The sequence below is a fragment of the Physella acuta genome, unplaced genomic scaffold (assembly GCF_028476545.2).
Source record: "Physella acuta isolate Inbredline_101_S28 unplaced genomic scaffold, ASM2847654v3 ptg002387l, whole genome shotgun sequence".
NCBI classification, from domain to species: Eukaryota; Metazoa; Mollusca; class Gastropoda; family Physidae; genus Physella; species Physella acuta.
In genome coordinates, this window is record NW_026733876.1 from 1 (window position 1) to 51101 (window position 51101).

Consider the following 51101-nt stretch of genomic DNA (forward strand, 5'->3'; position numbering starts at 1 on the left):
GACCCCCACCCCCCCCCCCCCACCCTCAGACTATGATCGTGATCCCCATGAATGACCCCCTCCCCCACCCGTAATCCCACGGCTCACTAACCCCAACTGATCGCCTTTCTCCCGTGAGTCTTTGACCCTGAACCCAATGACCCTCTGACCCCCACCCCTAACCCCATTGTACACCCACTCCAATCGACCCCCCCCCCCCCCCCCGTGAGCTTTTGATCCCCCAAGACCGCTATGATACCCCCTCATGTGTCTAACACTATTGACCTCTGACCAACCGATCCCCACATGACCTCCATGGCCCTAAGTTCTCAACTAGATTAAGACACCCCCACACCTTTCTCACACATTCCTCACACATACAATCCCTACACCCGCACATTCTCACCTCCATTTCCCCACAAACCTCCCACACAAGACCACCCCACCCCACATATCCCACCATCCCCACGGCACCTTCCACCCCACCCCCACCCCCACCACCTCCCGCGCCCCTATAAAGTACAAACGACAGCGAAGGCTGGGATGATCCCCCAGGATCAACATTCTAGAAAAATAAATGAATTGATTGTTTCGTCACGTTGTTACATGCGAATTTTTTTTTACATCGCTGGCGTCTGCGCATCCCTGCGCGCGCATGCGTGTGTTCTCGGGATTTGGTTGTTGATCTTCTGCTCCGTGCAGATGTCAAAACTCGCAGCTAACGAGAGGTTGCCTGCGTTGGCTTGAGACAACACGCACGATTGGCTGGGTCTTGATCACGTGGTTTTAAATAGCTTTCATGATCGGTGAATGTATCTGGATGACCAGAGTATCTTTCACACATCTCTGGTGGGAGGGGGATGGGTGGCACCGTTGGCACCGAACGAAATAGAATTTATATCCAGAGTACACGCTTCAAACAGTGCTCCTCTCCATGCCATGGAAATTTAAGTCCGCCCCTCCCTCGAATGTTTCAAGCAATCCCACCCCCAACCCGCACAAGTGTTTCTTCCAGACTTTTTTCTCCGGTGGGTGGGGGGGGGGGGGGCTCTTGAACTTTTCGGGGGGTGGACTAAAATTTCCGGGGTGGGGGGGGGGGGGGCAAACACTGTTAAAAGTATTTTTTTCTATATAAATTCCATTTTGTTCGGGGGGGGGGGGGGGCGGTAGACTTTCTTCGGGGGGGGGGGGGGGGAGATGAGCTCCGCACGGATAATCAAAAGTCTAAAAGAAACACTCTTTGCGCTAACACTCACGTTTAGCTGTGTATTATACCACACCCAAAATTGGCTACGCCTAGTTCATTTTTGCTCAGGTCGAATAATACTTTTATTATTTATATTTTTTATTGCGTCGGTGGTCAATTTCAGATTAGACTCCCCATTTTCTCTCCAACGGCAGTGATAGATTGGGTTACGACATGCTGCCTCAGACAGAGAAGGCAGATGGTTTACATCTCATCCAAGTTTTTCTTATTCCTGCTCTTGTCTTTATTGTTGTATTACTTCCCCTGTTGTTTTACTACTTACCTTTTTTATTATTATTTCCCTTTGATGTTTTTTTACTGTAATTTAAAGAACGTTAATTTAATGTGAATGTAACACCAACATATCACTTTTGATTAGCTCTCTTTCGAACGTCTTTCTAACTTTATTATGTGCATGTATCAAACTGATGGAGAGAAGCACATATTATATGTGTATATCTGAGCATGTGTGTGTGTGGATGTGTGTGTATGCGTGTGTGTGTGTAAAATATGTATGTGGTTGTAAAATTTCAGAATATGTGTGTAAGTAAAATATGCTAGTGTTTGTAATTTTTTAGAATATATATATATATATATATATATATATATTATATATATATATATATATATATATATATATATATATATATATATATATATATATATATATATATATATATATATATATTATATATATATATACGTCTATGTGTGTGCGTGTTTCGTTTACCATTATTGAGTGCATCAACTTATCAGCCTCCATTTTCCGTAATTTTTTCATCTGTAGTTCAATGGACCAGCCTGATTGCCTTATCCCCATTTGTTTATCTATCTAAATGTATCTCAGTGTTTGTTGTTTTTTTTCTATTCTCTCCCTGTTGGCCTGAGGTAAAAAAAACAACTTGATTACATGTCTGCTTCTACCTCACCAGTAGACGATCACTGCGGTGGGTGGGTCAAGGTCGAATGATGACCCGTGCGTGCACCTGACCCGGATAGAAAAGCATACTCTTCCCCCCCCCCCCCGTGTGCTGTAGCTCACAGTTATGAAAACGTCATTTCAATTTACTGCTCACCTTATCGACGTGTATTATCATGTGCCTTTGATCTCATACAGGGTGTGTAGGTGGTGTAGTAGCTGGTGTAGTAGCTGGTGTAGTAGCTGGTGTAGTAGCTGGTGAGGTGTGGTGGCTGGATGGTGCGGGGGCTAGGTGGTGTGGTGGGGTACTGGGGGGGACGACTGGTGAAGTACGAGAGCTGGGTGGTGTGGGGGCTGTGATGGACTTTGTGGGGCTGGGTGGTGAAGTGTGGGGGAGGCTGGCTCGGGAAGTATGAGAGCTGGGTGGTCAAAATATTCTATCTTGGTTTACGTTAGATAAATTTATTTACTTTATTTTTTGCGCTAAATTGTTGTTGGTTATTATGTAAATAGGTAAACAAAGTAGGAAAAGATGATTAAAGATAATTACATTTGTTAATTGTGTGACTCTGGAGTCTGAGTGTTGCACAGGTAGGATTTATACGGTTAGCCCAGCAGGGCAGAGTTTAGGCATAAGTCTAGGGCATACAGGGCAGAGTTTAAGCATAGCCCCACATAACCAAATAGCCGACACAACCAAATAGCCGACAAACCAAATAGCCGACTCAACCGAATAGCCGACAAACCAAATAGCCGACACAACCAAATAGCCGACAAACCAAATAGCCGACTCAACCAAATAGCCGACACAACCAAATAGCCGACACAACCTAATAGCCGACGCAACCAAATAGCCGACACAACCAAATAGCCGACACAACCAAATAGCCGACACAACTAAATAGCCGACACAACCAAACAGCCGATACAACCAAATAGCCGACACAACCAAATAACCTACACAACACTTAACCAATATCACCGAACTGTCAAGATAACGAAATAGCCTGTACAACCTAAATAATCAAATAGCCGATGGTCAATGGACCCAAAGTGAAACGTCTCGAAAGTTCCATTAAATATTTTTAAATGATCTACGATCTTATTCAAATAAACATAGTGCTAAAACTCTACTGGTTTTTGTCGGACTTAATTAAAGATTTAACTTTCTTAACGATTTCGGTAAATAAACAATTTTTTTTAAAAATGCAAAACCAATTATTTTTTTCACGTGGTAATGGAAACTTATACAAAGACATTCGGCTGTTGAATAAATTAGCATAAATTATAAGGAAATACCGCACATGCGTAGTGAAGTAATATTTTTAGAGTAGTAATAGCAGACTTGAAACTTCAAAAAAGGTGACATCGTAAGTATAAAAAGTCATTAAAATTTGGCCAAATTTACAATGGAAGTGTGTTAATTTACCTTATCGTATTCTCTAAGTAAACTTATTTTTCATGTACCTGCATTTGCAACCTTTATATCATTGATTCTTACTTTATGAAATTTCTGAATTTTTTTCAGGATTATTTTTTTTCTTACGGCTGCTGCGAATGCAAAATTGATAGTAACACGATTTTATCCATATATATAAACAATAATGATGGAAAGCATTTCATCCAACTCGTATTCTTCAATATAAAACGAAGCAAAAGCCATTTCAGACAAATAACCAGTTAACCTATTAGCCACATAGCCGATATAACCGTGCGATGAATCAAGTCCAAAGCAGAGCTAAATGCCGGTGCAATGATCACAGTGGGCCAAACAAATAATTCCTTCTTCTCTAACTCCAGCAGAACCGGGTTATCTTTCCTTACCTGCTTGGTTAATAACGTCCCTTTGTTCTTGACTAGGTTGATAAAATCATCCTGTGGCTAATTCATAACGCCGCATGCTTTAATGGCGAGCTGAGGAAGACAATATACAGTGGCATAGCTACCAGCACGTCCGCCCATTTTATGGGTAGCAATTATCTATATCAGAATATACAAACCAGACATGATACACCTTTATGTTTCATATTGTGGTGTTTACCATTTAACCTACAAAGCGATTAGTATTTCTATTAGCTAACATATGAAGCCAGCAAATTAGCCAGGTAGCCATTATAGCAAGATATGCATAGCCACATAGATATATAACCACATGCCTACATTTAACTAATTATAATTAACTAATTAGATGATAAGTGACAGGTAAGTATGTTAATTTTAACAGGAATGCATCTGGATCAACAGTTTAAATCGTTTAAAACGTTATAGGATTCGTTTAATTAGATTGTCAGATGTAATTAGCATTAATTAATTAATTAAGATCGACGTATTTTAATTGCAAGTATTCAGTAAGTTTTTCTCTCAATGGCAGCAAATTGTTTAGTAGATTGGTGTGGGGGTAGGGATGTGGGGGTAGGGGTGTGGGGGTAGGAGTGTGGGGGGTAGGGATGTGGGGGTAGGGGTGTGGGGGTAGGGATGTGGGGGTAGGGGTGTGGGGGTAGGGGTGTGGGGGGTAGGGGTGTGGGGGTAGGGATGTGGGGGTAGGGATGTGGGGGTAGGGGTGTGGGGGTAGGGATGTGGGGGTAGGGGTTGTGGGGGGGTAGGGATGTGGGGGTAGGGATGTGGGGGTAGGGGTGTGGGGGGTAGGGATGTGGGGGTAGGGGTGTGGGGGTAGGGGTGTGGGGGGTAGGGGTGTGGGGGGTAGGGGTGTGGGGGTAGGGGTGTGGGGGGGTAGGGATGTGGGGGGTAGGGATGTGGGGGTAGGGGTGTGGGGGTAGGGATGTGGGGGGTAGGGGTGTGGGGGTAGGGGTGTGGGGGTAGGGGTGTGGGGGTAGGGGTGTGGGGGGTAGGGGGTGTGGGGGTAGGGATGTGGGGGTAGGGATGTGGGGTAGGGGTGTGGGGGTAGGGGTGTGGGGGGGTAGGGGTGTGCGGGTAGGGGTGTGGGGGGTAGGGGTGTGGGGGTAGGGATGTGGGGGTAGGGATGTGGGGGTAGGGGGGTGTGGGGGTAGGGGGTGTGGGGGTAGGGGTGTGGGGGTAGGGATGTGGGGGTAGGGGTGTGGGGGGTGTGGGGGTAGGGGTGTGGGGGGTAGGGATGTGGGGGTAGGGGTGTGGGGGTAGGGGTGTGGGGGTAGGGATGTGGGGGTAGGGGTGTGGGGGTAGGGTGTGGGGGTAGGGATGTGGGGGTAGGGGTGTGGGGGTAGGGATGTGGGGGTAGGGGTGTGGGGGGTAGGGGGTGTGGGGGTAGGGGTGTGGGGGTAGGGATGTGGGGGTAGGGATGTGGGGGTAGGGGTGTGGGGGTAGGGATGTGGGGGTAGGGGTGTGGGGGTAGGGGTGTGGGGGGTAGGGGTGTGGGGGTAGGGATGTGGGGGTAGGGGTGTGGGGGGTAGGGGTGTGGGGGTAGGGGGTGTGGGGGGTAGGGGTGTGGGGGTAGGGATGTGGGGGTAGGGATGTGGGGGTAGGGGTGTGGGGGTAGGGATGTGGGGGGTAGGGGGTGTGGGGGTAGGGGTGTGGGGGGTAGGGGTGTGGGGGTAGGGGTGTGGGGGTAGGGGTGTGGGGTTAGGGATGTGGGGGGGTAGGGGTGTGGGGGTAGGGGTGTGGGGGTAGGGGTGTGGGGGTAGGGGTAGGGGTGTGGGGGTAGGGGTGTGGGGGTAGGGTGTGTGGGGGTAGGGATGTGGGGGTAGGGGTGTGGGGTAGGGGTGTGGGGGGTAGGGATGTGGGGGTAGGGGTGTGGGGGGGGTAGGGGTGTGGGGGTAGGGGTGTGGGGGTAGGGATGTGGGGGTAGGGTGTGGGGGGTAGGGATGTGGGGGTAGGGGTGTGGGGGGTAGGGGTGTGGGGGTAGGGGTGTGGGGGTAGGGATGTGGGGGTAGGGATGTGGGGGTAGGGATGTGGGGGTAGGGTGGGGGGGGTAGGGGTGTGGGGGTAGGGGTGTGGGGGTAGGGATGTGGGGGGTAGGGGTGTGGGGGGTAGGGGTGTGGGGGGTAGGGGTGTGGGGGTAGGGGTGTGGGGGGTAGGGATGTGGGGGTAGGGGTGTGGGGGTAGGGATGTGGGGGTAGGGATGTGGGGGTAGGGATGTGGGGATAGGGGTGTGGGGGTAGGGGTGTGGGGGGTAGGGGTGTGGGGGTAGGGATGTGGGGGTAGGGATGTGGGGTAGGGATGTGGGGGGTAGGGATGTGGGGGTAGGGGTGTGGGGGTAGGGGGTGGGGAAGGGGGGTTAAGAAAAAGTGTCGTTCCACCCCCCCACCCCCCCCCCCCCCCCTCCCATCCCGCTAGAAAAGAATGTGTTGGATTTTTTTCAGGGGTTGGGATAGGATCCCTCGCCTCATTTTCTACAGGGGTTGTTGCTTCACCGCCCCCACCCTCTAGAAGGGGTGCCTGAGACTTCCTTTACCCCCCCCCCCCCCCCACGCCCGTCCATCCTTTTGAAAATCCACCCCAGCCCCTTATGTATACAACGCGATCAATTGATACATTTAGCCACATAGCCGATCAGATCACTTCAACCACTTAACCAGTCTATACACAACTCGGTTTTGAACTCGTTCCCCTCCCCACCCCCTCCCTTCAACCCTCACCAGCACACACACACACAAAATATTTTAAAACTATTTTTACACTCTCCCATCTAGTGACTGCCTAATACAGAAATTTTATTTTTTATTTTTTGTTCTTAATTTTTTTGGGCAATTTTTTAAACAATTTTTTTTTTATTATTTTCATTGGCAATTTTTTTTAATCGACTTTTTAACAAAAAACAAAAACAAAAAACAAAATATTTCATTGATCAATTTTTTTTTTAAATTGTTGCCTTTATTCCACAACAAACAAATTTGTGAAGAAAATAATATTATTTTTATCACCGATTTAAAATGCTCTTCCTTAACGAACTGAAGTACTTTCTAATTGACCAACTCAAATACCACCAATTTTCTGAGTTTCCTGACGATGAAAAAGACTTTTTATCGGAGGAACAAAACACGTTTCAAACAGCACTTTAAAATACGCACAATACGTCATTGTCATCTGTCGAATTTTTGATTGACTAATTGTGTTGCAGTAATACTTTGCTATATAACATGCTATTTTTCAAAAAATTATATAAATTAAATGGCAAGCGCTAAAATTATGTTTTAGCTGTCAAAAATTAAAACAAAATATTAACTATTGATTTTTACGTGTTGTGAATTTTTTAATTCAAGATAAAATATTGAAAATAATTTTTGAAATAATTAATAATATTAATTCATTAATCCATTCAAAGTTTTGAAAAAACTTCCGCCAGGGAGAGATAAAATTTTCCAAACTAAATGAATTTTTGTGATCATGATTCCCATTGATAAAAAAACATGGCGGCTGCTTGTTTCTTGACTTCGCTTCAAGATTTTAAACTCATCATGAACTCCCAATATGCAACAAACATACAAAATTTCAAGTCTATTGTGTACGTACGGTTGGGAAGTTATGTATTTGCATTCAATTCTGACAGAAAAGTTTTGTGGCGGTAAGTAAATTAATTATTTTTAAAAGTTAAATCTAAGACCTAGCAAGCCTAGCCCCAGGGGACATTACTCCTACTGGACGATTTGGTAAACAGTAAACAAACGATTATCAAGTTCGACTTTACACTTTATTTCAGCATATTGCAACTAGATCTAGATCTAGATATCTAAATCTAATAGTTATTAGTAATAGATCTCAATCTACCTGATCCTAAATCTGTTCTTTATACTTCCTTAACTAGAGTCTAGATCTATACTAATCCCTCTAAATAAAAATTGACAGTGATTAGATTTAGTGTATGTTTGTTTGTAGAGATCTGATTGCAAGTACTTATCTAATATCTAGTAAGTACTTCTGAGTACAAGTAGTGACTACGACTAGTCTAACTAAGTGCAGACTGTAGACTACTGAGGATGTTAGTGTAGTTCAGTTGAGCATAGTTACCGAAGTAGACTTATTTAAGTTAGTAGAGAGTGAATGCAACATTGTGAGTGAGAGTGTAATAAATTAAAAAGTTAATAATAGGACCTAATGATAATTAATAATTAATGACGAAGTGACTAGCCGGAATAAGATTTTTCTATAATTCTAGATCCAGTGAGTAGGTCTCTGAGTCTATATATTTTTTTTTTCTAGATGTAGCTAGTTAACAACAGTGCTAAATCTAGTTAGTAACTTGTCTAGAGAAATCTAGATCTAGAATTATTTAGTAATTTAGTAGGCAATAATTATTATAAATAATAATATTATAATATTAATAAAATTAAAATGTTGACATCTGTTGCTACTGCGAACCTATCTAGATTTGATTTAAGAAGTAGATTTAAAGTTTAGTTGACTGCTAAAGATTAAGAAAGTCTGCTACTAACTAGAGTAGTAGGCATATGCTTACTTAGAAATCTAGATGTAGGAAGTTTATGTGTAAATCTAGCAAGACCCAGTTATTTTAGTAGGCATTGAATTATGGTTATTAGATCTAGAGTTTAGATTTAGTAAGAGATTTGTCAATATTGACCTGAAGTTATAGATTTAATGGCTAGTTTTGATTGCAATTTTATTTATATTTTTGATACGCTTATTATGTATAAAAATGTAAACTATGATTATAAGACAAAATTTTAAGAATAAATATTGTGTGTAAATCTATTTTTCAGAATACCTGAATTAAATCAGTGCATATAGACCTCTAGTAAACACAGAAGAAAGTACCCTACACATGTTCCAGGCAACCTTAACTATATAAGATTATCAACAAAACATAGGAAATCAAAATGTGTTTTAGAATGAAGACTTCATCTGAGTCTGCAATTTATGAATAACAATATTTGATGCAGGAAAAAATTAAATTCCCTGAAATTAAGGGACAAGTATTACATTAAATAAAATGCCTTTATCTTTAAATACTTAATAAATTATTAATTTATTTAATAGAAATTGAACTTGTCTTAATCATTGAATTTGTTTATTGATTGTAATTGTTAATGTTATTGTTAGTGTATGAAAATATTGTAAACAACAGTGAGAGTTGTAAAGTTCCTGTTTCTAGCCTGTTTGTCCATGGATCAGATTGCAAAGAGTTCAACTGTTCTGTGAACTTGGCATTCGAAGCCATGATGTGGTCAGCACTATGACAATGCCTTTACTTTCACTGATGTGAGTTAGGTACCCCTCATTGCTGGGTGCACTCAGGGACTTTTTACTGACTTAAACCTCAATTTAACTTGAGACTTTGGGTTAGTAGTAATGGCAGTCTAGCGCCAGTGTATTTTTTTTCATATAAAATTTGCAAGTTAAATACTGTTTAGTTTCCTCAATCACTACAGCTTTCAAAAATCACTGAACTAACACACACAAACACAAAGAACGTATTAAAACAACACTCAATAAAAATAACATAAATCTTAACACTTGATAAAAGATTTATTTAGGATATATCAATATATATTTTTACAATGACCTACAAATACTAAATTGGGATTCATTGGTCAAGCAGTAGAGCACACAATTGATAAACCAGAGAAGTGGTTTGAGGGCTTGAGTACATTATCATTAAGGGTAACTGGCTTGAGATACTGACTTTAAGTGTAAACCACACAACTGTTTTATTGGTCTAAGTAACAAAAACAAGACATTATTAAATTTATTAATATTATTACAAGTGGAACATGCTTCATCTGTGGAATAATACTTTCATTAACAGTAAAAATAAATATTAACTAGTGTACACAGACACTAAACATACACGCTTAATGTAAAGCAAAAGTAATTCTTATAAAACAATGTAATATACATTAGGCTTATTTAGTCATATCTGTTTATTCTGAGTGATATAGTCAGAATTCTGTAATTATAGCATATTTAATTTCTACTAAGTAAGCCTTGTACAACAGTATGAATATCTAGAATCTAGCTATATAGATTAATTGAAGTTGCTGATTTTTTTTTTTAAATCTTTGAATTAAATTTTCAATGTTAAACTAAAAGCTCAATGACAGTAACACAAAGTCAAACAAAGCTTATTACAATTAAACTAATTAGGCCCTAATGTTAGTAATTATTAGATTAATCCAATTTTTAGGCCCACTTTGGGCTTAAATCAAATTTGGAATTTCTAGAGCTATTACTAGATATAGAATTTTATCTAGTAATACTGGTACACTATAACTTGTCTATATATATAACGATAGCTATCTCTACGAGGACTAACTACTAAGCAGACGACTAATTAGTAATTACGGTTATTAGGTCTAGCCTACTGTCACCGTGTAATATCTAGTTTATCTACATCTAGATTTAGTACTAAAAGAAAAAGTACTAGGAAAAGGATTTTTTTTTTTAAATATGGCATTGATTTAAAATAGGGGCCTATTTATTAAAATGAATAAAGGCAAAGTCTTTATAACTAAATAGGCCTAATTTAAATTAGGGGCCTATAATTAACTATAATATGATTAATACATAGGGCCTAATTACTAATTTAATCAGTTCTTAACTTTCTAAGCAAAAGAAAGTCTAGAAAAAAATTTATGGGCCTAAATTCAAAAGTTAAGTCTAAAGGTTTCTGTTTTACATAAATCTAGCTAATTATTCTATTATTACTAAATCTAGCTTAAATACTAGCTAGCTAACTAAACTAATACTAACACCTATTACTATTATATTAATAAAAGTATTCATATTAATCATATAGACCTAGTTCACTATAAAAGAAAATACGCTATAGTCTATATAATATACAGTAACAGGCCTGTACTTAATACTATTATTATTATAGATCTAGGTCTAACTAAAATAAGGCTGAGATCTAGATCTAAATAAAATACATAGGCCCTAGATCTAGTAAAATACTATTTGACAATTTGTTATAATATATTATTGTATCTAGATCTACTGTTTATAACTTAAACTTTAGACTTAATTAAACTTAAAGTATAGTATGATGTATCATTAATAATTAATATTAATTTTAGGCCTAGTACTTAGTACTAAGTTAGTACACTAAAGTAGAATCTAATTACTATAGTAATTAGTAACTAATTATAATTATATTATAATATATATCTAGGCCTAATTAATTACTAAAGTTCTTTAATCTTTAATTCTTTAGTCTTGGTCACTTGACTTTACAACCTCTTCTTTACTCTTCTAATAAAATCGGTTTAGACTAGACTACGGTCCCTAGATCAGATCAAGATTCTAGATCTAGATTTCTAGATTTAGAGTTAGTAGAATCAAGAATCTACCTCTAAACTCTAAAATCTAAAACTCTAAAACTAAATCATAGTATTACTATTAGTAAATCTAACGAGTCGGTTATATTCTAAATAAAATTCTAGAATCTAGATTCTAGACTATATTAAAATCTGAAAAGTCAATTCTTTATCTAGATTTAGAATCTAGATCTAGATTAGATTTTAATTTTCTATCTCGATTTCTAGATCTAAATTCACGAAATTCTGATTCTAAATTCTTGAGTTTGTTTTGAAGCCAAAAGCGAAAGTAGCTTTCCTAACTTAAAAAAAAAAAGATTTAATAAAAATATTCAGATTTGGTTTAAAAAAACGCCAACCGGCAGGACTCCATTTGGACTCCACTTCAACACCCAAGATGCCGTTTAATTTTAGAGTGATGTCGCTTTAGGGATTTGTGGGGGAGGAGGGGGAGTCGGGAGTAGGACATTATTCCCGGGTTGGGTAAAATAGGGCATTCTTGGTTGGCTTCGGGGGGGGGGGGGGGGCAATTTATTGAGGTTGGCTGGGTAAAACGGGACAATGGGGTTGGCGGGGTAAAACAGGACAATGGGATTGGCTGGGTAAAACAGGACAATGGGGTTGGCTGGGTAAAACGGGACAATGGGGTTGGCTGGGGACGATGGGGTTGGCTGGGTAAAACAGGACAATGGGGTTGGTTGGGTAAAACAGGACAATGGGGTTGGCTGGGTAAAACAGGACAATGGGGTTGGCTGGGTAAAACAGGACAATAGGGTTGGCTGGGCGATTTGAGATTTCTTCTGGAAACTTCCGACCTGTCCGTAACTCAATGTTTCACTAAATTTGTTGTGTTCTTAAGATTTATTAATTAATACGGTTTACAAAAAAAACAGTAAACATTTATTGTGTATAAGATGAAGCACATTGAAATTTAAACAGCAAGAGACATGAAAACACATCCTTCATGGAAAGATGTATCTCGCAGCTAGAAAACTGTGAAATCCCTTCAATGTGCCCCCACCCCCACCCCCAAAAAATGGCGCCCGTTTTTTAAGGTTTCGTGATCTTCTAATTGTCTGTTTTAATGGAGATACGCGTCTTCCTCTTGCAAAAATTATTTTTTATGAATCTCTCATGCGCAGGAAGTAGATTAGCGCGTGACACGATGTGTGTGAGCAGAAACAAGTGACGCAACAAGTGAATGATAAAAATATCTGTCTGCCTATATATATATATATATATATATATATATATATATATATATATATATATATATATATATATATATATATATATATATATATATATATATATATATATATATATATATATATATATAGGGGGAGCAAAAAATTCTTTATGTTTTTAATTCTAGTTCCGTCACTAGATCAAATTCAAGGGGCCATCATAGTGACAAGTAATACTTAATTGTGTTGGAGGAATATTTTCATATTTCTATTGAGAACAAAAAACAAAAGAATAATCTAAAATCTAATCATCTTTTTATATCGAGTATGTGTGTGTTTGTGTCTGGCGTATGTGGTGTGAATGTAAAGTGTATATGTGTGTAACCCCCTTAAAAAAATTCTCGTAGATTTCTAAACGTCGACCACGATTACATTTAAAGCACAAAGTGTTGGGAGTCGCAGGGGACGGCAGCACGAGTGGAACACTGCACCAAATTAGATTGTCTCCCTTAATGGCTGCAGTACGATGGCGACGAGATAACTCGTGCACTCACTGGATGCACTACAATGTCTGCATCGTTGAGGTCTGTACGAGCCGTCACTCTGATACAGTAGAACATCCACGACGTGATAAATAAAAATATTTTAAAAAATGTATGACTTGATATTGAATTGATGGTGGCGTGTCGAGTATAGCTCGATGGTGTACTTGTGTGGGTTGATCTAAAGCTTATCTTAGAGTGGTGCAGGGGAGGCAGAGTCACCCTCACCCCATCCCCCGCCCCCACCCCTCCCCCACCCATTAACAAACGTGTCAATAGAAAGACAAGTTGTTCTGAAAATATTTTGCACAACTGACCCCAGTGGGTTGTTGTTGTCCCACCCCTACAATGATTATCTGTATGTGTATAGTACTGACATGGACGGAGTGGTCTAGCTGAAGAGAACTGGACTGCTAACCCATAAGTCTTGGGTTCAAGTCAGTAGACCGTCCCAGCTCTGATGGATACCTAAAGGCGGCTGGGCATAGTGCTGACCACACTATCTCTTCATATGCTGAGGTCACTGAAACAGTTGAACTCTACTTCACTTGCCCCGTAGACCGTCAGGTTTGAAAGGGAAGTTTACTTACTGTTTTCAGTGTGTTAGAAATATTCATGTTCCGTTTTGACAAAATTGGCGTCTTTTTTACTTTCTCGTATATACGTAGTATAGAGAAAGTATTGTAATCGTGCAAAAAAAAAAAATCGAGATTTTTACAAATCTCGACGTTTTACACCTCACTGATACGGAAAAACATAATTTTGCAATCTTGTCCGTATGTCTGTGTGTGTGTGTGTCTGTGTGTCTGTGTGTCTGTGTGTGTGTCCGTGTGTAAACACGATAACTTGAGTACCGTTACAGCTAGGTTGATGAAATTTCATATATAAGTATTATATCAAAATCGTAGATCCGTATCAACTTTTGAGCGATTTCCGACAACCGGAAGTGGTACTTTTCCTACTTTGAATTTTTTAAAAGCCTATAACTTGAGTACTATTTCAGATAGATAAATGAAATTTCACATGTAAGTAAAAGATCTAATTCTCTACCTTCTGTTAAATTTTGAGTAATTTCCGTTGACTGGAAGTAGTAATTTACGCTACTTCCGATTTCTCAAAAAACTAATGTAAATTTTAAAAGTACTAATAATATTGCGCACTATTATGCGCTTTTTACTTTCTCGTATATACGAAGTATAGAGAAAGTATTGTAATCGTGCACAAAAATCACTTGAAATTTTAACTATTTTCACCGTATTACACCTCAGTCCTTCATCACATCCGAAGTATAGAGGACTTATTTTAATCGGGCAAAAATTATCAATCCAGATTTATCAAAATTAAAAGGTTTTATGCGTATTCCAGTCTGAAAAACTGGGCTTTGCAATTCTGTCCGTATGTCTGTGTGTCTGTGTGTGTGTGTGTCCGTGTGTAAACACGATAACTTGAGTACCGTTACAGCTAGGTTGATGAAATTTCATATATAAGTATTTTATCAAAATCGTAGATCCGTATCAACTTTTGAGCGATTTCGGATAACCGGAAGTGGTACTTTTTCTACTTTGAATTTTTCAAAAGCCTATAACTTGAGTACTATTTCAGATAGATAAATGAAATTTGATATGTAAGTAAAAGATCTAATTCTCTACCTTCTGTCAAATTTTGAGAATTTTTCGTTGACCGGAAGTACTTATTTACGCTACTTCCGATTTCTCAAAAAACTAATGTAAATTTTAAAAGTACTAATAATATTGCGCACTATTATGCGCTTTTTTATTCGCGTTCACTTGGTGTGCAATTAATTTGTCTACGAGATTTTATTCTATTTTTAAAACTTTAAGTATTTAAAATGGATTAAAAATCATGTCTATAGCCCGAGTTTCCATCCCCTGTTATTTTATATAAGAATATTCGAGAAAGTTTAGGGGAGATCACTCCCGGTTTATTTTATTTGCGTTCACTTGGTGTGCAATTAATTTGTCTACGAGATTTTATTCTATTTTTAAAACTTTAAGTATTTAAAATGGATTAAAAATCATGTCTATAGCCCGAGTTTCCATCCCCTGTTATTTTATATAAGAATATTCGAGAAAGTTTAGGGGAGATCACTCCCGGTTTATTTACTTTCTCGTATATACGTAGTATAGAGAAAGTATTGTAATCGTGCAAAAAAAAAATCGAGATTTTTACAAATCTCGACGTTTTACACCTCACTGATACGGAAAAACATAATTTTGCAATCTTGTCCGTATGTCTGTGTGTGTGTGTGTCTGTGTGTCTGTGTGTGTGTCCGTGTGTAAACACGATAACTTGAGTACCGTTACAGCTAGGTTGATGAAATTTCATATATAAGTATTATATCAAAATCGTAGATCCGTATCAACTTTTGAGCGATTTCCGACAACCGGAAGTGGTACTTTTTCTACTTTGAATTTTTCAAAAGCCTATAACTTGAGTACTATTTCAGATAGATAAATGAAATTTCACATGTAAGTAAAAGATCTAATTCTCTACCTTCTGTTAAATTTTGAGTAATTTCCGTTGACCGGAAGTAGTAATTTACGCTACTTCTGATTTCTCAAAAAACTAATGTAAATTTTAAAAGTACTAATAATATTGCGCACTATTATGCGCTTTTTTATTTCACGTTCACTTGGTGTGCAATTAATTTGTCTACGAGATTTTATTCTATTTTTAAAACTTTGAGTATTTAAAATGGATTAAAAATCATGTCTATAGCCCGAGTTCCCATCCCCTGTTATTTTATATAAAAATATTCGAGAAAGTTTAGGGGAGATCACTCCCGGTTTATTTTATTCACTCACATGCTACCCATAAATCCTGACTACGCACCAGTCTACAATACAGACATAGTTCTACTTGTATTCTTTCAATATACCGTAAACACGAGAGGTAACTGATTAGTTACACTAGAACATTGCAACCTTTTCTGTCGAGAGTATTCGCACCTTTAACACATCACGTACACACTTCTAACACGTGTATTGAAAAACTTCACCAATTATAAAGTAGTTTAATCATTTTAATTACAAAAAAAACATATTCTACTTGTATTTCAGCCTAACTACAGTAAGAAGAAGACACTTAAACCCAGACAGTAATTTCACCGAACGCTCCATCCAGCTGGATTGACCATCGGTCAAGCGGTTGGTGTTAATCTACAGCCAATTTCTTGAACGTCCCGACCAGGCCGTCTTTGGCCACGCCCCCAGCGCTCTCTGACTCCGCCCCCTGTCCGGAAGTGACGTTCATGTCCAGGAGTCCGAATTTGGCGTCCTCCTCAAACTGCTTGTCGTACTTCAGGATGACGTCACACCAGTCCTGGAGCAGACGACAGAGAAATGTAGGTCAACTGGATGATTTCACGTGGAATTATTGGACCTCGTTTTGATATTATTAGCTAACGGGATTTGGGAGACTTTTATCGACATGACCTATTTATATTTGATTGACAGCCACAAGGATGTTCTTTTAAATAATGTTCCCGAAATTGGTCAGCACGGCCTAGCGGTAGAGAGCTATACTGCTAACCCAAAAGTCTCGAGTTCAAGTCAGTAGAACGTCCCTGTATTCACCAACCTCTGATGGGTACCTAACTCACTATAGTGAAAACAAAGGTGGCTTGACATAGTGCTGACCACATTATCCCCCTGTATGCCGAGGTCATTGAAACAGAAAAACTTCGTATAAATCATGTCGACGAATAGGACAACCCCAGAGTTTCTTCCAGTTAATTCTACAACGGGGATTCCGCCCCGCAGCCACCCCCCATCCCCCCCCACACACACTCCCCCGAAAAACGGTTAATAGAGAGAACATCTATAACTGAAATATCACTTGACCTATTCAATTACTGTAGCTATGCCATTTAGTTTAATTGCTGACATAATGACATAATTATATGCCGTAACAATTTTTTTTTATTTTTTAGTACTAAAAACATTTTTCCTAATAATATTCATAAAATAATGTCTTTCTCTTGACAACTTGATGAATTATTTAAGTAAACGTAGCTAGGAGGACAATTTTGTCATTTCGATAATGACCTAATGACCTGCCCGACCTGCCTGACCTGCCTGACCTACCGTATCAGTGACGTTTTGTTTGGTCCCGCCAAAAGATTCCGGAAGTAGCTCGGGGTCGATGTGCTCGTGTAGGCTGGAATATCTGGTGCCATGGAAGAATATCTGCAGATACCGGAGGTCAGGGGTTAAAGGGTGAGACGTCACGGGAGGTCAGGGGTTAAAGGGTGTAACCTCATGGTAGGTCAGGGGTTAAAGGGTTAGACGTTATGGGAGGTCAGGGGTTAAAGGATGTGACGTCACGGGAGGTCAGGGGTTAAAGGGTGAGACGTCAATAGAGGTCAGGGGTTAAAGGATGTGACGTCAATAGAGGTCAGGGGTTAAAGGATGTGACGTCAATAGAGGTCAGGGGTTAAAGGATGTGACGTCACGGGAGGTCAGGGGTTAAAGGGTGTGACGTCATGGGAGTTCAGGGGTTAAAGGGTGTGACGTCAATAGAGGTCAGGGGTTAAAGGATGTGACGTCACGGGAGGTCAGGGGTTAAAGGGTGTGACGTCATGGGAGTTCAGGGGTTAAAGGGTGTGACGTCACGGGAAGTCAGGGGTTAAATGGTGTGACGTCACGGGAGGTCAGGGGTTAAAGGATGTGACGTCAGGGAAGGTCAAGGGTTAAAGGATGTGTCGTCACATTCGATGACTATGAGAGAAGAAACAGACATGCGCATAGCCGAGCCTTGACGTAAATATTGATCAAACTATGGATGTATGGCACCCAGGGGAGGGGAGGTTTTTTTTATGCTCTGGTCCAGGGGTCGGCAACCTGCGGCTCGCGAGCCGCATGCGGCTCTTTTGATATCAAGATGCGGCTCTCCAGCTCCTTGAACAAATACTAATAATCTTAATAAAAAAATAAAATATATGACATAAAAAAATGTTAGTGGCTCTTTAAAGCCAGGAAAATTTTGAAAATTGTGACTTTTGGCTCTTCCGCTTCAAAAGGTTGCCGACCCCTGCTCTGGTCAGATCAAGGAATGGTCAGATCAATGACTGGTCAGATCAAGGAATGGTCAGATCAAGGACTGGTCAGATCAAGGAATGGTCAGATCAAGGAATGGTCAGATCAAGGACTGGTCAGATCAAGGAATGGTCAGATCAAGGACTGGTCAGATCAATGACTGGTCAGATCAAGGAATGGTCAGATCAAGGACTGGTCAGATCAAGGACTGGTCAGATCAATGACTGGTCAGATCAAGGAATGGTCAGATCAAGGACTGGTCAGATCAAGGAATGGTGAGATCAAGGAATGGTCAGATCAAGGACTGGTTAGATCAAGGACTGGTCAGATCAAGGAATGGTCAGATCAAGGACTGGTCAGATCAAGGACTGGTCAGATCAAGGACTGGTCAGATCAAGGACTGGTCAGATCAAGGACTGGTCAGATAAAGAAATGGTCAGATCAAGGACTGGTCAGATAAAGAAATGGTCAGATCAATGACTGGTCAGCAAGAAATGGTCAGATCAAGGACTGGTCAGATCAAGGACTGGTCAGATCAAGGACTGGTCAGATCAAGGAATGGTCAGATCAAGGACTGGTCAGATCAATGAATGGTCGGATCAAGGAATGGTCAGATCAAGAAATGGTCAGATCAAGGAATGGTCAGATCAAGGACTGGTCAGATCAAGGACTGGTCAGATCAATGAATGGTCAGATCAAGGAATGGTCAGATCAAGGACTGGTCAGCAAGAAATGGTCAGATCAAGGACTGGTCAGATCAATAATGTGTCTGATCAAGACGTCTAAAGAATTAATTATTAATATAACTACGTTCTTATCTAATATATAAAGCTCAGTTCTGTATGTAATGCATGTTTGTCGTTGGAATTGTATGAATTTAAGTGTTAGAAAATTATCGTGCGCATTTGTCTAAATTTATGAGCTAAAAAATTACTATTGAAAGTGTTGGGAAATCATTTTCATTTTTCAAATTATAGTAATAATTGTCGGCATGTTCATTTAACACAAGTTTTAAAAAATATATCATCTTTTACAAAAATTCTAATTATGTCTTTATTTAGTCCTATAGCACCTACTTCCCTTTGATAAATTAGGAAAACACAATTACTTCCCTTTATAAAACCATTGCATTTTGTGGAAAAGTATTTACTTTTTAATTACTTTGTTTTGGTGTTGGGAAAAAAAAATAATTACATAATTAGCGGGGATTGATCAAGTGCAAATGTTGTAGGTATTTTACGGATAAGCTTGGAGTATTATAATTGTTCATCAAATTGAAACAGGCGCGTTCGTTTAAGTGAGTGCAAAAGACTATGAATAAGTTGGGGTACTATAGTCGTTCATTAAGCTAAAACAGGTGATTCCGCCCCGGGCGTTTATGTTCGCGTTGGTGTTTTCTTTGTGTTTAGGTGGGTTTGCGTTAGTGGTTGCGTTTTGATTTGGTTCGTTTTTGTTCTTTCTTTTTTCGTTTTTGTTTGTGTTTTTTTCTTTGGGTTTGTATTTGTGTTTTTGGTTGGTTTTGCGTTTGGATTTGGTTTGTTTTTGTTTGCTTTTTCGTTGTTGTTTTTTGTTGGTATTGGTGTTTGTGGTTAGGTTTGTTAGGTTTTTGTTTTCGTTTGCTTTTTTGTTTGTTTTTTCTTTGTGTTTGTATTGGTGTTTGTGGTTGTGGATGAGTTTGTTTTCTTTTGTATTTGTAATTGTGTTAGCGTTATGTTTGCGTTTTGTTGTTTTGGTTGGTTGTGGTTTGGGTGGGCAATGCCGGGTTTGTGATGATTACTAAACACACAGGTAATGGTCTTTAACAGAAAGGTTTTTCACAGAAGCCAGAGCAGGGCCTGGCCGGGACGGCTAGTGAAAACATAAAAATTGTGATTACCTAATCACATATATAGCCTACTGAGGAAATATACATCGACTTCTGTAAGGTTTTGAAAGTGTAAGCACTGGCTATCAGGATATGAATAGGATCACTAGCAGTCAAGTAGTGCAACAGTATCAACATTTTAAAATACGGGACCCTAAAATAAGGGACCCTACAATACAGACCCGTGGGTAAAGTTGTCGCTAGGGTACAGCCACACCATCACCTACCCTGTCTAGCAACTTCTGCTTGAGGAACGGTTTAAAGAGGCCAAAAATATTCCCGTAGCTGGCTGGTTCGTTCACGATATGGACAGCCTTAAGCCGGGCAGGGAACACGTCCTAAAGGTTCAAAAATGTCATTTACTTTATATATATATATATATATATATATATATATATATATATATATATATATATATATATATATATATATATATATATATGGCATATATATAATTACATATATGTACACAGATATATATATATATATATATATATATATATATATATATATATATATATATTATATATATATATATATTATATATGTGTGTGTGTGTATATATATATATATACATGAAATTTCAAATGTATCCGATTTTTTACCCCTCTTGTGTGGAGATGCGATAATTTGAACAGAAACAAACATCAAAGGGAATTAACCCACTAGAAACATTCATCAAATGGGAGATAACTAATTCAGGAGTTGCCCTACCTGCCAGAGGCGGCACATCCTGCGGGCGAACGAGGGCGATGTGTGGGCGAGGTGGGACAGCGTGAAGCCCGTGTAATCGATGATCAGAGTTATCCCGTAAACTTGAGTGGTCTCCTCCTGAAATGGCGTGATTTAAACTGTATCCGGTTTCGGTTTTGAGTTGTTTGCAACTTCCCCTCAGTAACACTAGATTTAACTGTCTATCTTTGTTGCTAGAATATCAAACGGCTTAGCTTCGTTTGGTCTTTGAAGTTTTAGATTTATAATCGTATTTACTGTTCATGTTTTTTTAAATGGATTTCTCGCTGATTCACTCTTAAAACATCGACATCAACATAAATACCCCTCCCTCTCTCTTTTCTCTCTCTCTCTCTTTCACACACACGCACACACACACACACACACATCCTCTATATTGCGTCAAAGAAACTAAATTTAGACTAAAATTAGACTAAGCACATGAACTGATCGTGTTTCACCAACTCCTACTTGAAAGTTGTTTTTATTTTGTGCCTACCCAATCCCAATACATTGTTTCTTTTATTCTACTCCATTTTAAAAAAAACAACATCAAGAACGGTAACTCTATTTATCGAGTAGTTTCCCTTTTGGTTTAATGCTATGAAAGCCAGGAATTCAAGAACTGGTGTACTTAGGTACATTAGTCATTCGTCTAGTGCGAGTAAACACTGAGTTATTTTTCCTTGATAGAGTTGTTTCTCTTGATAAATTAGATTTGGTACAAATAATAACGAATTTCAATCGATTGGTTTGTTTGTCTGATGACTTTTGTGAACTTGTTAATAGTGGTGTCTAGGTCATCTAGGGGTAAGATATGTGATGGTGAGGCAGAGGTGATCTGGTGGTGATACTAAGATGATCTAGTGGTGATACTAAGGTGATCTAGTTGTGTTACTACGGTGGTCTAATGATAATACCACGGTGCTCTAGTGGTAATCGATTACTGTACAAAGGTGATTGGGTGGTGATACCAAGGTGATCTGATGGTGATACCGAGGTGATTAAGTGACTATACAAAGGTGATCTGGTGGTGATACCAAGGTGATCTGGTAGTGATACCAAGGTGATTGAGTGGTAATGCCCGGGTGACCCGGTGTATAGTGATACCAACCTCGGTGATCTTGCGAATGGTGATACAGTCGGCCTTGATCAGGTCGAGCTCTGAAAACCTCGAGTAGTCCCATTTACCTGTAGATGGAAGCAGACGATAGATTGTGTACTGACATTAGTGTACACCTGTACTGTGTACACCTGTACTGTGTACACCTGTTCAATTTACACCTGTCACGTTTACAGCTGTTAATTGTACACCTGTGCTGTTACACATCACAAGTATAAACCTGTCAAGTATACACCTGTCAAGTATACACCTGTTATGTTTTCATTCTAGAATTTGAACGCGAAACAACTACAATAATAATTTGATTAGTTCAAGTTGGTAAAAAAAAATATTAAGGACTGGTTTCTTCATAACCATAGTACCTCATGAAGGTCTTACTGTCATCTCTAGAACCTTAGTTACCTGTCTTTAAAAGAAACTTTTAAAAGCCCTTACCTGTCTTCTCTGGGACCTAACCTGTCTCCTCTAGAACTCACTTGGTTTCTCTATGACCTTCCCTATCTTCTCTAGGACCTTACCTGTCTTCTCTATGACCTTACCTGGTTTCTCTAGCACCACCGACGCCCCCTTCCTGTCACGGATCCCCAGGGGTGTTGTGTAGCCACTTTCAAAGACATGTCGGACACAGATCGGCTTCAGATCTGCAAGTGTTGGTTTAAACGTTTTCAGTAGAAAATTACTGCACATTTGGCTGCAGGCATGGCTTGTTTGGCTGCAGCCATATGTGAAATGAAGGTGCTATACTCTCCCCGTGCACACCTCCCTATGTGTGAATTAGAGGTGGTTTACCAACCCCTAAAAACATCCCTGTTTATGTGAGAGAGTGGAGTTGTACTTCCCCTAAGTGTGAGAGAGGTGGTGCACCCACCTTGAACACCTCCCTCGTGAGAGAAGAGTTATACCCACCCCTAAACACCACCCCGTGATATGTGTTATACCCATACCTAAAAACCTCCATGTGAAAGAGGTGTTATACCCACCCTTAAACACCTCCCTATAAGAGGTGTTATATCCACCCCTAAACAACTCCCTGTGAGAGGTGTTATACCCACCCTTAAACACCTCCCTATAAGAGGTGTTATATCCACCCCTAAACAACTCCCTGTGAGAGGTGTTATACCCACCCTTAAACACCTCCCTATAATAGGTGTTATACCCACCCCTAAACACCTCCCTGTGAGAGGTATTATACTCACCCCTAAACACCACCATGTCAGAGAGGTGTTCCACCCCTAACCTCCCTGAGAGAGGTGTGTTACCCACCTTTGAACACCTCCCTGAGAGAGATGTTGTACCCACCACTAAACACCTCCCTGTGAGAGGTGTTATAACCAACCCCTAACCTCCCTGAGAGAGGTCTAGTACCCACCTTTGAACACCTCCATGTGAGAGAGGTGTTATATCCACCCCTAACTGTGAGAGGTGTGGTACCCACCCCTAACACCTCCCTGAGAGAGGTGTTGTACCCACCTTTGAACACCTCCCTATCGTCCCTCCTGGTGGTGTAGTAGTTTAGAATGAGCTGGAAGGTCAACTCCTGGTCAAACTTCCTAGCCCGCAGGAATCTCAGCAGAAACACCGTGTCCGTCCTTGCCCTCAGTCCTGCAAGTGGGCAACTTTTAGTGGGGTCTTCCGTATATAAATTTATTTATGCTTTTTTTTGCAGACCCCCTACCCCCTTGGCGACACCCCACCCCTACTCACAAATCGTGAGTAAAAGCCCCGTCATCTTAAAGTTGTCATGCTTTTGCCTTTTTCTCAAATACCAGTCATTTCTTTCTTTTGATTTAATATTTATTTAGCAGTTGCATTTCTTTAAGGGGACATAACCAGATTGTGTTTATTATGCGAAAATATTAATAGAGTTGATTCCCTTAACAATTTTTAATCTGCAGATTTTGAAAGTTTGAACTTATCGGTCTATGGGAGGTAATCAAGTTTTACTGCATCATTTTAAGAAAAACATAATCACCTCCCTTTTCACATAAATCTGTCGTGGTTTTTCTATATGGGTCTTTAATAAAACCTTATTTTATGACTACTCGGTGTGTTATAGACGCGTTTGGTTGAGTTTCATTCAAAGGCTGGAGTCTACCCAGCTCTAATGGGTACCGGTCAGGAGCTGATAGAGTAAAGGGAGATTAATATAGTGTTGACCGCACGCTGAAGAAACTGAAATTTGACCGTAGGTGAAATCTGTAAGCTATAGTATTTTATTTTACTCACACATTCATTTGATTCATCCAAACAGCAATTCTCAGTTTTTGGTTAAATTGAAGCTTTTAACTTATTTTGTTATAAAAGACAAACTTTAAAATGGTAACTATTTTTATAATTAGCCTTACAAATATATCTTAATTTATATTTGAATAAGTGCTTGTCATTTTATGAAAATGAATATAATTACACTAAATAGTACTGATACGTTCTTGAAGGAAATAGTTATAAACATAATTATAATTATACATTAATAAAGGACAGAGCTATAAATATGGACATTGTTATACATCAATAAAGTACTTAATTATAAAAATGTAGTTATATATAGTTAGATTTTTATGAAGGACATAATTATAAAATAATTATACATTTTTGAAGGACATAATTATAAATATAATTATACATTATTGAAGGACATAATTATAAATAAAGTAATACATTAATGAAGGACATAATTATAAATAAAATAATACATTAATGAAAGACATAATTATTAATGTGAAAATAACAACAAGGCCGGGTGTAGTTGGGAACCTACGATCTAGGAAACTCTAGTCTCGCTACACGTGCAGTCAATTTAGCCATGCAGTAAAAACTTGACTTGAAGTATGAGTGCTTATGACCTAAAGTATACGGCAAAAAATCAGCCCAACCGTTCGAATCCAGAAAACGGGAATTTTGTTTTCCTAAACCATTCTAGACGGTCATAAATTAACAAAAATTAAATGGATTCACTAATTAACTGAATTCCCTAATTACCTGGGTACTTTTCCAGCCTCTGACGTAAGGTTTTGACCTCGATGTGTCGCGTGCTGGGGTCTTCGTTCAGCTCCTCCATCGCCACGCGCAACGCCTGCTCGTCCAGGGGACATTTGTATTTCTCCTCCGTTGTCATGGTAACCAATCAACAACAAATGTCGCCACTGTTTTTAAAACGCGGGTCAAATCCTTTGGGGGAATCCAAAAGCTGTTAAAGAAACAAACACATTTGTAAGTTTTCTCTTCAGTCTGATCATCCAGCTAAAGTATGAAAAGTTTAGTTTTTAAAAAAAAACTGGCAAGCTGTTTTTATGCTTGCCAGTTAAGAAAAGAAAGCCATACGGTTGAGGAGATGCAGTGTCAATGTGACTTGTCAATTAGGACTTGATATGTTGAGGTGGGGTGGGGGGGGGGGGGGGGTGGCGGCATGTGAAGCAGTTATTTGAGGAACGGGAGGTGATGGCTTCGTTCTGGTGTTCATAAATATCACGTGACCAACAGGTCAAGGCAGGTCATCGAGATTTAATGACCTGTCATCAAAATAGTTTGGACATTGAAATCGATTGTTTATAATATACTGACGTATCAGGTGTTTGGTGTGTTATTAATTTCCTGGTGAAAGTTGACCCATTGAGTTGTTTGAATCACGATGGAGACATTTCTTAATCAGAATGTTATATTTTTTAAGGGACGTAATCTTTGAGGTATAAAAACAAAGGGACACAATTAATCATTTGATATGCAGTAGGGAAAACAAATCGGGTTGTTTTTTTTAAAGTAACTTGCATTTTAAAATTAAGCAACCAAATAACTAAGTTAATTTTTACTGCATACAAACAATTAATATTTATTTATTTATTTTATGAAGTAATTTATTGTTTTGTTTTGAACAAACTTTTAAAAACAATAAATTGTTAATGCACTATATACAAAAAACAACGTACCTGTGATTGTGTGAAAACGATGCTGTCTGCCTTGAATATCAGTGTTGGCGTGTTGGGGGTGAGTTGGAGGGCTGAGCCGTACTGTCATTGCGGCAGACACGCCCAGCTCGAGATGCTGGCACGAAGGTGGTTGTCCGTCAGCTCCCACCGTCAGCCGGGGTTTGATGACGGTGTGCGGGGCTTAAACCTAACCTAACCCTAATAGATGACTGACACGTTGAATCCTTGTGTGTGCGTGAGTGTCTGTGTATGTGTGTAAATCAATTTGCGTGCTTAAGCAAATCTGTATCTGTGTGTGTGTGTGAGTCTTTGTTTCCCCGATTCTGTATCTGTGTGTAAGTGAGTCGGTGTATCAGTATTTCTGTGTGTGTGAATCTGCGTTTTTGTATCTGTGCCTGAAAGAGTCTGTGTGTATGTGCAGTAGCGTAGCGAGGGGGGGGGGGCGGGGGGGGACATATGTCCCCGGGTGCCGAGGTTAGGGGGCGCCAAAATGGGTTGGAAAAATAAATTGAAAGGTTGAGGTGGTGCAAATTGAAAGTTTGAGGGGGGTGCAAATCAAAATCTCGAGGGGGGTGGTGCAAATCAAAATCTCGAGGGGGTGGTGCAAATCAAAATCTCGAGGGGGGGTGCAAATCGAAAGTTTGAGGGGGGGGGTGCAAATCGAAAAGTTTGTCCCCGGGCGCCGGGAAGGGTCGCTACGCCTCTGTGTATGTGAGTCGGTATCTGTGTTTCTGTGTTTTTGTGTCTGTGTTGTTTACACGTGTCGCGTCATACCTGAATACTGAAGCTAACCGATGTATCCGTACACGTCATTACAGTGTGGACACCTGTGGACTACCGTGGACACCTGTAGACACCTGTGGACACATGGACACCTGTAGACACCTGTGGACACACGGACACCTGTAGACACCTGTGGACACATGGACACCTGTAGATACCTGTGGACAACCGTGGACACCTGTAGACACCTGTGGACATCAGTGGACACCTGCGGACACCTGTGGACACATGGACACCTGTGCACCGCTGATGGTGTCTTCCTGCATGCCATTGCTTGTGTTTCAATATCTCGTCACACACATACACACACACGCCCCACACACTTACACACTCCCTCTACCCAGTCCCACATCACACACATGCACTCCCACAAGCACACCACACACTCGCCCAACACACAACACACACCTCACTCCACCCACACACCCCACATACTCTCGTCTCACACACATCCCACCCACATTCCCACACGCCGCGGTAGAAAGGGGGTCGAAAACATTCAACACAAACACAATGTTTTATTTCACGAAAAAACAAAACTTCATTAACTTAAATAATTAGGTTATGTAATCACAACTGTTAACATAGCACCAGACCTACATAACAACACTGATTCCTGATAGTCTCTATGACGGCAAGCTTGCTACAGTAAAGCCGATACGGAATTTAATGCGATTTGTCGGCACGCACAAACACAGTCATCTTCGTCATTGTGGGTCGATGGTTCTCAAGTTATGGACGGTGTTTTTATCCTGGGGTCTTTTTATGGGGGTTTGGGGTCAATGTGTGGTACAGGGGTCTCTCTGTGGTATGTGGGTATCTGTTGTGTAATATGAGTCTATGTGTGGTGTAGGGAACTCTATAATGCAGATGTCTCTGTTGAGTGGTATCTTTGTAGTGAAGGGGTACATTAAAGCTTTTAAGGATCCCTATGAGGAAATAGGGTCACTAGCGCAAGGATCACTAATGCAGGCGTCTTTAAGTAACTCGCGAAATAAAAGTAAAACAAACTTTCTATAGTAAAGGCTTTGGTCGATAATACATGTATTTTCTTATTGTTGGTGTATTTGAAAGCTAGTCAGTAAAACTAAAACGTTTTTTTTTTCTTTATATTACTTTATTGGCCAAAACACTTTTTTTTTTACCCTAGCCACCAACTTGACCCTTGACCCAGTTTGACCTGAGGATCCCAAGATGGCTGCCCGTGAAAACGAGGCTTTGCTAGAGTACATGGACCTGACAACCTCGTGTGGCAGCCCGCGGTTGGTCATGTGACCTAATCTATTTTTACCCGCACGCGTTTGGTCGTCTGCCATCACACGAAATGTTCCGGAAGTGACGTCACAGTGCTACATGGGGGAGGGGGAGGCAATTTTCATTAGTATTTCCTTTTGGAGGATGAATTACTAAAGGAAAGAGAAAAAAAAACTCCTTGGAATGCTGGCTGAAAATGTCCTTGATACACTCTAGATGTCAGCACATTTTGTATACTATCTTGTGTATCCCATATTATCCCAGATTTATAATGAAATATGGTGAGAAAGACGTGTGTCTATTTAATTCACATTGTATTTTAAAAATAAGGGAAGCTACAAAGACATGCAAGTTCAAAACTTAATTTATCGAGTTACTTCCCTTAGACCGTATCCAGCCGGTTTGCAAACAAGGGAAGTTATAAATTATAATAGTTCATGAATGTATTTTATGTGTTACTTCCCTTGATCGGGTACTCTTGATAAAAAGTTGATGTCGAATGAATATATTTTTTTAAAAAGCTATAAACTGTTAAATAAATTGTACACATACACTAAAATGAACAAAACATTACTTCCTATAAATATAATGATGCACAACTTAAACATTGAACGCTAATTGAATGTAAAGTATATGTGGGACACTTATACTAATAGTACTAGTTTTTCAAATAAACTTTTAAATGTATTAAAAAAATTCCATACATCTTATTATCTTAAAGTAGTTAAAGTTCATACAAAATTGCATTAAGATGCATTTAAAGCTAGAAAAAGATTGATGCAGTAGAGCTGGGGGAATCAAGTGCCATGAAAGCTTGTATAAAAAAACAGATTAAGAGATTAGTATCCATGCTTTTATTTTATAAATTATATTCATTATATCACAGGTAAACAGTATGAATAGCAGACATTAATTTTTGTAATGCTTCAATCTTAATCAATATAAATAAATTAATGTAATTAACAGTTTTACTTCCAAATTTTTATTTTTTTGATGCAACGATCTCTGGACTAAATTGAGAAAATATAATCATTAAATAAGTACATTTGAAAAAGTAATTATCACATTTGTATATGTGAAATGTAATCATTACATTTATACATAACAAAACACAGATACTTTATCTACCACATGCCCAAAAAATTTATTTGAACTTAAAAACGTCCACACATCTGCCACTCTTGTATAAAACATTCACAATATCAAAATGTGTATGTGTATAAAAGGATAATAAACATTTTGTTTCATATTTTCATTTTTGTGTTGTTCAAAAAGTAATTATGAAATATAATTACTAACAGCAAAATCACGAAATCCTCACAAAATAAGAAATTTTTTAATATTAAATTTCTGTCAAGAATATGTTTGATAATTCACAATACATACATCGTATTGCCAATGACTAACAGCCATCTTGTCTGCTTGTGACAACAAACTTGGCTGTATTTATTTCTTTAGCTTTTAGAACAATAGTAAAACAAACAGGAGGCCAATCAGATTTCAAGGATCCATTCACTGCAGTACAGTGTGTGTATAAATAAACAGGACTACATGTAGGAGACTTTCCTGTAGTTCAAAATATCATTAGACATGTCCAGTTGAAAACTGTTTTTAAGTTTCTGACCCAAGTCTAATATAATTGTAAAAAACTAACATTTCAGACTGAACTTGATGCTTAAGATATTAAAAAATTCCAACATTTCAGATTGAAGTTGACTTTATAAAATCCACATTTCAGATTGAAGTTGACTTTATAAAATCCACATTTCCTTACTGGTTCAACTCCATTTGTAAAACCTGGGTTGGGGGAATGTGCAGCTCAGCGTTCACCTGGTGACAAATTCAAGTTGCCATGACAACATATGTACACAAAAACTCTTTTGTTATCATAACATCACACCAAATTGTAATGTCTTAAATTGTAGGTAGCTGTTAATTATTTTACCACAGTGCATAATAAATAAATTTTGAAGAGCTAAATTTATAGCACAACCATTTTAACAAAGTTAAAATCAAACTTAGTTCTGTTAATTACATATACTTAAGCTGACAAGTTCAAAGAGTTAACTACTTTTGTGCTGACACGTTCAATGAGTTACCTACCCTAGATTTGACAAGTTCAATGAGTCACCTACCCTAGATTTGACAAGTTTAATGAGTCACCTACCCTAGATTTGACAAGTTTAATGAGTCACCTACCCTAGATTTGACAAGTTTAATGAGTTACCTACCCTAGATTTGACAAGTTTAATGAGTCATCAACCCTAGATTTGACAAGTTTAATGAGTGACCTACCTTTGAGTTGACATACTGGTGCATGAGTAGCCTAAGTTCAGAGTTTTGTTGCCTTAAACTCTCTGTGTCAGTCAGAAGAGCACTGCGCCCATTTAAAACTTCACTGCATCGACAAATAAAACAAGTTAAGTTATACTGTAGATATCGCAACAAAATTTAAGCATAAAAAGACATCATAAATAGAATCTATATAACTATTTTGTTTTTCATTTAAATGTTTAGTTGTTTAGACTTACTGTTGATAGTATGTTATAATAATAATAATTATTATAATTATAATAATATTCAAACATTTGTTAATTTTTGCTTCTTTAAACTTATCAAATGTTCAGAAATTTAAATCCTTATTTGTTTAATAATTTGCATTTATTATATAATAAGCTTAAAATAAATTGTACACACATGTAAAAATTCAAAACAAACTTAGACTATCATTGAATTTTAAACAAAGTAAAAAAAAAGTTTTCTTGACTGACTGATATTTTTCCAGCGCCTCAATCAAAGCATCCCATAATCTTTCCTTTTTCTGGGTGAGCAGAGAGGAGTACCTCGTCCAGTAGTCCGTGTCCTCCGAGTCATCCCTGTTCTTCAAGGCAGTGATGCGGAACTGCATCTTGCCTTTAGTGAATTTACTGAAAAAATATTTTTTTGGATAGCAAGTATTACAGTTTTAAAAACTTGAATTCAACTACATTTAAAATATACTATTATAACACACCAGGAGATCATAATTAGAAGTACAGTTATATACTGAGGTGGCAGGACAAAGTGCCTAACATGGACCTGTTGTGATGGACAAGCCCATGACAGTACTAATTAAAAGGAGGAAGTGGCACTGGGTGGGGAACACTCTGCAAAATACACACAAATGTGACAAGCCAGGAGATTGAGTAGGACCCCAGGGGGAGGCAAAGGAGATGGCATCAAAGACAGACCCGGAGGCGGAGTCTTCTTCAAGTCGTTCAAGAACTGAAGACAGCAGGGATGTCTTGGGAGATTGCAAAATTAATAGCCAGGGGCCGGACAAAATGGAAGGTTATTGTTGATGCCCCTATGCTCAACAATGTATAAAGACGACTAAGTCAAGTAAATCATTTTTATATTAGGAGTAAAAAATATTTCTAAATTGTGGAACCAACCAAGTATGAACATTCAGCTAGCGACTTTATTTGTAGACAAGAGAGATTAGGTTTAGAGTTCTTTACAGACTACATTAGATTACTTTACAGACTGCTTTAGATTACTTTACAGACTATTTTAGATTACTTTACAGACTACTTTAGATTACTTTACAGACTGCTTTAGATTACTTTACAGACTGCTTTAGATTACTTTACAGACTACTTTAGATTACTTTACAGACTACTTTAGATTACTTTACAGACTACTTTAGATTACTTTACAGACTACTTTAGATTACTTTACAGACTACTTTAGATTACTTTACAGACTACTTTAGATTACTTTACAGACTACTTTAGATTACTTTACAGACTACTTTAGATTACTTTACAGACTACTTTAGATTACTTTACAGACTACTTTAGATTACTTTACAGACTATTTTAGATTACTTTACAGACTACATTAGATTACTTTACAGACTACATTAGATTACTTTACAGACTATTTTAGATTACGCCACGTTTACACTTGCCACATGTATACCAAACACATCTAGAAAAAAATAACTTCCTGACGATAAAGTCAGTTCCATTAAAATAATTTTCAAAAACAGAAGAGTGAAAATTTACTTGGAGAGCTTCCTGACATCCTCTACAAAAGCCCGTAAAGCTTTCAAAACTTCGTTAGGGTGGATCAGCTCCACAAGTTCATTTGGGATGGTGGAGTGGGCAGAAATTTTGCTGGTCAGAAGTTTCACCTCCTCTTCCACGCTGTCACTCTAGACCAGATATTGTACAGTTACTTCTTCAGCAAATCAGGTTGTAAATATATGAAGAGTTTATTTTCTCAACGCGATAAGCGCCATTTTTGAAAAAAATGAGATAACGTGCCCGTATTGTAAAGCTACTCAGTTACTATTAGGAAAACTTAATTTTAATTTTAATCTTCACGGCGCAAAATTTTTATTTTTATTCTATTTTTGAAAAACAGTTTTAGCAATGGCTTTGTGCAGGAGAAAAGTGAGATTTTCTCAAAACCAAAATTTTGGATTTATTGCATTTTGAAAATAAACTCTTCATATTTTTTATCTTGAGTAAAATTTTATTATAAAACATATTTCTTTTATAAATCTTTTAGATTTTATTTTATAAATTTATTTCTTCAGGAAACATCAGATTTTATTTCAAACAACAAATTTTTAAAGTGGTAATATTTTTATTTTTTAATTTTTTAAATATTTGTAGCTGAAACTTAGTAAGAGGGACAAACACTGCATGAATAGTAAGAGAACAGTTTTTTCTTACCTCATGTACATCACCATCTGATTCACTTTTACTGATTTCAATGGATTCTTCACCCTAAAACAATACACATAAAAAAAAAAAATTAATACAGTAAATTTATTTTTGTGTTTGTTTTATGTTCAAACATGTTTTGTTTTTCTCGTTATAATTAATGAGATATTAAGTTGATGAGGAAACTACAGAACAATAAACTTACTTTCTCTTTGATGTTTATAAAGTAGGTTGTCAGCTTTTGAATATCCTCTTCTGTCTCAATTCCCAGAGCCTTCGACATGCAAATTAAATTTTAATAGCAATTTAAGCATGTTTTAACATGACTAATTAGTTTAATCTGACAGTTATCTTTCCTGTGTTATCATTGTTGAGTTGTTCCCTATCTTTTGGTATGAAAGATTGATTTAAAGATGTAACGTTTTACATTTATCCAATACACAAAATATACATGACTCTACAAACTTTAGAGTTGCCTTTACTTATAATAGAAAACAAAATAAACATATTGTAATGGCGGGGGAGGGGGGGGGGTTTCATCAATATTTTTTTTTAAATTAAAATAAAATACCAACTCTAATTATTAAAAAAAGTATTTCTTAGATTATCTGTGTTGAGGTTTAAGGAATGTTAATATTTTGTTCAAATTTGTGGTATAGTAACCAGCTCACACTAGAAACGCTAGAAAGTGTGATGTGGCGATATTTTATAAAAACTTACAGCAAAAATGTTATCCAGCTTTATAAGGGACTGCTCATCTTTCTCCAGTGGAAGTAGAAGTTTGTTTAATTTCTGCTCTACTAAGAAACCCTGCACAGAATATTTACTGCTGAATTGAATGCCTTCATTTATAGAAACTAAATATTTGCTTCATTTTAATGTCTAAAACTTTTTTTAAGCTTAAAATTAAAAAGTACTAATAAACACAAGGAATAAACATTGCCTCTTTTATTAAGGAAATAGTAAGTGCAATATTTTTACCCCTTCATCACACAAGAGTTCTAAAATCTGCTTGATTGTGTGGGCTGAGATTTTCTCATAGATAGCAGATGGTGGAATGTTGAACTCAACTGTTGATGGGTCTGACTGTCCAGAGTTGACTGCAAAGTCATAAGTCAAGTGGATAAAAGCTTCATCATCAACAGAGTTCAAAAATGAGTTTATGAGTTTAACATGAATTTTAATGAGTTTAACTTGAGTTTAAATACAACTTTGATTAAAATTTAATGTGAGTTTAACAAGAGTTTAAATGACCTGACACTTCCGACTCACTGACCTGACATGACGTCATGCATTATTTTAGTAGCTGTCAACTGCTCCGATGCTCTGGGGGCGAGTGGACCAACATTCTCTAGAAACTTCCTGGAATTTAAAAAGTTTCATTTGTCTATGCTACAGGAGAATGTGTTCTAAATGTAAATTAAACTCTAGCTGCATGACTGTTCCAATGAAACACCAGAGCACCACTTGTTGTACTCACAGATCTGGAATCTGCCACTCCAGACCCAACTGTTGCTCGTGTATGAGCCTGTCGGCATCCAGAACACTTTTGACCAGGTCCTTGCATTCCTCCTCGTTCATGCACCAAACATCGCTAAACTTTTTGGCATCAATTGCCAGAAAATGTCTGCGGAACAAAACCATTTGATAATCCATGTTAATTATTAATTCATTCAAAGATCAACTGATATCTTATCTTGCTGTGTGGGGCAGCATGGCCTAAGTGGTAGAGCACTAGGCTGCTAATCCAAAAGTCTCAAGTTCAAATCCAGGTTCAGGTCGGTGTAACAACCCTGAGTCCACCCAGCTCTGATAGGTGTCTAAATCATGTTAGGGAAAGTAAAGGCAGCTGGGCAAAGTGCTGACAACACCTTCCCTTCATATGCCGAGGTCAAGAAACGTGAACTCTATTTTATCTGCCCAATGGATAGCTAGAGATGATTCTTTACTTTACTTTATGTGTTGCTGGATAAAGTAGGCTGAGCATGGAGACCTAGGTTTTGCTTGTGTTGGTCATCTAGCCTGCCTGGTCAGCTGAGGGTAGCTGCCTTTACTGCCGACTATTAATGGCCCTTCATATTTTAAATAGACGATTTGGTCCAATAGTAGAGCACTTGACTGCTAACCCAAAAAACCTTGAGTTCGGATACCAAGCTTAATTCAAAGATTAACTGATTATCATATCTTGCTGTGTTGGGTGGCACGCCCTAAACGACATCCTGAGTTCACTCAGCTTTTATGGGTACCTGACTAAGTTAGAGAAATTAACGGTGGTTGGGCATAGTGCCGAGGTCACTGAAACTGGTGAACTCTACTTCACCTGATCGATTCGCTTCCCGATCTTTAAATAAATCTTATGAGTAAACATTGATACCCACACCTAAAGGCTGCAACAATCAATCCCAACAAACCAGAAGTTTTTAAACAATTTAAAAGAAATTTTGCCAGCTGGCACCCACTTAGATTTTTTCTGTAGTTCAGTGAACTGTGTAGTGATCCTCTTATAATCATCAGTCAGCTGAACGTTGTCGTCCTTGTACAGCTTCTCCTGCTTCTCTAGCTTCTGTTTTAAGGCATTCAAGATGTCTTGGAGCCTAGAGTACAAAAATCTAGTTTTAAGGCATTCAGGATGTCTTGGAGCCTAAAGTAAAAACATGAATCTAGACTTAAGGCATTCAGGATGTCTTGAAGCCTAAAGTAAAAACATGAATCTAGACTTAAGGCATTCAGGATGTCTTGGAGCCTAGAGTACAAAAATTTTCTAAATTTAAGGCATTCAGGATGTCTTGGAGCCTAAAGTAGAAAAATGACCTACACTATTTAAAAATACTGCAGTACAAATTAAAATCAGAAATTAAATTACAAAAAACAACTTTTATCGCTGAATGTTAGCCCAACAAAGTTGTGTACCTGGTAATCTTCCTCTTTTGTTGTGACTTCGTGATTGTGTTCTCATCGTCTCGTTTCTTCAACACCTGGAAGTTGTACTCCAACTTCTCCTGGTTCAACTGGCAGGTGGCGCGCATTTGTTGCAGCTGTTGTTCCAGGATCTGGGGGTCAATGCTTTAGTGGTCAAACATTGGGACATTTTATAGCAATTTTACAGCAATTTTTTCATGTCAATATTTTACATTGAGCCATATTTTGACTATTTGTACCTACCTGAACATTTGTCTCCAGTCGTATTTTGACCAAGTTAGTCTTATTTTGACCAAGTTGTACCCACCTGTACATCTGTCTCCAGTCTTATTTTGACCATATTGTACTCCTCTGCGTCCTGTACCCTCATCTGCTGCAGCTGATTCTCCAGATCCTCCACACGTTTGGCCCTCAGCTCCAGGTACTCTTCCTCCTTCTGTTGGCGCAGTGCCATCTTTTCTTCCCATCTCTTTTTCTGCTGTTCCAAAAGCTCATTTCTCTCCATAACAAAAGCTCTCTAAAATAAACAGGGAGTGATCTCCCCTAAACTTTCTCGAATATTCTTATATAAAAAAACAGGGGATGGGAACTCGGGCTATAGACATGATTTTTATTCCATTTTAAATACTTAGTTTTAAAAATAGAATAAAATCTCGTAGACAAAAGAATTGCACACCAAGTGAACGCCAAATAAAAAAAAGTGCATAATAGTGCGCAATATTATTAGTACTTTAAAAATTTACATTAGTTTTTTGAGAAATCGGAAGTAGCGTAAATTACTACTTCCGGTCAACGGAAATTACTCAAAATTTAACAGAAGGTAGAGAATTAGATCGTATACTTACATGTGAAATTTCATTTATCTATCTGAAATAGTACTCAAGTTATAGGCTTTTGAAAAATTCAAAGTAGAAAAAGTACCACTTCCGGTTATCGGAAATCGCTCAAAAGTTGATACGGATCTACGATTTTGATAAAATACTTATATATGAAATTTCATCAACCTAGCTGTAACGGTACTCAAGTAATCGTGTTTACACACACACACACAGACACACATACAGACACACAGACATACGGACAGAATTGCAAAGCCAAGTTTTTCAGACTGGATTACGCATAAAACCTCTTAATTTTGATAAATCTGGATTGATAATTTTTGCCCGATTAAAATAAGTCCTCTATACTTCGGATGTGATGAAGGACTGAGGTGTAATACGGTGAAAATTGTTAAAATTTCAAGTGATTTTTGTGTACGATTACAATACTTTCTCTATACTTCATATATACGAGAAAGTAAAAATTGGGATTTTATGCGGGAATAAAAGTATAGAGCTTAAAAACAAAGCTGGTGTAAAAAAAAAATATTTTGAAATCATGCCGGCAGGTGGCGCTGCACAATTTTTAAAAAAACAAGCCAGCAGGTGGCACTTCATAATTTAAAAAAAACATGCCAGCAGGGGGCGCTGCACAATTTTTAAAAAAAACATGCCAGCAGGGGGCGCTGCACATAAAAAACATGCCAGCAGGGGGCGCTGCACATAAAAAACATGCCAGCAGGGGGCGCTGCACATAAAAAACATGCCAGCAGGGGGCGCTGCACATAAAAAAACATGCCAGCAGGTGGCGCTGCACATAAAAAAACATGCCAGCAGGGGGCGCTGCACATAAAAAAACATGCCAGCAGGGAGCGCTGCACATAAAAAAACATGCCAGCAGGGGGCGCTGCACATAAAAAAACATGCCAGCAGGGGGCGCTGCACATAAAAAAACATGCCAGCAGGGGGCGCTGCTTACCTCTATCTCCTCTAACTCCTCCCTCTGTGCAGACACCAGGTGGTTGACTTGTTCGTTCATTCTCTCAATGATCAGGTCAATCCCTTCTGCCATTTGCTTCAGATCTTTCACGTACATGTCGTCTTTGGTCTTCAAAACCTAGCCATTAATAGTTTTATCTAAGCTTTCACATACACATTATCTTATAATTTACGTACGTATTATCTTTAGTCTTCAAAACCTGAGCAATAATAATTTATCTAAATTAAGGTGTTCGAACATCATTTTTTTTACTGTGCTTAAATATTAGTTTTCTTTAAAGGTATTTAAACATCAATTTTTAAACGGTCCTTAAAAGAAAGAAGGTTTTAACTTAATTTGACCTTGTGAGAGGAGTGGAGTTGAGAAATTTAAGAGAGAATTAATTTTCTATTTCTTAGAAAGGATGAAAAACATTATTTTTCATGAAAATAATGTTTAGTTAATGTGAAAACCCCTTTTGCATGAAGTCAATGATGACCCATGTCTAGCGTGCCACTACCTGCTGCAGCTCTGTGATGATTTTGTTCTTCTCGTCATTCATAGAGTCACATGACCTCTTCTGTTGCAGCAGCATCTAGGTCAGGAGATGAAAGAAAACAGAATTAGGTCACACAAGGGTTAAAAGATTTAAATACCTTATGAAAACCTTAAGTTCCAACTTAGAGTACACAAATATCAGATAAGAAAATAATACCCCTTAACCCTATAATGTCTGAATATAAAGCCCTATCTACAGTTTCAAAATGTGATATCCTCTGACCGGGAACAAAATGGTTAAAGATGTTTCAAAAAAAACAAATTTACCTCGTGGAGATCTTGGGGCACCTCTTTCTGCATGGCTGCACTCCATTTTTTTGTAATCTAAGAAAAGCAAAACAGAATATATTTCTTTGTGACATACACATTTTTTTTAAATCTAAGAATAGAAAAATAAAATATGTTTCTCTGAGACAAACACAGTTTTTGTTACCTAAAAATAGACAAATAAATATGTTTTTCTGTGACGTACACAGTTTTTTGCTATCTAGAAATAGAAAAATAAAATAAGTTTGTCTGTGACACATTTTTACTCTAAACAAGTTTGGGCCACAAACCTCTTCAAATCTTTCTGCTGCTGCTTTCACTTCATTATCCAACTTCTCCTTCCTAGAAAGTAAGAAAGTAAAAACAAATTATTTTTTTGTCATAAACTTTACATATGTCTTGAAAACAAACCTTACTTGTATAAATGACCCCAAAAAAACTGTGTAATTTAGGCACGTGAAATGCTATAAAAATCTGTATTATAGATTTATACATTTTTACGCCTACAAAATACTCTAAAAAATCTGTATTATAACTTTTTGTATTAATTTTAAGTTTTTAGATGTTTATACACAACTGTTATGACTGCTCACAATAAATATCCAGCTATGAGAGTTAGCCACAACATAAATTCAACAGTTCCCAGTGAACAAACTGGCCTCAGTACCTAGCCACAACATAAATTCAACAGTTCCCAGTGAACAAACTGGCCACAGTACCTAGCCACAACATAAATTCAACAGTTCCCAGTGAACAAACTGGCCACAGTACCTAGCCACAACATAAATTTAACAGTTCCCAGTGAACAAACTGGCCACAGTACCTAGCCACAACATAAATTCAACAGTTCCCAGTGAACAAACTGGCCACAGTACCTAGCCACAACATAAATTCAACAGTTCCCAGTGAACAAACTGGCCTCAGTACCTAGCCACAACATAAATTCAACAGTTCCCAGTGAACAAACTGGCCTCAGTACCTAGCCACAACATAAATTCAACAGTTCCCAGTGAACAAACTGGCCTCAGTACCTAGCCACAACATAAATTCAACAGTTCCCAGTGAACAAACTGGCCTCAGTACCTAGCCACAACATAAATTCAACAGTTCCTAGTGAACAAACTGGCCCCAGTACCTAGCCACAACATAAATTCAACAGTTCCTAGTGAACAAACTGGCCACAGTACCTAGCCACAACATAAATTTAACAGTTCCTAGTGAACAAACTGGCCACAGTACCTGATGCGTTTGGCCTCGTCATCAGCTGTTCTTCTCACGGCCTCCCTGGCATCTCCAGCTATCCTGACATTAGAAACCAGCTCAAAACCATCTTGACGTAACTTAGTTAACCGCTGACGGCTGTCTTCTATCTGCTTGCGGCTTTTACTGACCTCGACCTTGGTCACTTTTTCTTCATCAGGTTCACCAAGAAGAGCTCTTTATTGTTTTGATTTTTAAAAAATTTTAGTTTATACAAAGGATAAGAGAGGGGTAGTGTATGGGCAGATGAGGCTCAATAGCTGGGTCAGCAACTCATCTGAAAACTGAAATCTAACAAGAGTGGAACCCCCAAGTCTAGTTTCCTGTCTGTAGCTCTTGAGACACAGCTGATGCCAAGGTAAGGCCTCTCCCTTGGTGCATCAGCTGTGCGGAGAGAGGGGGGAGGGGCTGATGTATGGGCAACATCTGTCTCTTCTTAACTTGCTGCCCAGGCTTTGCACCTTGATCTCCAACACACAATTATCCTATCATCATTTTGATGTATGGAAATTAATCAGTGTAAGATATGTTGCGTAGCTTATGATTTATATGTATATGAACGTAAAATAATGAAAACAAGGTTTCTTTTTTAAAATTGATACGCCATGTGTGTGTTGGGGTGTGGGGGAGACAGTAACATTGTGTCATCATTTTGATGCAGTGACTTTCACATGTTTAGTGGCAACATTTAAAGGAAGGAAGAGGGTGAGGATGCTTCTGTGACATTTAGGAAAGACACATACAGAAACAATTGCTGTGTACATAGCTAGAGTTCTGCTGTAACGTCAATAGTTGAGTAAAATTGTAATTAAGATTGACAGGGTAATGTTAAATGCTGTTGTGAAGTGTAGTGTACCATGTACTAGCATACATATAAAAGCAAATATATATCTAGTATCAAGTATATTAAATCACATGATAAGTGTACAATATAAATGAATTTTAAATAAATATTAAATGACATGAATAAATGACGATGAAAACAGTTATCGATAATTGGGCATCGTGATTTTGACGAAGTTAATCTTACTTTCTTGCTGCTTCAGCCCGTTTAGCTATTCGTATACGACGAGCAGCTATACGCTCTTCCATATCATTAGAATTTACAGAAGGACCTGTGTTGTCCTCTTCTGAAGTAGAGGAAGCCATCTCGAAAAAGTAACTCAGGTCAGATTCACCAGCAAGATGATTTATATTGTTGCTATGTAGAAACGGAGTCACGTGACCAAAAATGTCGTAAAACTCTAAATACTTCTCTATAAGACTTGTTAATATTCAAATCATTACTTTATCGCTTGTTTTACATCTTATTGGTGTTGTTTTACATTTTTATTTCATTTTGCACAAAATAAAATAAATAACATTACAACTAACTTTTTACGACATAGTGGTCTATTTCCGCTGAGCCTTCTTCCTTTCTAAAACTTCATCATGGCGGTACGTACCAAAAACTATATTAGATCCAATGAAATCTCAAAACATCGCCCTTAATATTGGACAATATCATTAGCAGCATACTTTTTAAATACATTTAATACTTGCTTTGTTAATAAATTAATCTAATATGACTTCTGTTACGGTGAATACGAAACATTTTTATGGATATTTCCTAATCATAGTCCTTGTTTTCGTTTCCACTACATAACCTGCTTTTTAAATAAAAATTGCCTAACCTCAAGCTCTACAAAGAATACTATCTTTTTTACGTTTAGGACAAAGAAAAAGGCAAGGTAAATGTCATGAGAGAGTTGCGTATTCGCAAACTTTGCCTTAATATTTGTGTGGGTGAATCTGGTGACAGATTAACAAGAGCATCCAAAGTACTTGAACAGTTGACTGGTCAGACACCAGTTTTTTCAAAAGGTAATGGTAGCTAATTTAGATATCTTAATAGTACTCTTTCTAGTTTTATCTGCTTTTTAAAATCTCATTTGATTTGAATTACTTATTATTAAAGTAACTCTTGAAATGTTGGGAGTGGTTCTAGATCTAGTAATTGCACAAAATCAAACTTGTTCAAAATTCACTGTTTGATAATAGTGCCTGAAGTCACAGCATGGTGTGCTTTGCTATGTCTATGGACGCTGTATCTGTAGCCTTTCTAATTTCAAGTTAAGCTGTTCAAAATGTTCTGACCTGCCTTGACTTTGATGTTAAGTACAAATTTATGTGTGGTTTCTTTTATTTCAGCTCGTTACACTGTGAGGTCTTTTGGTATCAGACGTAATGAAAAGATCGCTGTTCACTGCACAGTTCGTGGTGCAAAGGCTGAGGAAATCCTGGAAAAGGGCTTGAAGGTTTGTTTTAGCTTGTGTATACTTGCAGATTTTTTTTTTTTTTTAAATATCTTGTCCTGTAAGGGTGGAGACACAGGGGTGCCACTTTTCTGTATTGACCAATTTTTCCCTAGATTAGTAAACTTAGTCTTGTGTAGTTTCAGTGTTATCTGGTTATCAATCTGATAATTTTGGCAGTTTAGACGAGCATATGTGGGTTGTAATGTTTACTACAATTTTGTACATTTGATTTGCGCTTGAGGGATGTCCTGGAAATGTCTTAGTATAAGGTGGAATAGTTAGCCTACAGCACGCGATTTAAGATCAGGACATATTTTGTGTTGTCTTTTCAAGATGCTTTCGAGTGCGCATTGTTTTATCAAAGGTGTTGCTCTGCACCACCAAAGAACTCTATACTGATCATGATATACATCCATTCTTATGAAATCATAAGCCTACTGGTTTTATTTATTCTAAGTTTTTAGAGTTCTAACGTTATTTAGGTTGCAGGTTTATAATTAGAGCTATTGAGTTACAGGATTTACTAGAAATATCAGTGGCACTCCTGATTCAATTGGTGGTAAACAAATCTGCACGCTGGCACGGGCTTACAACTTTTGTTGCTAGCCTGACTAATCTGATGTGCTATATGAATTTCCTGTTAGCAACTCAGACTGACTAAAATAGTCATTATTGTTACTAAATGCAGGGCACATGCTATATGACTGTTTATGAAATTGAATATTATGAATGCATTTGTTTTTGTTTGTTTTTTACCTTACCTTACACAATTGTTTAATGTTGTTTTTTTTTACCTAGGTGCGTGAGTACGAGTTGAGGAAAAATAACTTCTCTGCAACTGGCAACTTTGGCTTCGGTATTCAGGAACACATTGACTTGGGTATCAAGTACGACCCTGGAATTGGTATCTATGGTATGGACTTCTACATTGTTCTTGGGCGCCCAGGTTTGTATATTGGTTGTTTGTTTTTTAAATAATGTGAGTCTAATTGCTTGTGGGCTGGTCTGACTTTGTTCTTGTTTACTTTACAGGTTTCAACATCAGTCAGCGCAGACGTAGAAAGAGTGCTATTGGTGCCAAACACAGAATTAGCAAAGATGAGTGCATGAAGTGGTTTCAACAAAAGGTGTGAAGTTATATATTTTTTATCAAAGAAACTTGTTTTAACCATTCACAGATTCAATTTCAACAAGTTTCTTTTCATTATTTTTTTTTTTTTTAGACATGATGAATATTTTGTGACAGCGTTCACTTGTTAAATAAGTGGACGCTTTCACAATTCATACAGACAGGGTTTACACTAATAACCTGCTGTGTGCTCACATTTACCTTTCCGCCATGTTTTGTTTGGAGGGTGTTCTGGTAATTTTAATTGCAGACAAGTTTCAGGGCTATAAGAATAAATGTCAATGGTTACTCAAGCTACTGTCTGCTGACAAAATGTCTGCTCTTATTTTCTTTTCAAGTAGCCTATCATTTCCAAAACACTAAAAAAAACATTTACCTGATCTAAGCCTAGGCTACTCAACTAGAGCAGACCATAAATTACTTTATTTTCCTTTTTGAATAATTAACTAGTTGGACTGCTGTTTTAGTAATAGTTAAATTGGAAATATATTGCACTTAGATCATGAACAGATTACACAAGTTTAATGTTAGAAACAAGATCGTTTTATCATTAATCTTATAATAATTTAAACTTGGGATGTAACCTTAGAATAGTTATGTTCTGTCCCTTAGGCCAGAGAAAGGTGTTCAATAACTTTCATTATAATGAGAGTACTAATGTCGCATGATTTTAAAAATTAGTTAAAACATCTGTATCAGGTCAGGATTTTTATTTTCTTCAAGTTGTAAGAACACTACACAATTGTGCTCCTTACATTGGGAATTCATGTTGTTGTTCAGTGAGAGTGAACATGTCATTTTTTGTTAATCAACAGCATGTACATTTTTATTTATAGTATTTTCTTTTTGAATCATTAACCTTTTGTTTTTTAACTATTGCAGTATGATGGTATCATTCTACCTGGCAAATAAAGATGAGGCTGAAGTTGGTTAGGTCGTTGCAAATAAATTATCTAATAAGACCTACTGATTTTTGTGTTGTTTAATTTTTGTACTGTGTGGTGTTGCAGTGTATTTTTGTGTCCATGCTAAAATACTGTGGGGCTGGGTTTAGTGGAATTTGCTAATTTCTTGACCATTTTTATATTCTATGCTATGCCTATATGGAAAGACAACACTGTATACTCTAGTTCAAATAAGTAGGATTACGGCCCTTGGTAAATCTATTTTACTTTTACCTGTGTCTCTGGTCAGCACAATTGCTTTTGTACCAACATGCTGAGACTATCCGTTAGTGTCACTGGATCGTCTCAAACAGTGCATTTTTAATGCTTTGTCAAATTGTTTGCCTTGTGTGATAAGTTGGTTTCTACTTGATTTACTTAATCTCTGTCTTAAGTTCTGAATTTTGGCCGGCGTAATTCTTAAACAGTGGACACTCTGCCCCCTTCCTTACCGCAGCTAATGATTCTCAGGCTAGGCACAATTAAACATGTATGTGGCTATTAATAGCCCTTATTACCACCAACTCTGCCAGTTAATATTTATTGCCTTCGATCACGCTATTGTTATGTTCCACGTGACTGGCTTCTCATTACAGCCTTAGTGTGGCAATACTTTTTCTGAGCCCGTGGGTGGGGGGTTGATGGCACAGGTCACTGTTGTAACTTAAAAACTAGCAAGAACGGATGCCAATCCCGTGGTGTTGGCTATGTGGTGGTTCAACTTGCGTGGCCCAACTAGTCATCTAGTGTCTTTAACTTTACTGATCCAAGTTCTTTCTTAGTTGCGTCCTGGACAGCAGAAGACAGAACTTCTAAGGTGCATGGCGACTTGTTTCTGTAAAAAAAACATGTCATTGTGTAGCCTACGCGACAACCAAGAATTTCATCAATACTTAATGTGTATACTAAGTGAGCTGTCAAGCATCATCTAGAATTCGATCCCTGTATACACGCCATGCAGTGCTAATGAATATTTATCAGTGATTACGACTTCATTACAAGTCCCACACAATCAAATAAGTTGTACACTAACTCGCTCCGTTGCCCAACTTGCGAAGTCAGCCAAGTGTAAAGGGACGCAACTCCCGTTTGATCGAATGTTGCTAATGACAACAATAACCCGCGGCCTGCTATTGTTCGAATGTGTGGACTGGAATGCGTGCAGTTGACTTCCAATCAGCCGATAGGGCTGAACACCTGGTCTATGTGATCGATGTCTGATCAGTTGATCAAATCGTGCTCAGGTTGAAGTTGTTTACCTAAAGACATGGCGGATACGGATCAGGAACAATCTGTAAGTTGTTTGTTTTTATAGGGAACAATCTACGTTTTTTTCATTGGGAACAATCTGTAAGTAGTGTTTGTGTTTCTATGGAACAGTCATATTTTCCTTTTTGTCTTACGGTTTGTTCGATGTTGTTGAGAATAATGGCTAACTGTGGTGAATTGGGATAGCAAGTGGTGATACGGGCCAGTTAGTGGTGACATGGGATAAGCCTAGTAAAGTTAGTGGTGACTTGGGTTAGCTAGTGGTGACATCAAATACACAGGTCGTGAAAAACCCAGGGTGACATCGATATAGACATAACATGAGGCATTAGGATAGTTTGTGGTGACATGGGTTAATTAAAAATCACAAAAAAATTTTTTTTAAAGATATTACAATTTCCTTCTAACTACTCATTCGTGGCAATAAGTTCTATGCATTTGCTTTGCCATTAGTAGGTAATGAGTTTTTAACACTCTACAGTAGGCCCTATATCTAAAAAGTGATAAAAGTCTTAAATATTAAATTTGCTCCAATTAATACATTTTTGTGATGTCTAAGGTTATTAAAATATAATAAAAATATGTATTTCATCAGTAGAAAAAAAATATGGTTTTTACTATTAGTCCCTTTCTCCCTTAAACACATGTAACATGTTTACCCCCTTCGACCTTAGCATTATAAAACAACTTAGATCAACACCCCATATAATAAATAAAGCGGGTGTGATCTCCCCTAAACTTTCTCGAACATACTTATAAATTTAGACACTACGGGTCATGTGAACTGGGGATATAGACATGATTTTTAATCAGTTTTTAATTACTTAAACTTTTTTGAGAAATCGGAAATAGCGTAAAGTACTACTTCCGGTCACCGGAAATTACTCAAAATTTGAAAGAAGACAGAAAATAATATCTTTTTTTTATTTGTGTGATTTTTGTCCATTTATCTGAAACAATACTCAAGTTATAGGCTTTTGAGAAACCAAAAGTAGAATACGCTCCGCTGAAAATTTAGTTTAATACAGAACTACAAATTTGATATAATTCGTATATATGAAATGTCATCAACCTAGCTGAAACGGCACTCAAGTTACAGTTTTCACAGACAGGTACACGCAGACATAAGGACAAAATTGCAAACCTATGTTTTTCCGACCTAGGGAGGTGTAAAATCTCGATTTCGATTTTTTGCACGATTGCAATACTTCCTCAACTATACTTTGTATACGAGAAAGTAAAAATGTTAAAACCCATCTCTAATTCCACCGCACACACAAACCATTTTTGTAATACAAAACGTGATTTTTTTTTTTAAATCGACGATTCACATTAATCGTAGTTACGTAAACAGTTGGTTTTGTTTTTTTAATTAGTCAGCCCGTTGTTTCAACTTGTTCCCATTCAGCTTAAAGCGTAACAAAAAATGTGTATCAAGATACTCAAAGGCTGTGTAAATAACATTATTCTACACTATCACACCACACGACAGAGACGTAGCGAGGGGGGGGGGGGGGGGGGGGGGCTAGCGATGCGGACCGCACCGGGTGACACCATTTAGGGGGGGGGGGTGACACCAAGCCAAAAAATAGCAAAATATATAGAGAAAAATGATAATTCCACTTAATTAAGTGATTAATTCGAGTGTTAAATAGTCTTTTAAGAGGTGCAAATCGAAAGTTTGAGGTGGGGTGCATATTGAAAGTTTAAAGGGGGGGGGGGGGTGCAAATCGAAAATTGAAAGTTTGTCCTCATGAAGGGTCGCCTTTCGGGGTGACACCATTAAGTGCTGCACCGGGTGACACCAGACCTCGCTACGCCACTGCCACACGATATAAGAAAAAGAACCCCCTCCCCTCCTGCTATAATTAGGCCTAGATCTATATACTATATGCACGATCATTGAACATCAATAGTAACAAGGGAGACAATATTGTTGGAGAAACAAAAACAAATTGGCAAAAACTTTTAGGCCCTGCTGGTCGATTTTAGCTAATTGTAACTGATTGGATGTGATCTCTGTTATCGGTATTGATCCGGGAATGAAGATCGATCAGCCGGCGAGTGATCGAAGCCATTGGTCCAAACTGATCTTATGGCACTCAATAAAATATACAGGGGAGGTAATTTTAAATGGGTATATCGCGAGAGAAGAAAATATTACAAGCTACGCAAGAATCGTAAAGCCACGTTACAGTAGTACATTAAAACTGCTTTTTTAAAATGAATCCGTGTCTTTCAATTTTAAGCAGAATTCGCATGAAGCCAATAATTAGTGTGCATATTAAAGACGAGAAAAATGGCCCGTTGAGGAAGGATACACCGGGCGCTAGGCTGATAGTGCTGTCTCTTTTCTCTAAACTAAAACCACCCCCCACCCCCCACCCCCACACCCCCCCACCCACCCCCCACCCCCACACACACCACCCCCCACCCCCACACACACCACCCCCCACCCACCCACACACCCCCCCCACACCCCCCCCCCTAAAAAACATGTCTACCGTCCCATTCAACGAAATATAATTATTTACTTTTTCCAGTGTCCGCCCCCTCCCCGAAAATTCTACCCCCGCCCCCGAAAATTTCAAGTACCCTCACCCCTCTCCGTGGAGGAAAAAGTCTGAAAGAAACACTGGTGTCGCGCATAGCCACTACGCGAAGAATTGCATTAAAGAAATTGCAAGAAAACCACTTTTTAGATTAGACACATTAATTAGGCGGTAATTTTATTATAGAGTATCGATGAGGAAATTTCTTTTGAGTTGGGGAGAGGGGGGGGCTCAGACGTTCTTACGCGGGGGTGGGGCTTCGCCCCTACCCGAAGAATTGTATGAAAGAAACTTCACGCAAACCACTTAGATTAGACCAAATTAGACCAAATCAATGACGTCATATCAATGTGTGCACTATCCGGCTTGAGATTATTTTCTACTCTGTGCGCTAAATGTGTCGACGTCATACTTCGTTTTTCGAATTACTATGCATGTTTTTATTTTCCTTGTGTTTTCTCTAGAGCGTTCTTGTCAGACAGATAGATAGATAGATAGATAGACAGACAGCGAAACTATTAGTATTAACTAGATAAATGGCCCGTTGAGGAAGGGTACAACGGGCGCTAGGCTGATAGTGCTGTCTCTTTTCTCTAAACTAAAACCAACCCACCCCCCACACACCACCCCCACCCCACCCCCACACACCACCCCCACCCCCCACCACACACCACCCCCACCCCAACCCCTCACCCCCACACACCACCCCCTCCACACACCGCCCCCCCACCCCCCACCCCCCCCCCAAAAAACATGTCTACCGTCCCATTCAACGAAATATAATTATATACTTTTTCCAGTGTCCGCCCCCTCCCAGAATATTCTACCCCCGCCCCCGAAAATTTCAAGTACCCCCACCCCTCTCCGGGGAGGAAAAAGTCTGAAAGAAACACTGAAACCAACCCACCCCCCCCCACACACCACCCCCCACCCCCCCACACACCACCCCCCCACCCCTCCACCCCTCCCCCCCCCCCCCCCCAACCCCCAAAAAAAAAACATGTCTACCTTCCCATTGCAAGAAAACCACTTTTTAGATTAGACACATTAATTAGGCTGTAATTTTATTATAGAGTAGCGATGAGGAAATTTCGTTTTGAGTTGGGGAGGGGGGGGGGGGGGGGGCTCAGACGTTCTTACGCGGGGGGTGGGGCTTCGCCCCTACCCGAAGAATTGTATGCAAGAAACTCTTCACGCAAACCATTTAGATTAGACAACATTTCCTTTTTTTCAATGTTTACGCGATAATCAATGACGTCATATGACTGTGTGCACTCTCTGGTTTGAGATTATGTTCTACTCTACGCTAAATGTGTCGACGTCATATTTCGTTTTTTCGAATTACTGTGCATGTTTTTATTTTGCTTGTGTTTTCTCTAGAGCGTTCTTGTCAGACAGAGCGTTCTTGACAGACAGCGAAACTATTATTATAGACGAGAAAAATGGCCCGTTGAGGAAGGGTACAACGGGCGCTAGGCTGATAGTGCTGTCTCTTTTCTCTAAAACTAAAACCAACCCACCCCTCACACACAACCCCCCACCCCCACCACCCCCCACCCCCCCACCCCCCCATCCCCCCCCCCCCCACACACACCCCCACCCCACCCCCCCCCCCCCAAAAAAACATGTCTACCGTCCCATTCAACGAAATATAATTATATACTTTTTTCCAGTGTCCGCCCCCTCCCAGAAAATTTTACCCCCGCCCCCGAAAATTTCAATTACCCCCACCCCTCTCCGGGGAGGAAAAAGTCTGAAAGAAACACTGGTGTCGCGCTTAGCCACTACCCATTAAAGAAATTGCAAGAAAACCACTTTTTAGATTAGACACATTAATTAGGCGGTAATTTTATTATAGAGTATCGATGAAGAAATTTCTTTTGAGTTAGGGAGGGGGGGGGGGCTCAGACGTTCTTACCGCTGGGGTGGGGCTTCGCCCCTACCCGAAGAATTGTATGAAAGAAACTCTTCACGCAAACCACTTAGATAAGACAAACTTTCCTTTTTATTCAATGTTTACTCTCCGGTTTGAGATTATTTTCTACTCTGTGCTAAATGTGTCGACGTCATACTTCGTCTTTCGTTTCACTGTGAGAGTTTTTAAATTGCTTGTGTTTTCTCTAGAGCGTTCTTGTCAGACAGAGCGTTCTTGTCAGATAGACAGACAGCGAAACTATTAGTATTAATAACGAGAAAAATGGCCCGTTGAGGAAGGGTACAACGGGCGCTAGGCTGATAGTGCTGTCTCTTTTCTCTAAAACTAAAACCAACCCACCCCCCCACACACCACCCCCACCCCACCCCCCACCCCCCACACACCAACCCCACCCCCACCCCCCACCACACACCACCCCCACCCCTCACCCCCACACACCACCCCCTCCACACACTGCCCCCACCCCCCACCCCCCCCAAAAAAAAACATGTCTACCGTCCCATTCAACGAAATAATAATTATATACTTTTTCCAGTGTCCGCCCCCTCCCAGAAAATTCTACCCCCGCCCCCGAAAATTTCAAGTACCCCCACCCCTCTCCGGGGAGGAAAAAGTCTGAAAGAAAACACTGAAACCAACCCACCCCCCCACACACCACCCCCCACCCCCACACACCACCCCCCCCCACACACACACACACCCCACCCCTCCACCCACCCCCCCCCCCCCCCAAAAAAAAAACATGTCTACCGTCCCATTGCAAGAAAACCACTTTTTAGATTAGACACATTAATTAGGCGGTAATTTTATTATAGAGTATCGATGAGGAAATTTCTTTTGAGTTGGGGAGGGGGGGGGGGGGGCTCAGACGTTCTTACGCGGGGGGTGGGGCTTCGCCCCTACCCGAAGAATTGTATGCAAGAAACTCTTCACGCAAACCATTTAGATTAGACAACATTTCCTTTTTTTCAATGTTTACTTACGCGAGAATCAATGACGTCATTACATTACTGTGTGCACTCTCTGGTTTGAGATTATGTTCTACTCTACGCTAAATGTGTCGACGTCATATTTCGTTTTTCGAATTACTGTGCATGTTTTTAAATTGCTTGTGTTTTCTCTAGAGCGTTCTTGTCAGACAGAGCGTTCTTGTCAGACAGAGCGTTCTTGTCAGACAGACAGACAGCGAAACTATTATTATTAACTAGATAAATGGCCCGTTGAGGAAGGGTACAACGGGCGCTAGGCTGATAGTGCTGTCTCTTTTCTCTAAACTAAAACCAACCCACCCCCCCCACACACCACCCCCACCCCCACCCCCCCGACCCCCAGACACCACCCCCCACCCCACCACACACCACCCCACCCCCACCCCACACACCATCCCCACCCCCCCACCCCCACCCCCCACACACACCACCCCCTCCACACACCGCCCCCCCACCCCCACCCCCCCACCCCTCCAAACCGCCCCCCCCCCCCCACCCCCACCCCCCCCACCCCTCCAACCCCCCCCCCCCTCCACCGCCCCCCCCCCAAAAAAAAAACCATGTCTACCGTCCCATTCAATGAAATATAATTATATACTTTTTCCAGTGTCCGCCCCCTCCCAGAAAATTCTACCCCCGCCCCCGAAAATTTCA

General features: G+C 39.0%; 3 protein-coding genes across 3 annotated transcripts; 1 reads left to right on the forward strand and 2 right to left on the reverse strand.

The window, feature by feature from the left end:
- Nucleotides 1-16218: 16218 nt before the first annotated feature.
- On the reverse strand, nucleotides 16219-25040 carry LOC131933175 (alpha-tocopherol transfer protein-like). Its single transcript, XM_059289967.1, has 8 exons — nucleotides 24835-25040; nucleotides 23326-23457; nucleotides 22395-22496; nucleotides 21847-21923; nucleotides 20715-20831; nucleotides 20228-20338; nucleotides 17186-17287; nucleotides 16219-16421 (listed from the first exon to the last, which is right to left on the reverse strand). The coding sequence occupies exons 1-8, from the start codon at nucleotides 24968-24970 to the stop codon at nucleotides 16254-16256; spliced, it is 945 nt and encodes a 314-aa protein (XP_059145950.1). The 5' UTR covers nucleotides 24971-25040; the 3' UTR covers nucleotides 16219-16253.
- Nucleotides 25041-28817: 3777 nt separating this feature from the next.
- Nucleotides 28818-40544, reverse strand: LOC131933176 (dynein regulatory complex protein 1). The gene is made up of 19 exons (XM_059289968.1): nucleotides 40362-40544; nucleotides 39311-39508; nucleotides 38362-38413; nucleotides 38072-38128; nucleotides 37767-37841; nucleotides 37247-37384; nucleotides 35757-35966; nucleotides 35441-35580; nucleotides 34990-35124; nucleotides 34011-34157; nucleotides 33807-33892; nucleotides 33512-33630; nucleotides 33251-33340; nucleotides 32736-32804; nucleotides 32540-32593; nucleotides 31865-32013; nucleotides 30587-30742; nucleotides 30111-30213; nucleotides 28818-29645 (listed from the first exon to the last, which is right to left on the reverse strand). Exons 1-19 carry the CDS (start codon nucleotides 40478-40480, stop codon nucleotides 29586-29588), a joined length of 2157 nt encoding a protein of 718 aa, XP_059145951.1. The 5' UTR covers nucleotides 40481-40544; the 3' UTR covers nucleotides 28818-29585.
- A 107-nt stretch (nucleotides 40545-40651) lies between these two features.
- LOC131933177 (large ribosomal subunit protein uL5) lies at nucleotides 40652-43727 on the forward strand. Its single transcript, XM_059289969.1, has 6 exons — nucleotides 40652-40768; nucleotides 41044-41194; nucleotides 41522-41628; nucleotides 42427-42574; nucleotides 42661-42755; nucleotides 43640-43727. Exons 1-6 carry the CDS (start codon nucleotides 40763-40765, stop codon nucleotides 43667-43669), a joined length of 537 nt encoding a protein of 178 aa, XP_059145952.1. The 5' UTR covers nucleotides 40652-40762; the 3' UTR covers nucleotides 43670-43727.
- Nucleotides 43728-51101: the final 7374 nt, after the last annotated feature.

What these genes read in the sequence shown, in the direction of transcription:
- LOC131933177 (XM_059289969.1), top strand. An exon ending in GACACCAGTTTTTTCAAAAG is followed by an intron (nt 41,195 to 41,521) that starts GTAATGGTAGCT and finishes CTTTTATTTCAG; the next exon opens with CTCGTTACACTGTGAGGTCT. An exon ending in TCCTGGAAAAGGGCTTGAAG is followed by an intron (nt 41,629 to 42,426) that starts GTTTGTTTTAGC and finishes TTTTTTACCTAG; the next exon opens with GTGCGTGAGTACGAGTTGAG.
- LOC131933176 (XM_059289968.1), bottom strand. Translation starts at nt 40,480, where the DNA reads ATGGCTTCCTCTACTTCAGAAGAGGACAACACAGGTCCTTCTGTAAAT. An exon ending in GAACTACAGAAAAAATCTAA is followed by an intron (nt 34,158 to 34,989) that starts GTGGGTGCCAGC and finishes TTTGTTCCGCAG; the next exon opens with ACATTTTCTGGCAATTGATG. An exon ending in AATGCATGACGTCATGTCAG is followed by an intron (nt 33,631 to 33,806) that starts GTCAGTGAGTCG and finishes ATGACTTTGCAG; the next exon opens with TCAACTCTGGACAGTCAGAC.
- LOC131933175 (XM_059289967.1), bottom strand. Translation starts at nt 24,970, where the DNA reads ATGACAACGGAGGAGAAATACAAATGTCCCCTGGACGAGCAGGCGTTG. An exon ending in CGATAGGGAGGTGTTCAAAG is followed by an intron (nt 22,497 to 23,325) that starts GTGGGTACAACA and finishes CAACACTTGCAG; the next exon opens with ATCTGAAGCCGATCTGTGTC. An exon ending in CCATTCGCAAGATCACCGAG is followed by an intron (nt 20,832 to 21,846) that starts GTTGGTATCACT and finishes ACGCCATTTCAG; the next exon opens with GAGGAGACCACTCAAGTTTA.